Genomic DNA, 72089 nt, shown 5'->3' on the forward strand with positions numbered 1-72089 from the left:
TCACCAGCAGCTGTAGAAGCTCCACCACCACCAGCTATCAAGGCAATAGTACGGCTAAACACAGATACAAATTGGCTTATTTTGCCTCAAGCAAGTGTATTAGTGGAGAGGAAAAGCAGGGTGTTATGGAATACATGGCACATCACTTGCCTCAGTCACAGTGGGACAATGTTACCTCTGACAGCGACAACATCAGATTGCATAAGTATTCTGCAAAGAATGGGATTTCTGATCACAGATAATAATTTGAAATCAGCTTTCTGATTTCTTATTTTAGAGTTTGTTTGATTGTGTTTAATTTTGTCTACTTTGTGACATGTTAATAAAGAATACATTTTTACTTTTTGATATAATTTGTAGGTCTGTATACTTAAATTCTATGTGTATATTATCTGTCTGGGTAATACAATAAAGACTGGGATTATTTTGACATGTTTTTAATCACTAACTGCAAAATAAATCACAGAAATGTTAGTGCTGGTGTACTCAGGAGCTGAGCTACCCCCACACACAGTAGACACTCGCTATGTTAGATTTGTTACATGTGTTAGATGAGCTCCAATCATTGTTGTTATCCATTTCGATTCTTCTTCCATCAGCAAATTGGTTACCGTGGCGGATGGGGACTTGTTGAAGGTTCAAGTCACAACCATGTTGGTGCTTCTGTAAAACTTAGTCACAGGCTGAGCTGCTTCACAGGAGGATGTGATTTTGACTACGTACTGCAAAATTATAGTATTATACTATAAGTGACCAAACTCTCACAAGTTCAAGTCCCCTAAGGGGACTAAAAAAAAGAAAACAAAAGAAAAAAAAGAAGTCAAGAAAATACTTAAAAAACATAAAAACTCATAGAAATTCAAATCTCCCACCTTTTCATCCCACTTGGTCTTTGATTCCCATTTTTCAGCACCTTGTAGTAAAATGAATGGTGTCTTTCAAACCTACAACTTTGCCTGCAAAACAAGAAGGCCTTATTTGGCAACATTGACAACAAAATAAAAAAATGATGGCTCTTGTAAGAACCGGAGGGAAAAATACAAATGTAAGAACAAAAATTGGTTGTGGAGGCTGGAGGTTAAAGTAATAATTCAAAGAAATTGACCTATTGCTTCAATCACGTATTCATGTTAAAGACCAGTGGTACACCGCTAATAGCAGCAGACTACATGGCCGCTATGGGGCCCATTGTCATACTTTCAACTGCATCATGGATGCAGATACAGTAGAGAAAAAAGATGATGAAACAAGCAGCCATCAGCTCCCTGCTCTACCAATCGCCCTGTGCATCTGAGCTTTGAGATTCAGACCACACCACACACTACAGAGACCGGAGCGGCAGAGGATGGAGGAGAGGTGATTTATTTTTTTTTTTTTTTTTTAAATCAATGAGTGCATTGGGTTGATCATACATTGGGGCAATCAAACTGTGTAGGAGCATTGTGTAGAGGCCAGTATACTGTGTGCCTGTGGGGGTCATTATAATGTGTGGAAGTGGTGTGGGGACCTCATACTAGGTGGAGGCTGCGTGGAGCCCATTATCATTATTACATTCTACTGTAAAGTTACCATTGTACTGTGAAGAGGTCTTTATGAGGGCCATTAAACTTTGCAAAGGGCTGACGAGGGCAATTATACCATGTTGAAGGCTGTGTGGGGGGCATTATACCATGTGGAGGGCTGTGTGGGGGCCCTTATACTGTGCTGACAGATGTGTGGAGGATATTGCACTTTCTGGGTGCCAATGTACTGTGTGCTAGGCTGCAATACTATATGAAGGGCAATGGTGTGGCATTATAATGCAGTGAAGACTGTGTGGTGTGCTGTGTGGGGGGGCAATTAAACTATGTGGAGGGCCATATGTTTAGTGTTTAGTGGAATCTCAGAGCTATTATACTGTGTGGAGCGCTGTGGAGGTCCATCATACAAATGTGGAGGGCTGTGAGGGGCCATTATACTTTAAGGAAGGCTGGGGTGTATTATACTGTATAGATTGCTGTGGGGTGGCATTATACTGTGCAGAAGGCTGAATAGTTAGTGAACTGTCAATGTATTGATCTGTGATGCACTGCAGTAATAGCACAGTAGCACCTTAATAGAACCATTTTTCTTAATCTCTATTTTTGCAAGTAAAGAAGAATTCTGAAACTAGACTTGTGTATCATAGCCAAGAAAGCCATCTATTTTTTTTTAAAATAAAAATAACAAATCTCTGGAATATAGACTATTAAAATCAATCGTCTACATCATAATAAAGTGTTTGTGTAATTAAGATGTTTAATTTTTCACGTCACTTTTGTAGTAGTCCAATATTAACCCGTACATGTCATTCAAATGCAGAGGCCTGTAGCAAGTGCTAGCTTCAGGACGTGAAACTTAAAAGCATTTTTTAATTTATTTTTAAATCTTTTTTATAATTGACACACTTTAATTTTTTGAATACCTGTTTAATTAGTCCGATGTATCAACCATATATCTGTTGACCATACTGCATGCTGCATTTTCGTTGAATCTATTTTGGGTTACTTTGGATTGTTTTAAAGGGGGCAGAACAACTTAAAAAATAAATAAATAGAAATCAAAAAATGAAAAGAAAACAAAAAAAGGTTAAGGTTGTACAACTGTTTTAATAGTTGAATTTATCAACCAAATGTGCCATACATACATAATAGTTATGTATGGAGATGGATGGACCCCTGGATATTTGGGTCCGGTGGGCTCAAGCTGAACATTTAAAAAATAGTTTGGGTTCAGGTACCTGAACAGTAACTGGAACTGAACCCGGACCCCATTCACTTGAATGAGGAGCCCGAACATCCAGTGTTTGCCACTCTGTCATGACAGCACGGTAAGCACTGCTTCTGATTGGCAGTAAAATCATTACCACTGATCAGAGAGCCGTGGTTCCCACACTGTGAAATTACAGCATGAGCCCGCAGATGTGATCAGAGGTAAAAAATTTACCTCCGGTCAATGGTGTCAGCCGACACCTGCTGCCACTAATAACAGTGAGAGCAGGCGACGGCTGATGGGAGAATTCATCAGCCGGCGCCTGCGCTCTAAATAAATAATTAAGAAAAGTGGCATGGTGTTCCCCTGCATTTTTTATAACCACCAGGCAAAACTGACAGCTGGTGGCTGCAACCCTCAGCTGTCAGCTTTAGCAAGGTTGGTTATGAAGGATAGAGAGTCCCCACACTTTAAAATTTTTTTTTTTTGACAACCAGCCTAGCTAAAGCAGAAAGCTGGGGGCTGGTATTCTCAGACTGGTAAGGGGTTGTTGATATTGGCCCCTACAAGCCTAATAATTGCAGCCTACAGCCGCCTAGAAAAGGCACAGCTATCTTTAGCGGTGGCAAGTCGAGTTAATATCTCTGGGGTTGATGTCACTTTTGTAGTGTCTGAATAGAGAGGCATTAATAAGACACCTATCCATTACTAATCCTATAGTTATATTGTAAACAAACACACAGCAAGAATAAAGTCTTTTATTTGAAATAAAAACTAAACACACTTTTCCTTTCTTTATTTAAAAATAACAAACACAGTTATACTCACCTAATGCCAATTCCATTGAGTCCCTCGTCTCCTGTAATAAAACAAAAATAAAAACAACAATATCCCTTACCTGTCCGACGTTCTTTTAATGCCGTAATCCATATCTGGGGATTAATAGTTTTCAACCTGGACGGTCCCAAGATGCGACCGTCGAGGTTGAGAACCACTGATGAATGATCTGCTGCGAGCGCATCATCAGCAAGCAGTGGTGACCTCATTGAGGTTACAGCAGGTCACTAAGGCTGCGTTCCAAGCTGGGCCAAAGAATTGCAGTGATCTCCCTCCACTGAGGTCCCGCTAGGACAGTGAGAAAAAGTTTCATGGTGCAGAGGCGAGTTCACCACAGTACAAATTCACTGCAGTGCAATTATCACCTCTGCACCATGAGAGTGATGTTCAACATTTTTATAAATGATCTAGATAAGGGAACTGACGATAAACTAATCAAATTTGCAGACAATGTAAAGCTATGAGGGATAGCTAACACTAGAGAAGACAGAGAAAGGATTCAGAAGGATCTAGATAAACTTGAACAATGAGCAACTAATAGAATGGTATTTAACAGGGAGAAATGCAAGATTCTACATCTGGGCAAGAAAAATGAAAATTACATCTATAGAATGGGAGGAATAGAACTAAGCAACAGCACGTGTCAAAAAGACTTGGGTGTACTAATAGATAACAGACATCACATGAGTCAACAGTGTGATACAACATCAAAAAAGCAAACACAGTTCTAGGATGTATTAAGAGAAGCATATAGTTTAGATCACACAACGTAATTATCCGCCTCTACTCCTTTTTTGTCAGGCCTCATCTGGAATACTGTGTCCAGTTCTGGGCAACACATTTTAAAAAAGTCACTGAAAAATTGGAGCAAGTTCAGAGAAGAGCTACGAGGATGGTAAGCAGACTGCAAAGTATGTCCTACAAGGAACGGTTAAAGGACCTGGGAATGTTTAGCTTGCAAAAAAGAAGGCTAAGAGGAGACTTAATAGCTGTTAAAAAATATCTGTAGGGATGTTATAGTGCAGAGGGATCATCATTATTCTCATTTGCACATGGAAACACCATAATCAGTGAAATGAAACTGAAAGGGAGAAGATACAGATTAGATATTAGCAAAAACTTATTGACAGCGAGGGTGATCAATGAGTGGAACAGGCTGACTCGAGATTCTATTATTTATTGTCCACTGGTGTAAGAGTGTGTCAGGGACAATCATGCTCTTTTTCCTCTCTAATAAAACGGGCATACTTTTGTGTCTTAAAAATTTATTTTAAGTGCACAGAATATTACGAGCACTAATGTGAACTAATTTATGTTGGTAATGTGAATGATATAATAGGAACAATTTTATAGAATGTTTTAAATACTAGTGAATTGGAACTCACAATGTGTTAATGTATTAAATATAGGGAAAGTATAAGAGTAATAAATTAGAACATAGTTATGGGAATAGGATAAAACTGTACATATAGATATGGTTTGGGAAAGTGCAGTGGAGGGCACAATAGAACCAGGAAGCAGATAAGTACAGTAAAGGAACAGTTAAAGTGTTTGGGAAGAGCCCCAACATGAGAGGAGCAGGGTTAGTTAAAAAAGGGAACACTTCCTGTTTTAGAGAAGATGAGTAGATTATATAGAAAGAATAATAAGTGAAGTCCTAGGCCAGATGTCACGCATAGTGTAGGAAAGGCTAAGTGCAACACGAAGGGATAAGGGAAAGGGAACCAAACACAAGGGAGGGGAGGAGTGGAGACCCCTAGACAGATCTAACGTCACCATGTCTGACCTATCGTCCCTATATAGGTTTAGGTATCGCCGAGCAGGATACCTAATCCCTGCCTGACCCTGGTGATAAGCGCTGCACTGGGAAGGACAGGATGAGAGCTAGTCAATCCCTGCTATGGCTAAAGACAGCTAGGTTACACAAAACAAGGGAACACTTAGCCTGAGTCGACTCAAAGAGAAACACCAATGTACTCCAAAGAAGATGCTAGCCAACTGCCGCAGCTCCAAGCCTCAACAGGGAAGTGAAAATAGGAAATATCACCTGCAACTCCATACAGTAAGTTGGGAGTTATAAACACTCATATCCAGGTGTGGCCATTAGAGCCGGGGGGAGGTGGCCACTTGGTCATAGCGTCAGTCTAAGCAAACTGCTCTGAGCCTCTGCAGCCAGATGCAATGCAGCAGTCTACAACCTCTGACACATCCGTGAGACCAGAAGGCTAAAAAGAGTGTACATTCTTTTGGACAGCATGCAGAAGGCCGCCACTGACTTTAGCGGAACTTCTTGGGATGTTTGGGACCTACGGCCCAAATTAGGTATAGCGAAGCATGCCTTAATCACTTTCCAGAAGGGAAAGCCAGAAGGGAAACCATTGTATAAAGGCTGGTCATAATCAATGAGAGCTGCAGATCTGGACAGAGTTCTCTAGGGGCCAGGAGTGCCAAACAAGAAAAGGACAACTCAGACTGAAAAAATTGTGAATGTAACATTGTACTGTGCTGTGATTAAGATTGAGCTTGGACTGGTCAGTAAAGTTAATTTGTTTGAAAAGGATCAAATGTCTCCTGTTCACTATGCAGCTGTGTCCGGGATTATAGAGGCAGTGGAGGCTTCCCCATTGGAGCAGCCCCTCACCCATGACTACCACATTTGAGAGCAGCATGATCTGGGGGCCGAGACACCCAGCGATGTATCACAGTTTACTGGGTTCATCAATTGTGATAGAATCACAGTTTTCCCTTCTGCACATATAGCAGTGCTCTGAACGGTGAACCATTTATAACACTGGTATTTTTCTGTGTACGCTGTGCATAGGAAAAAAGCTGCTAATCAGTGCAGGGGGTGGGGTTACACACAGTATTTGACTGATAGGCTGGAGACACATAATCCTGTACTGATAATATACTGCTGATAAAACACTGATTTTTATTAAAACAACAGCACACAGCCTAGTTACTGACACATCGCTGGAATTAGGATCTTGGCCCCTACATCATGCTGCTTTCAAATTACATAGACAAAAGCACAGAAAGATTCCCTTTGATGTCGTATAATATCTAATCATGATGTTCTAGAAGCACTCTAACCCCTGTGTCAGTGCAATTTGCCAAAACTAAACCCTGAGAAAATCTCTCACTGTAAACTCTAACTTTGCATCAGTTTTTCCCAAAGTGTTCCTTTAAGCAGAACATTCCCTTTTCATATTTTATATGCTGTTACGTTAATGAGCACATTTTACGCCTTTTTCTAACAATCTATCAGAAGAAAATAATTCACTTCATAGAACATTTTTATACTATACAAGGAACATTTTTCCTAGAATATTACCCATTGTCTTTATAAATAAGGTCGGCTCCTCTTTTACAGCAGTGTCTCCTCCTCTAATATTCCGCGAAATGATGTAAAACTATGCTCCTCCATCCAAAAACAAACAAAAAAAAAATCTTCATTAGCCTTCATAGAAAAAGAGAAATCTAATAGTATAGTAATGAAAAGCAGACTTTTTACAGAATAAACTCTTTGTTAAAAAATCTACCAAATGTATTCTTCAGGGATTTCTCCTCATTGTATTGCTGGGCTCCAGTGCTGTATTGTCGATAAATAATGAGTTCTATACGCCAAAATACAGGGTGTTAACTGTGTATGTCAATGTAGCACCAAAGATGAGTGTAAAAAGCGTGGTGTAAGAGGAAGAATGCAACATGGCAATCAAAAACTGCTTCTGTTTTCAGCAACATCACAACACAACATCATTTCAGATCTTGTGAATTATTTGGCCAGCCTCACACTAGCGAGTTTTACGGACGTATGAGCGCATAAACTACGTCCGTAAAATACGCATTACACACGGCCCAATGAATCTCTATGGCCCAGCTCCTATCTGCCGTATAATACGCATCCGTAATATACGGTCTTGTACGGCCGTAGAAAATCACAGCATGCTGCGTTTTTCACAGTATTGCGCAAAAAAATCGCCAATGAAAGTCTATGGGGGCGAGAAAAATACGGATTCCACATGGACCAGCAGTGTGACTTGCGAGAAATATGCAGCGGTGTTAGTGAAAAGTCGGTAATTCAATTGCCGGCTTTTCATTTCTCCTTCACAAACCCGACAGGATATGAGACATGGTTTACATACAGTAAACCATCTCATATCCCTTTTTTTTTTGCATATTCCACACTACTAATGTTAGTAGTGTGTATGTGCAAAATTTGGGCGCTGTAGCTTGTAAAATAAAGGGTTAAATGGTGGAAAAAATTGGCGTGGGCTTCCGCGCAATTTTCTCTGCCAGAGTGGTAAAGCCAGTGACTGAGGGCAGATATAGCCTAGAGAGAGTCCATGGTTATTGGCCCCCCCTGGCTACAAACATCTGCCCCCAGCCACCCCAGAAAAGGCACATCTGGAAGATGCGCCTATTCTGGCACTTGGCCACTCTCTTCCCACTCCCGTGTAGCGGTGGGATATGGGGTAATGAAGGGTTAATGTCACCTTGCTATTGTAAGGTGACATTAAGCCAGATTAATAATGGAGAGGCGTCAATTATGATACCTATCCATTATTAATCCAATTGTATGAAAGGGTTAAAAAACACACACACATTATTAAAAAGTATTTTAATGAAATAAACACACAGGTTGTTTTAATATTTTATTGCTCTCTCAATCCACCTGAAGACCCTCGCTCTGAAAAATAATAAACCAACAATATACATACCTTCCGATGATCTGTCACATCCCACGAAGTAAATCCATCTGAAGGGGTTAAATCATTTTACAGCCACTCGCTCATGCCTGTAAACCCCCGGGTACTGAAAGGAAAGCTGGGTGATCTGTAGTTACCTTGAGTCGCGGTGAGGCTCCCTCTGCTGGATGTCCTCATGAACTGGAGCCTTGGAAAAGTTCCCACGCTCGAGTTCATATGATGACATCCAGCAGGGGGCGCATCACCGCAACTGAAGGTAACTACAGATCACCCAGCTTTCCTTTCAGTACCCGGGGGTTTACAGGCACGAGCGAGTGCATTAGCACAGCTCCTGGCTGTAAAATGATTTAACCCCTTCAGATGGATTTACTTCGTGGGACATAACAACGGAAGGTATGGAATATTGTTGTTTGTTTTTTTAACTTTGTTTCAGGACGATGGTCTTCAGATGGATTAAGTGTCTAATAAAATATTACAACAACATGTGTCTTTATTTCATTAAAATACTTTGTAATCATGTGTGTGTGTTTTTTTAACCCTTTCATACAATTGGATTAATAATGGATAGGTGTCTGTTGTGAATTCTGCTTTTGGGCTCCCTCCGGTGGTTGTAGGTGGTAATGCAGTTGTCCCTGAGTTGCAGTCCTGGTCAGGTGTATCTGCTGATTGCAGTTCTGACTGGGGTATTTAGGCGTGCAGGATTCATTAGTCCTTGCCAGTTGTCCATGGTTGTTGGGAGGTTTTGGTCCTGGTTTGGTTCCTTCTGCCTTCTGCCAAATCAGCAAAGATAAGTGTCTGGTTTTGTTTCTGTGGCACACATGCTGTGTGCTTAATAATTCTGTGCTATTCAGTGTTTTTTTTTGTCCAGCTTAGATTGTGTCAGTATTTTCTCAGTCTTGTTGGATTCTCTGGAGTGGCAGATATACATTCCATGTCTTTAGTTAGATTGTGGAACTTTTTGTATTATCTGCTGTGGATATTTTTGGAAGGGTTTTAATACTGACCGCTTAGTATTCTGTCCTATCTTTCCCTATTTAGTTAGAGTGGCCTCTTTTGCTGAATCCTGTTTTCTGCCTGCGTGTGTCTTTCCTCTCCTACTCACAGTCAATATTCGTGGGGGGCTGCCTATCCTTTGGGGTTCTGCTCTGAGGCAAGGTAGTATTCCTATTTCAATCTATAGGGGTATTTAGTCCTCCGGCTGTGTCGAGGTGTCTAGGGTTTGTTAGGCACACCCCACGGCTACTTCTAGTTGCGGTGTTAGTTCAGGTTTTATGGTCAGTACAGTTTCCACCTACTCCAGAGAAAGTTCATGCGGCTCCAAAGTCACCGGATCATAACAGTACAACTGGCCCACTATGAGTTAAATGCATCTCAGAAGAAGGGAAGAAAGGTGTTGAGTCATTTTTTTTTCTGCAGTTTGCTTTGCCTTTTCTTCCCTCTTTTTCTCTGGGTGGCTAAGGAGTCTTGTGTTAGCATGGATGTTCAGGAATTAGCTTCTCGTGTAGACCAGCTTGCTGCTAGGGTACAGGGAATTTCTGATTATATTGTTCAGACTCCTGTTTTAGAGCCGAAGATTCCTACTCCTAATTTGTTTTTTGGTGACAGGTCCAAATTGTTGAGTTTTAAAAACAACTGTAAACTGTTTTTTGCTTTGAGACCTCGATCCTCTGGGGATTCTATTCAGCAGGTTAAAATCGTCATTTCCCTGCTGCGTGGTGATCCACAGGATTGGGCATTTTCCCTGGAATCTGGGAATCCGGCTTTGCTTAATGTAGATTCCTTTTTTCAGGCTTTAGGACTAGGGTTGAGCGAAACGGGTCGGCAATTTTCAGAAGTCGCCGACTTTTGGCAAAGTCGGGTTTCATGAAACCCGACCCGACCCCTGTGTGGGGTTGGCCATGAGGTCGGCGATCTTCTGAATCTGGAATCGGAATTCCGATACCGATTCCCGATATGTTTAAAATATCGGGAATTGGTATCGGAATTCAGATTTAAGTGTAAAATAAAGAATTAAAATAAAAAATATCGCTATACTTACCCTCTGACGGGCCCTGGTACTAACCGGGAACCTTCCTTCCTTAGAATCAGCCTTCCAGGACCTTGCGGTGACGTCGCGGTGACGTCGCGGCTTGTGATTGGTCGCGCGGCCCCCATGTGACCGCTCGCGCGACCAATCACAAGCCGCGACGTCACCGTGACGTCACCGAAGGCCCTGGAAGGGCTAGGAAGGAAGGCTGTCGGAAAGAAGCAGGGCGTGTCCGAGGGTGAGTATATACCTAATAGGAATATACTCACCCTCGGCTTCGTTCCGGCAGCCTTCCTTCCTAAGAATCAGCCCTTCCAGGGCCTTCGGTGACGTCACGGTGACGTCGCGGCTTGTGATTGGTCGCGCGAGCGGTCACATGGGGGCCGCGCGACCAATCACAAGCCGCGACGTCACCGCGACGTCACCGCAAGGTCTTGGAAGGCTGATTCTAAGGAAGGAAGGTTCCCGGTTAGTACCAGGGCCCGTCAGAGTGTAAGTATAGCGATATTTTTTATTTTAATTCTTTATTTTACACTTAAATATGGATCCCAGGGCCTGAAGGAGAGTTTCCGCTCCTTCAGACCCTGGGAACCATTGGAAACCCAATGCACTGCATTGGGTTTCGAGTTTCGGCTGACCCCGACCCCGACTTTTTTATAGGATCGGCCGATTTCACTCGACCCGACTTTTGAAAAAGTCGGGTTTCGTGAAACCCGACCCGATCCTATAAAAGTAAAGGTCGCTCAACCCTATTTAGGACTATTATATGATGAACCTAATTCTGTGGATCAAGCGGAGAAGACCTTGTTGGCCCTATCTCAGGGTCAAGAGGCGGCAGAATTGTTTTGTCAGAAATTTAGAAAATGGTCTGTGTTGACTAAATGGAATGATGATGCTTTGGCTGCAATATTCAGAAAGGGTCTTTCTGAATCTGTTAAAGATGTTATGGTGGGGTTTCCCACGCCTGTCGGTCTGAGTGATTCTATGTCTTTGGTCATTCAGATTGATCGGCGCTTGCGGGAGCACAGAACTGTGCGCGCTGTGGCGTTGTCCTCAGAGCAGAGTCCTGAGCCAATGCAGTGTGATAGGATTCTGTCTAGGACAGAACGACAAGGACTCAGATGTCAGAATAGGTTGTGTTGTTATTGCGGCGACGCTTCTCATGTCATTTCAGTCTGCCCTAAACGGACAAAGAGGATCGCTAGTTCATTTACCATCAGTACTGTACAACCTAAATTTCTGTTATCGTTGTCCTTGATCTGCTCATTGTCATCATTTTCTGTCTTGGCGTTTGTGGATTCAGGCGCCGCTTTGAACTTAATGGACCTTGAGTTTGCCAGGCGTTGTGGTTTCCCCTTGCAGCCCTTGCAGAACCTTATTCCTGTAAGGGGCATTGATGCTACACCTTTGGCTAAAAATAAGCCCCAGTTTTGGACACAGGTGACCATGCGCATGGCGCCAGCCCATCAGGAAGATTGTCGATTTCTGGTATTGCATAATTTACATGATGCTATCGTGTTGGGTTTTCCGTGGTTGCAGGTACATAATCCTGTGTTGGATTGGAAGTCTATGTCTGTGACTAGTTGGGGTTGTCAGGGGGTTCATAATGATGTTCCTTTAATGTCCATCTCCTCTTCTTCCTCTTCCAAAATTCCAGAGTTTTTGTCTGATTTTCAGGATGTATTCGATGAGCCCAAGTCCAGTTCTCTTCCACCGCACAGGGACTGTGATTGTGCTATTGATTTGATTCCAGGCTGTAAGTTTCCTAAGGGCCGACTCTTCAATCTGTCTGTGCCTGAACATACCACTATGCGGAGTTATGTTAAGGAGTCTTTGGAGAAAGGGCATATTCGGCCATCTTCTTCACCGATGGGAGCGGAATTTTTTTTTGTTGCTAAGAAGGATGGCTCCTTGAGACCCTGTATTGATTATCGCCTCTTGAATAAGATCACGGTCAAGTTTCAATACCCTTTACCTTTGCTTTCAGATTTGTTTGCTAGGATTAAGGGGGCTAGTTGGTTTACGAAGATTGACCTTCGGGGGGCGTATAATCTTGTTCGTATTAAGCAGGGTGATGCATGGAAAACTGCGTTCAATACGCCCAAGGGCCATTTTGAATACCTTGTGATGCCGTTCGGGCTCACTAATGCTCTATCTGTTTTTCAATCTTTCATGCATGATATCTTCCGGACTTATATTGATAAATTCTTGATTGTATATTTGGACGATATTTTGATTTTTTCTGATGATTGGGAGTCTCATGTGGAACAGGTCAGGATGGTATTTCAGATCCTTCGTGACAATGCTTTGTTTGTGAAGGGGTCTAAGTGTCTCTTTGGGGTGCAGAAGGTTTCTTTTTTGGGTTTTATTTTCTCTCCTTCCTCTATTGAGATGGATACGGTTAAGGTTCAGGCCATTCATGATTGGATTCAACCCACATCCGTAAAGAGCCTTCAGAAATTTTTGGGTTTTGCAAATTTTTATCGCCGTTTCATTGCTAACTTTTCCAGCGTGGTTAAACCCTTGACCGATTTGACGAAAAAAGGCGCTGATGTGGCGAATTGGTCCTCTGTGGCTGTTTTTGCCTTTCAGGAGCTTAAACGTCGATTTACTTCTGCTCCGGTGTTGCGCCAACCGGATGTTTCCCTTCCGTTTCAGGTTGAGATTGACGCTTCTGAGATTGGCGCAGGGGCCGTTTTGTCCCAGAGGGATCATGTTGGTTCCTTGATGAAACCGTGTGCATTCTTTTCCCGTAAATTTTCGCCTGCTGAACGCAGTTATGATGTCGGCAATCGGGAGTTGTTGGCTATGAAGTGGGCATTTGAGGAGTGGCGACATTGGCTGGAGGGAGCTAAGCACCGTATTGTGGTCTTGACCGATCATAAGAATTTGATTTACCTCGAGTCTGCCAAGTGGCTGAATCCTAGACAGGCTCGATGGTCCTTGTTTTTTTCCCGTTTTGATTTTGTGGTCTCGTATCTTCCGGGTTCTAAGAATATTAAGGCTGATGCCCTTTCTAGGAGTTTTTTGCCTGATTCTCCTGAGGTCCTTGAACCGGTCGGCATTCTGAAAGAAGGGGTGGTTCTTTCTGCTATTTCACCTGATTTACGACGGGTTCTTCAGGAATTTCTGGCTGACAGACCTGATCGTTGTCCAGTGAGGAAACTGATTGTTCCTGACAGATGGACTAGTAGAGTGATTTCTGAGGTTCACTGTTCTGTGTTGGCTGGTCATCCTGGTATTTTTGGTACCAGAGACTTGGTTGGTAGGTCCTTTTGGTGGCCTTCTTTATCACGTGATGTGCGTTCTTTTGTGCAGTCCTGTGGGACTTGTGCGCGGGCCAAGCCTTGTTGTTCCCGTGCTAGTGGGTTGCTTTTGCCATTGCCGGTCCCTGAGAGGCCCTGGACGCATATTTCTATGGATTTTATTTCTGATCTTCCGGTTTCCCAGAGGATGTCGGTTATCTGGGTTGTTTGTGACCGGTTTTCTAAGATGGTTCATTTGGTGCCTTTGCCTAAATTGCCTTCCTCTTCAGATTGAGTTTCGTTGTTTTTTCAGCATGTGGTTCGTTTACATGGTATTCCGGAGAATATTGTGTCTGACAGAGGTTCCCAGTTTGTTTCTAGGTTTTGGCGGGCCTTTTGTGTTAGGCTGGGCATTGATTTATCTTTTTCCTCTGCATGTCATCCTCAGACAAATCGCCAAACCGAGCGAACTAATCAGACCTTGGAGACTTATTTGAGATGCTTTGTGTCTGCTGATCAGGATGATTGGGTGGCTTTTTTGCCATTGGCCGAGTTTGCCCTTAATAATCAGGCTAGTTCGGCTACTTTGGTTTCGCCTTTTTTTTGTAATTTTGGTTTTCATCCTCGTTTTTCTTCTGGGCAGGTTGAGCCTTCTGACTGTCCTGGTGTGGATTCGGTGGTTGACAGGTTACAGCAGATTTGGGCTCATGTGGTGGACAATTTGGTGTTGTCTCAGGAGGAGGCTCAACGTTTTGCTAACCATCGTCGGTGTGTTGGTTCCCGGCTTCAGGTTGGGGATCTGGTCTGGTTGTCTTCCCGTCATGTTCCTATGAAGGTTTCTTCTCCTAAGTTTAAGCCTCGGTTTATTGGTCCTTATAGGATTTCTGGGATTATTAATCCGGTGTCTTTTCGATTGGCACTTCCTGCCTCTTCTGCAATCCATAATGTCTTCCATAGATCTTTATTGCGGAAATATGTGGTACCCGTTGTTCCCTCTGTTGATCCTCCGGCCCCTGTGTTGGTTGATGGGGAGTTGGAGTATGCGGTTGAGAAGATTTTGGATTCTCGTTTTTCGAGGCGGAGGCTTCAGTATCTTGTCAAATGGAAGGGTTATGGCCAGGAGGATATTTCTTGGGTTTTTGCCTCTGATGTCCATGCTGCTGATTTGGTTCATGCTTTTCAACTGGCTCGTCCTGATCGGCCTGGGGGCTCTGGTGAGGGTTCGGTGACCCCTCCTCAAGGGGGGGTACTGTTGTGAATTCTGCTTTTGGGCTCCCTCCAGTGGTTGTAGGTGGTAATACAGTTGTCCCTGAGTTGCAGTCCTGGTCAGGTGTATCTGCTGATTGCAGTTCTGACTGGGGTATTTAGGCGTGCAGGATTCATTAGTCCTTGCCAGTTGTCCATGGTTGTTGGGAGGTTTTAGTCCTGGTTTGGTTCCTTCTGCCTTCTGCCAAATCAGCAAAGATAAGTGTCTGGTTTTGTTTCTGTGGCACACACGCTGTGTGCTTAATAATTCTGTGCTATTCAGTGTTTTTTTTTCTCCAGCTTAGATTGTGTCAGTATTTTCTCAGTCTTGTTGGATTCTCTGGAGTGGCAGATATACATTCCATGTCTTTAGTTAGATTGTGGAACTTTTTGTATTATCTGCTGTGGATATTTTTGGAAGGGTTTTAATACTGACCGCTTAATATTCTGTCCTATCTTTCCCTATTTATCTACAGTGGCCTCTTTTGCTGAATCCTGTTTTCTGCCTGCGTGTGTCTTTCCTCTCCTACTCACAGTCAATATTCGTGGGGGGCTGCCTATCCTTTGGGGTTCTGCTCTGAGGCAAGGTAGTACTCCTATTTCCATCTATAGGGGTATTTAGTCCTCCGGCTGTGTCGAGGTGTCTAGGGTTTGTTAGGCACACCCCATGGCTACTTCTAGTTGCGGTGTTAGTTCAGGTTTTGCGGTCAGTACAGTTTCCACCTACTCAAGAGAAAGTTCATGCGGCTCCAAAGGCACCGGATCATAACAGGTGTCATAATTGACGCCTCTCCATTATTAATCTGGCTTAATGTCACCTTACAATAGCAAGGTGACATTAACCCTTCATTACCCCATATCCCACCGCTACACGGGAGTGGGAAGAGAGTGGCCAAGTGCCAGAATAGGCGCATCTTCCAGATGTGCCTTTTCTGGGGTGGCTGGGGGCAGATGTTTGTAGCCAGGGGGGGCCAATAACCATGGACCCTCTCCTAGCTATTAATATCTGCCCTCAGTCACTGGCTTTACCACTCTGGCAGAGAAAATTGCGCGGGAGCCCACGCCAATTTTTTCCGCCATTTAACCCTTTATTTTACAAGCTACAGCGCCCAAATTTTGCACATACACACTACTAACATTAGTAGTGTGGAATATGCAAAAAAAAAAAGGGATATGAAATGGTTTACTGTATGTAAACCATGTCTCATATCCTGTCGGGTTTGGGAAGGAGAAAAGAAAAGCCGGCAATTGAATTGCCGGCTTTTCACATATATCGCGCTGAATTAAATATAAATACAGTATATATATATATATGTGTGTGTGTCTCAATTACATATATATATATATACACATACTGTATATATGTTTTAACGAACTTTTGAGCACATAAATCCATTAGATGTCGGTTTTGCAAGCCTGCTAGAAAATATCGCAGTACGGATGCCATACGGATTACATACGGAGGATGCCATGCGCATAATACGCTGACACACCCTGCCTACGGATGACATACGGATCACTATTTTGGGGACTTTTCTGCGTATTACGGCCGTAAAAAACGGACCGTATTTACATACGCTGAGTGTGAGGCCGGCCTTTAAAGGGAATCTGTCATATAGAAAATCATATCTGATCTGCAGGCAGATTGTTATAGAGTAGGAGAAGCCAAACAAATAGATATATATCTGTTGGAAAAAGTTTAAGCAAATCTTGTTCATTACCCATCGAAATCCCTGGTGTTAGTATGTATGAGTCCAATGGGCGGACCTATTAAGTGATTGACAGTCTTTCCTGTATGCCTGTGCATGCAGTGATAGCTGTCAATAACTGAGTAAGCCCATCCACTGGACTCAAACACCGGGGGTTTCAATGAATAAGGTACAGGTTATATTATATGATTTCTCACATACCTACAGTTGTGCTCAAAAGTTTTCATACCCCGGAAGAATTCTTGCTTTCTTGGCCTTTTTTCAGAGAAAATGAATGATAACACCAAAACTTTTTCTCCACTCATGGTTAGTGGTTGGGTGAAGCCATTTATTGTCAAACTACTGTTTTTTCTATTTTAAAATCATAATGACAACCCAAAACATCCAAATGACCCTGATCAAAAGTTCACATACCCCATTTCTTAATACCATGTATTGCCCCCTCTAACACCAATGACTGCTTGAAGTATTTTGTGGTAGTTGTGGATGAGGTTCTTTATTTTCTCAGATGGTAAAGCTGCCCACTCTTCTTGGCAAAAAGCCTCGAGTTCCTGTAAATTCCTGGGCTGTCTAGCATGAACTGCACCCTTGAGATCTCCCCAGAGTGGCTCAATGATATTGAGGTCGGGAGACTGAGATGGCCACTCCAGAACCTTCATTTTGTTCTGCTGTAGTCAATGACAGGTCAACTTGGCCTTGTGTTTTGGATCGTTGTCATGTTGGAATGTCCAAGTACGTCCCATGTGCAGCTTCCGGGCTGATGAGTGCAAATTTGCCTCCAGTATTTGCTAATAACGTGCTGCATTCATCTTTCCTTCAACTTTGACCAAGTTTCCTGCGCCTTTGTAGCTCACACATCCCCAAAACATCAGCGATCCACCTCCATGCTTTACAGGGAATGGTGTTCCTATCATAGGCCTTTTTGACCTTTCTCTAAATGTAACGTTTATGGTTGAGGCCAAAAATTTCAATTTTGGTCTCATCACTCCAAATTACCTTGTTCCAGAAGTTTTGAGGCTTGTCTCTGTGCTGTTTTGCGTATTGTAGGTGAGATACTTTGCCGATTCGGCATGAGAAAGAAATCACAGCATGCTGCGTGTGGCTCTGATATCCTTATCATGCACATACATAGTGCAGTGCGCAGGCGCCGGGAAAGGTCAGAGAGGCCAGGCATCTACGCACTGCAGTACTTTGCTCTGCCCTCAACAGGGCAGACAAAGTATGCTTGTGCCGGAGCCACGGCAGGAAGACAAGAAGAGGACGCCATCGTATGAAGATAGGAGGTGCCGGACCCGGACCGCGACGCCCAATGGACCGGACCGCCCCTGGGTGAGTATAATATAACCTGTTTTTCTTACCTTTCAGGATACATTGGGGCTTATCTACAGCATTACAGAATGCTGTAGATAAGCCCCTGATGCCGGTGGCCTTATCTCATATACGATTTTTGGGATGAAAGACTCTCATTAAGTGAGTGGGGTCCAGCTGCAATATTAGACTCAAACTATAAGAGTTAGGCTACCTCCCTTTTCCAAATCCAAAAATAAAGGAGCAAAACAGCTAAGCATATTCCATATCAGCACATAATAAAAAAAAAAATTAAGCCCATAAGCCACAGAAAGAACACAAAATGAAAAACTGCATTTTTCAGTAGACATATCTCCTCTCCCAAAAATTGCAATAACAAGCATTCAAAACATTGAACTTCTACTAATATTACAGCTCCATCAACAAAAAATGAAAAAAAGTTGCCTGTTTCGAAAAGTGGCGAGTCTGGCGACACAAACTACAGTTTTGTTACAACTTTTAGAATTTTTATAAGCCACTATAGTAATAAAGAAAAAAACATATGACATTTCTATCATTGTATTCACCCAGACCTCATATGTCATTGTAATTTTTTTTTCCGAGAATAAGCAACAGAAAAGCAAAATCCCCCCCCCCCCCCTAAAATGGTGGAATTGTGTGGGGTTTTTTTCACTATTTCACTGCACTTGGAATTTTTGTTCTCATTTTCAGAACATGATATGGATAAATGAGTGGTGTCATTAAAATCTACAATCCACTGGACAAAATCATTCTCATAAGACTATGCGGCCAGAAAAATTAAAAAAAATGATGAGAAGGGGAGGAAAAAAAACCAAAACGCAAAAATGAAATTGTATTTTTCCTTAAGAGTTAACATATTTGCTGCTCATGGACAGCTCTTATTATTGTGCAACTGTTGTCTACGTGATGATGAGCTGCCATGAAGTGGAATTAGAAACTGGAAAACTCTTCTCTTGGTAAGAAGGATTAATTGGGTTTAGTGGTTGCAGGAGATATGACGTGACCTCCAGAGAAGATCCTAGCCCAGAATAATCCTACCATTATTTTATAGGTCTATCAGTCATACTGAAGTCATGCCATATTATTGTAAGGTACAAAGGGGAGAAAGGCTGAGTTAATCTCTTTTAATGCTAGATAATCTAATGATTACTCTACAGTAATGCTGTTTATGGTGCTGCTCTCTTTATAAATCATTGCTACACTTCTCCATTAAAGTATGACTGTCATGAAGACATCAAGAGCGCAGACTGAGTAAACTTCTAACTGCAATATAAAGTCATCATCAGCATAAATGCCATTCATGGAGGAAGTATCAGGAATTTAACTTCTGGGCTTCACACCTGCATTTAATCAATTTACCACTGGAGTGCATCTGGAGTGGGCATGGATGCCCTTCAGTGCCTACTACTGCTCAATCAAAATGAAAAGCAGCCAATCAAGGTCTGGGGCTTTCTTTTGACGTTGCCCATATCAAACTTTAATGTCAATTTAAAGGATTATTCCCAACATCAACAGTTGTGGCCTATCCAAAGCGTTGGTGATAACTTGTGGATCAGGCTTGAAGGCTGTTGGGACAAAAAACAATCCTAAGAATCTCTTGGAATGGAGCTGTAATAGCACGTGAGTGCCACTGCTCCATTCATTGTCCATGAAATTGCTGGATAAATCCAAGTGCTGTAATATGCTATCATTGCACATGCAATGATGAACATGTCTATTCTGTTGTGTCATTTTCAAAACCTCATTCTTGGAATTAGTATAGGTCCCAGCAGTCTCATCCCCTCTAGTGATGAGCAAGTGTACTCGTTGCTCGGGTTTTCCCGAGCACGCTCGGGTGGTCTCCGAGTATTTGTAACTGCTCGGAGATTTAGTTTTCGTTGCCTCGGCTGCATGATTTACAGCTGATAGGCAGCTTGAATACATGTGGGGAGTCCCTAGCAACCAGGCAACCCCCACATGTACTCAGGCTGGCTAGCAGCCATAAATCATGCAGCTGCGTCAACAATAACTAAATCTCCGAGCAGTTACAAATACTCGGAGACCACCTGAGCATGCTCGGGAAAACCCGAGCAACGAGTACACTCGCTCATCACTAATCCCCTCCAATCCACAAATTATCACCTATTCTTTTCATGTTGCGAATGATCCCTTATTACTGGTCCACCTATGACAATTAAACACCAAGCTATCTTTGGACATGTAAGATCTGGATTCAATTGAATAATTCAACCCAAACTGTTTTGGTGAGTAAATGGGTTTCTATAAGTAATTTATGCCAACTGGATATGTCATTATTATTATTACACTAGGAGGCACACAACACACATATCCAATATTACTTTGGGGTAGTGTTCTCCTATTTTATGGATGAACATGCATGAACACCGTTTTGTCCATACGACTTCCGAGAATCGCAGAGCCCTGTATTTGGTTTTCTCCTGTGTTCCCATATACTGTGAATTGAATGGAGGTCGAGCAAGAGTACCAGTCTTGGAGTTTCCAAGCCCTGGCCTTGGGATTGCCAGGTGTCTCACTGGTTGGATACTCAGCAATCGGCAAGTTATCTCATATCCAATAGATAAGGGATAACTTGTGAGTAACTTGCAGTGTGGTGTTCACGTATATTTCGGATGCGCATACATGGAAATCATTTTGTCTATGAGAATAGCACAGCATTGTACTTGGCTTTCTCTTACAGTTCCATATACTGTGAATTCAGTGAAGGTCGAGTAAGAGTACCATTCTTGGAGTTCCCAAACCCAGGTCTCAGAAACCCTAGGCGTCACAATGGTTGGATACTTAGTAATCAGTAAGTTATATCCTATCCAATAGCTAGGGGATAGCTTGAGGTTTGGGGAATAACCATTTAATGGGGAATCTCCCCTCATTTTACTGCTTCTCTTATAAAACATTTTTATGCCAATAACTGATGCTGGGCTATCAACATTTCTTGATTATTGGATGCCAACTTAAAGAAATTCAACAGCATAGTAATGAAAAATGCAGAAATTCCAGTCATATAATGAACACATTACAACTTAAAGATTCTCTTAGCGACTGAGCTTTAATGTGAACGGGTTACGACATGTCAGCTACAATGACGGGCATTATCCTTAGACAATACACACCAATTTAGTTCAAAAGACATGTTTACAGTTCTCATCAGAGGAAAGAAGCAAAACAATGATACTTTGGTCTCACGGGAACCCGTATTTAGAAACACCTGTGACCAACAACACCTCCCCATGTGTCGTCCCCCTTTAGATTTGGAATTTCAGTGTGTTGTCTTGTAATAAGCATGCTAAGGTTATGAATAGTGATGAGAGAATTTACTCGTTACTTGAGATTTCTCGAGCATGCTCGGGTGTCCTCCGAGTATTTTTTAGTGCTCGGAGATTTAGTTTTTCTTGCCGCAGCTGAATGATTTACATCTGTTAGCCAACATAAGTACATGTGGGGATTCCCTAGCAACCAGTCAACCCCTACATGTACTTATGCTGGCTAACAGATGTAAATCAACCAGCTGCGGCAAGAAAAACTAAATCTCCGAGCACTTAAAAATACTCGGAGGACTCCCGAGCGTGCTCAAGAAATCTCCTAGTAGCGAGTATATTCGCTCATCACTAGTTATGAACTAACAAAATACCACTGTAATGTGTTCGTTTACAAGTAGTGATGAGCGAACGTGCTCGGAAAATGTCTTATTTGAGCCTGCTCGGGTGTTATCCGAGCATCTGGGAGTGCTTGTATATTATGTTTGAGTCCCTGCGGCTGCATGATTTGCAGTTGAAAACACAAAAAAGCACAGTAAAACCAAAAACACTCTGTTGCAAAAAAATCACAGTTGACAGCAAGTGCTAGTAAAAAGATGGAAAAAACAGGGTATTTGGTTGATACGTTTTTTGCAAAAAATGTATATTAAGCCGCTTTACCAATCGCCAAGGTATACCCATATCAGAGCAGTCCTAACTAATGTATGTAATCCCTATCTGATGTATTTAAAACCTGGTCATATGTACAATACCTGTATGAGCAGGACTCAGAAAAGGAATGTCCATGTGGACACGCTGGACAGAACGGCTCCTGTGCGCACAGCTCAAAAAAAGAGGGGTGGAGGCCTCCCCAGTCTTGTGGAAAAAAGAAAACAATTATGTAAAACCAGAACACATGAGCTGTGCGCACAGTGAACAAGCCAGTAGAGACATGTTCACACCACCAAGAGACTTGAAAGCCCAAAAAAGCACAGTAAAATCAAAAACACTCTGTTGCAAAAAAATCACAGTGGACAGCAAGTGCTAGTAAAAAGATGGAAAAAACAGGGTATTTGGTTAATATGTTTTTTGCAAAAAATGTATATTAAGCCGCTCTACCAATCGCCAAGGTATACCCATATCAGAGCAGTCCTAACTAATGTATGTAATCCCTATCTGATGTATTTAAAACTGGTCATTTTGCAATGATTACATATATTAGTTAGGACTGCTCTGATATGGGTATACCTTGGCGATTGGTAGAGCGGCTTAATATACATTTTTTGCAAAAAACGTATCAACCAAATACCCTGTTTTTTCCATCTTTTTACTAGCACTTGCTGTCCACTGTGATTTTTTTGCAACAGAGTGTTTTTGGTTTTACTGTGCTTTTTTGTGTTTTCAAGTCTCTTGGTGGTGTGAACATGTCTCTACTGGCTTGTTCACTGTGCGCGCAGCTCATGTGTTCTGGTTTTACATGATTTGCAGTTGTTAGACAGCCTCAACACGTGTGGATTGTCAGTTAGGGAATACCCATATGTGTTCAGGCTGTCTAACAACCGCAAATCATGGAGCCACAGGGACTCAAACATAGTATACAAGCACTCCCAAATGCTTGGATAACACCCGAGCATACTCGGAGAAGACATTATCCAAGCACATTCGCACATCACTATTTACAAGTCACACTACCTGCTACTAAGGCTATCTGTGTTTTAGCACTTATACCTTTGATAGTCTAGGGGGTCATTCACATGTCTTTGAGTTTTCGTGGACTGAGTGGTCTGCAGAATACTGAGGAGATATGTCCGATTTGGATCAGAGGGTTGGAACAAAATTGGCAATGCAAGCGTGTGGGTCCGTGAAAAAATTGGACAGGACTCGATTGACATCCGAGTGCGGTCCAGTTTTCACAGACTCGGAAAGGAGAGGGTGAAGAAATTTGTTTTCCTTCACATATGATAAAAAGTAAATGAAACTCGGACCAAATTCTGATCACAATATTCATTCTGGTTTTTTTTCATATCTAAGAAAAACCGACGTTTGAATGAGGCCTAATTCTAACTAGTTAAATGGGTTCACGGGGATCACCAATAATATTATGTTTTACTTTTATTGATTGAATATGTATGGCCTTCCCAAATGATATCAATGTTATTGTCCAAGAAAACCCCTTTATCCTAATACCTCCACAACCTATTTTAGTTTTTGCACTTTCATTTTTTCCTCCTATTTTTCTAACAGCCAGAACTTTTTTATTTTTCCATCAACATTTCTGTATGATGGCTCATTTTGTAAATCAGAGTTTTAGTTTTAAGTGACACCATTCAGGTTACCACATAATGTACGGGAAAACAGGAAAAAAAAAGTTTAAAGCGTTGCGAAATGAGGAAGAAAAAAATTCCACCATTGTTTTTGGGGTTTTGATTTTACGACGTTCATTGTGTGCTAAAAAATTACCGGTCAGATGATTTTGCAGGTCAGTTTGATTATGGCGATACTAAACTTTGTATAGTTTTTTAAAATTATTTTGGTGGTATATAAAAATTGTTTTATGCATGCCGAGCTGTAGTTTTGGAATTGAGAAATACATACAGAGCATTAATCACTTGTTGCAAGTGCATTTTTAGCGAAGATGCGGCATTCAAAATATGGCAGTTTTACAGTTTTGATTTGCATATTTTTTTTTTTTTCATATCTATTTTGAAATGGTGATTTGAATTTTGATATTATTTCTAATTTTTGATAACAAGTTTCTTATATGTTATTTATTTATTTTTTTACTTTTACTTTTTATTTTAGCCCCCTTCACCTTTCCCAGCCATATACCAGGAAGCGGTTGAAGAAACTTTGAAACATAACTACTTTATTACAAATTTGTCAGAACAGTGGATTGGAAAATACATGGGCCATGTTAAGCATGGTAGCGAATCATAGCTCAGGTTTCATTTTCTTAACTGTTCTGGTAATATAAGATCTGTTCTGTGATTGGTTGCTATGGACAAGGCCAGTTTTTCTATCAAACAGATTCGATATTGAGGCATATTGTGTCTCGTCTCGTGAACTAGAAGATGTGCAGATGTTGCCTATAGATTTCTGTTATTATTTATTTATCATTATTGGTTCTGTTTTTTTGGCATCCTTTGGCACCTTCTCTTATCAGATATGACCCCAGACTCAGGTTCCTTTTCCAACCAACAATAAACTTTCATCTCATATAAAAAATGTGAACACATGAAAAATAATTAAGAACTAACATTACTATAACTCACTGCTAGGCAATGGTGGCAAAATATCGGGACACTGCCTACCAAACATATTTCTTATGGAGGTCTAAAGAACTATTTAATGTCTAGTTACCCTGCCAACCTGAAGTCTTCCTTAAATAATAATTCCTTCCCAATATCTGCTGTACAGGGACAGCGCTTATCAGGTGTGGGTTTACATAGATGGCTCAAGAGCCCGTGGCTCGGCATCACTGGATATTGTTAATTTCACTAAATGCTGTAATACAGAAGTAGCGATCATAAGAATGATCGCTGAATCAAATCTCCTTTTGGGGACCCCCTTTCCGAATATAAGAATAAAGATATTAAAACTTTAAAAAATATAACTATTAAAAAAATAACTAATCAAACCTAAAAACTTACATTATTTAATCAGTATGTCAAACACCATGAGGCTTCAAAAAGTTGATATACGAAATTTGATTTTTTTTTTTTTTTTTGGGGGGGGGTCACTAAAAAAATGGAATAAAAAAAAGATAAAAACATTGTATGTACCCCAAAATTATACCAAACAAAACTTTAGCTTGCCATGCAAAAAAACAAGACCTCATAGCTTCATTGATGGAAATAGAACAAAGATCTGATTTTTTTTAACCAATAAAATATACCGTATTTTCCGCTTTGTAAGACGCACTTTATTTCCCCCAAATTTGGGGGGGAAATGGGGGTGCGTCTTACAAAGCGGATATACCGCTTACTGTTACAGGCTGGGATGAGGGGGTGTCCGCCGCCGCGGTTGTCCGCCACCGCTGCCGCCCGCCATAGCTGCCGTGGTTGTCCGCCACTGCTGCCGCCCGCCACCGCTGCCGCGGTTGTCCGCTGCTGCCCCGGGTGATGCTGGAGGCTCCGATGCTGCGGGGGGCTCTGGCGACATTTTGTGAAAGACCAGAGCCCCCCGGCAGTTCGTCCATGCTTTCCTGTATGACTGACTCCGGGAAAATGGCAGCCGGAATCTCGGGAGATGAGATTTCAGGGCTGAGATCTCATCTCTCGAGATCCCGGCGGCCATTTTCCCGAAGTCCACCGCACAGGAAAGCATGGATGAACTGCCTGGGGGTTCTGGCCTTTCACAAAATGTCGCCAGAGCCCCCCGCAGCACAGGAGACAGCCCTGCAGCACAGGAGACAGCCCTGCAGCACTGGAGACAGCCCTGCAGCACCAGCGCCCCCCTGCAGCACCAGAGCCCCCCTGCAGCACCCCTCATCCCAGCCTGCAGCACAGGAGCCCCCCTGCAGACCCCCTCATCCCAGCCTGCAGCAATGCTCCGCTCATGCCTCCAGCAACGACCCTGGGACCCTGATCCACCGCAGCCACAACCCCTGGTAAGCAATAAGACGCATGGATTATAAGAAGCCCCACCAATTTATTAAAAAAAGTTTTTTCCTATTTTTCTCCTCAAAATTTGGGGTGCGTCTTATAATCCGGAGAGTCTTACAAAGCGAAAAATACGGTACACAGTACATAAAAGAAAAAAAGGACAAAAGTTTGGGATCACTGTAATTGTATTTACCTGGAAAATTATGTTGCCAGATCATTTTATCCCTCATTGCATACCATAAACACAAAACACAAAAAAACAATGGGGGATTGCATTTTTTTCAGCATGTCATTCCACGTGGATTCCCCATTTTTCAATACATTGTACAGTGAAGTGAATGGTGTCAGTAAATGTCACATGTCATGGAAACAAACAAAAAAAGCTCTTATATGGCTATACCAAAAGAAGATTAAAAAAGTTATGGCTCTTCAAAGATGGGGTATGAAAAACAAGTGAAAAAAGCATAACAACAAAAACTTGCCTGGTTGTAAAGTGGTTAAAGGATTGAAAAAAGTTAAAAAACAAAACAAAACAAAAAAAAACTTCTTTTATTTAGAAACAACATCACTATTCTCTAACTTCACTAGAATTAGGCTGCAATACCACACACAGCCTATAGAAAAGAGTGGTGCTGTTTCTAGAAGAAAGCAGTCAGGTCTTCATTCAAGAAGATATTCATTATCTATGATAGTGCAACTAAAATGAATTTGGTTGCCAAATACATTACTTCTATACATGTGGTCAGGCTGTCTGCATACGTTCCACAGAGAAAAGAAAAAAATCAGGCTAAGCTACGAAAATAAAGTTAAAGCACTTAGATTTAAAGGAGCCTAATATTTATTATTTCTTTTACCATATCCTCTTAAGGAGTGATTGACACTTGGAATAACAAATATTTAATGCTTCGGGCCAACTAAATCCACATTGTCCCACTTTAAAATAGAAGCCGAGTTATATGTATAATTACTTCCTTATGTAAACATCGAGGAGCTGCTAATGAGTGATTGCTGGATTTCCAATTCAAATTAGCCATGTGCTAAGTTTGTGATCTGAACGTGGAGCTTTAATCCGTTTATACATGTCAGGCTGATGGAATGTGAGATTACACTCTCACTATGACATAAACCTTAAAGAACCCAATTGCGAATGTGAAAAATGTATTTATTTATCATACTTATTACTGAACTACCGTAAACATTTCTGACAACTTGATAGCTGACGCTTCCTCCGAAAAGAGAGCAACAAATTAAAAACAGAATCTGCACTTTTAGAAGCCTATAAATTTCAGCAAAATTGTGTAATTTACAGAGGAATATTTGTGTCAGGGTGAACAATAGGGAAGAGGGCATAGCAAAGGTGAAAGATAGGGGGCACTTTATCAGCATCATTCTGTGTTGGGGCACTGTGGGGGACATCACACTGTGCGTGTGGAAGATACTATGGGGATATTCACTGAGGTGGTAAACTGTTTGCTTGAAGGGGCATTTTATTTGCATCATACTCTATAGCAATGCTCCCAACTCCGCCACTCAACAGCCACCCACAGGTCATGATTTCAGGATTCCCTTAGTATTGCCCAGGTGATAATTGCATCATCTGGATAGGCAAGAATTCCATCACCTGTGCAATACTAATGAAATCCTGAATACATGATTTGTTGAAGCCTCTTAAGGACCAGAGTTAGGGAACCCTGCTCTATACGGACCATAAAAGAGATGTCGTATTGGGTGAAAACATTAAGGGTTCAAAAATGTTGTGATTTTGCTTTTTGCTCCCTCTAGTGGTCATTAGTGATTTGACTCTGGAGCTTCTGTCTTTTCCTATATCCTCACCTGGGCCGTTAGTTCAGGGGCGTTGCTATATAAGCTCCCTGGACCTTCAGTTCAATGCCTGGCATCGTTGAAATCAGAGCTAATCTGTTGTGCTCTTGTCCTATGATCCTGGTTCCTGTATTTCAAGCTAAGTCTGCTTCCTTGCTTTTTGCTTTTGTTTTGTTTGGTATTTTTGTCCAGCTTGTTCCAATCTGTATCCTGACCTTTGCTGGAAGCTCTAGGGGGCTGGTGTTCTCCCCCCGGACCGTTAGACGGTTCGGGGGTTCTTGAATCTCCAGCGTGGATTTTTATAGGGTTTTTGTTGACCAGATAAGTTATCTTGCTATATTCTGCTATTAGTAAGCTGGCCTCTCTTTGCTGAACCTGGTTCATTTCTGTGTTTGTCATTTCCTCTTACCTCACCGTTATTATTTGTGGGGGGCTTGTATCTTGCTTTGGGGTCCCTTTCTCTGGAGGCAAGAGAGGTCTTTGTTCTCTTCTCCTAGGGGTAGTTAGATTCTCTGGCTGGCGCGAGTCATCTAGCGATCACCGTAGGCATGATCCCCGGCTACTTCTAGTGTTGGCGTTAGGAGTAGCTATTTGGTCAACCCAGTTACCACAGCCCTATGAGCTGGATTTTTGAATCTCGCAGACTTACACGTTCCTCTGAGACCCTGTCCACTGGGGTCATAACAGTATGCCAGGCCAGTATTAAATGTTTAATGCATTGCAGAAGTGGGATTATAAGAAAGAAAATTTTGAGTTTTTTTTTCCCTCTCTCATTTTTTTTTTTTTCTTTTCCCCTTTACCTCAGAGTGGCTTAAGCTTGCTGCAGACATGAATGTCCAGACCTTGATTACAAGTGTGGACCAGCTTGCCGCTCGTGTGCAGGGTATACAAGATTATGTTACCAGAAATCCTAGGTCTGAACCCAAGATTCCGATTCCTGAACTGTTTTCAGGAGACCGATTTAAGTTTAGGAATTTCAGGAATAATTGTAAATTGTTTTTGTCCCTGAAACCTTGTTCGTCTGGAGACTCTGCTCAACAAGTAAAAATTGTTATTTCATTCTTACGGGGTGACCCTCAAGATTGGGCTTTTTCGTTGGCGCCAGGAGATCCGGCATTGGCTGATATTGATGCGTTTTTTCTGGCGCTCGGTTTACTTTATGAGGAACCCAATCTTGAGATTCAGGCAGAGAAAGCCTTGCTGGCTATGTCTCAGGGCCAGGACGAGGCTGAGGTGTATTGCCAAAAATTTCGGAAATGGTCCGTGCTGACACATTGGAACGAGTGTGCACTGGCCGCTAATTTTAGAAATGGCCTTTCTGAGGCCATTAAGAATGTTATGGTGGGTTTTCCCATTCCCACAGGTCTGAATGATACCATGTCCCTGGCTATTCAAATTGACCGGCGGTTGCGGGAGCGCAAAACCGCAAATTCCCTCATGTTGTTGTCTGAACAGACACCTGATGTGATGCAATGTGATAGAAAAACCGCAAATTCCCTCATGGTGTTGTCTGAACGGACACCTGATTTGATGCAATGTGATAGAATCCTGACTAGAAATGAGAGGAAAATTCATAGACGCTGGAATGGCTTGTGCTACTACTGTGGTGATTCTACACATGTTATCTCAGCATGCTCTAAACGTATATCTAAGGTTGTTAGTCCTGTCACCGTTGGTAATTTGCATCCTAAGTTTATTCTGTCTGTAACTTTGATTTGCTCACTGTCATCTTATCCTGTCATGGCGTTTGTAGATTCAGGTGCTGCCCTGAGTCTTATAGATCTCTCATTTGCTAAGCGCTGTGGTTTTATTCTTGAACCATTAGAAAATCCTATCCCTCTTAGGGGTATTGATGCTACGCCATTAGCAGAAAATAAACCGCAGTATTGGACACAGGTTACCATGTGCATGACTCCTGAACACCGCGAGGTGATACGTTTTCTCGTTCTACATAAAATGCATGATTTGGTTGTTTTGGGGATGCCATGGTTACAGACCCATAATCCAGTCCTTGACTGGAAGGCTATGTCAGTGTCTAGTTGGGGCTGTCGTGGTATTCATGAGGATTCCCTGCCTGTGTCTATTGCTTCTTCTACGCCTTTGGAAGTTCCGGAGTATTTGTCTGATTATCAGGATGTCTTTAGCAAGTCCAGGTCCAGTGCATTGCCTCCTCATAGGGAATGTGACTGTGCAATAGATTTGATTCCAGGCAATAAATTTCCTAAGGGAAGACTGTTTAATCTGTCGATACCTGAACATACCGCTATGCGTTCATATATCAAGGAGTCTCTGGAGAAAGGACACATCCGTCCGTCTTCTTCCCCTCTTGGTGTGGGATTCTTTTTTGTGGCTAAAAAGGACGGATCTTTGAGGCCTTGTATTGACTATCGGCTTTTAAATAAGATCACTGTCAAATTTCAGTATCCTTTGCCGCTGTTGTCTGACTTGTTTGCCCGGATTAAAGGTGCCAAGTGGTTTACCAAGATAGACCTTCGTGGTGCGTACAACCTTGTGCGCATTAAGCAAGGGGATGAATGGAAAACCGCATTCAATACGCCCGAAGGTCATTTTGAGTACTTGGTGATGCCTTTTGGGCTCTCTAATGCCCCTTCAGTTTTTCAGTCCTTTATGCATGACATTTTCCGGAACTATCTGGATAAATTTTTGATCGTTTATCTGGATGATATTCTGGTTTTTTCTGATAATTGGGACTCGCATGTGGAGCAGGTCAGGATGGTCTTTAAAATTTTGCGTGAAAATTCTTTGTTTGTCAAGGGCTCAAAGTGTCTTTTTGGTGTACAGAAGGTTCCCTTTTTGGGGTTCATTTTTTCCCCTTCTGCTGTGGAGATGGACCCAGTCAAGGTCCGAGCTATTCTTGATTGGACTCAGCCCTCGTCAGTTAAGAGTCTTCAGAAGTTCTTGGGTTTCGCTAACTTCTACCGTCGTTTTATCGCTAACTTTTCTAGCATTGTGAAACCTTTGACGGATATGACCAAGAAGGGCTCCGATGTGGTTAATTGGGCTCCTGCTGCCATGGAGGCTTTCCAGGAGTTGAAACGTCAGTTTACTTCGGCGCCTGTTTTGTGCCAGCCTGATGTCTCGCTTCCCTTTCAGGTTGAGGTGGATGCTTCAGAGATTGGAGCAGGGGCCGTTTTGTCGCAGAGAGGCCCTGGTTGCTCTGTTATGAGACCTTGCGCCTTTTTCTCTAGGAAGTTTTCGCCTGCGGAGCGAAATTATGATGTGGGCAATCAGGAGTTGTTGGCCATGAAATGGGCATTTGAGGAGTGGCGTCATTGGCTCGAGGGTGCTAAGCATCGTGTGGTGGTCTTGACTGATCACAAAAATCTGATGTATCTCGAGTCTGCTAAACGCCTGAATCCTAGACAGGCCCGCTGGTCATTGTTTTTCTCCCGTTTTGACTTTGTTGTCTCGTATTTACCAGGTTCAAAAAATGTGAAGGCCGATGCTCTTTCCAGGAGCTTTGTGCCTGATGCTCCTGGAGTCGCTGAACCTGTTGGTATTCTTAAGGATGGTATTATCTTGTCAGCTATTTCTCCAGATCTGCGACGTGTGTTGCAGAGATTTCAGGCTGATAGGCCTGATTCTTGTCCACCTGACAGACTGTTTGTGCCTGATAAGTGGACCAGCAGAGTCATTTCTGAGGTTCATTCCTCGGTGTTGGCAGGTCACCCAGGAATTTTTGGCACCAGAGATCTGGTGGCCAGATCCTTTTGGTGGCCTTCCTTGTCTAGGGATGTGCGGTCATTTGTACAGTCCTGTGGGACTTGTGCTCGAGCTAAGCCTTGCTGTTCTCGTGCCAGCGGGTTGCTCTTGCCCTTGCCTGTCCCTAAGAGACCTTGGACACATATCTCCATGGATTTCATTTCTGATCTTCCGGTGTCTCAAGGCATGTCTGTTATCTGGGTGATATGTGATCGCTTCTCCAAGATGGTCCATTTGGTTCCTTTGCCTAAGCTGCCTTCCTCTTCCGATCTGGTTCCTGTGTTTTTCCAGAACGTGGTTCGTTTGCACGGCATCCCTGAGAATATTGTGTCAGACAGAGGATCCCAGTTCGTTTCCAGATTCTGGCGATCCTTTTGTAGTAGGATGGGCATTGACTTGTCGTTTTCGTCTGCTTTCCATCCTCAGACTAATGGACAGACGGAGCGAACTAATCAGACTTTGGAGGCTTATTTGAGGTGTTTTGTCTCTGCTGATCAGGACGATTGGGTGACCTTCTTGCCGTTGGCTGAGTTTGCCCTTAATAATCGGGCTAGTTCCGCCACCTTGGTTTCGCCGTTTTTCTGCAACTCTGGTTTCCACCCTCATTTTTCTTCGGGTCATGTGGAACCTTCTGACTGCCCTGGGGTGGATTCTGTGGTGGATAGGTTGCAGCGGATCTGGAATCTTGTGGTGGACAACTTGAAGTTGTCACAGGAGAGGGCTCAGCGCTTTGCCAACCGCCGCCGCGGTGTGGGTCCCCGACTACGTGTTGGGGATTTGGTGTGGCTTTCTTCCCGCTTTGTTCCTATGAAGGTTTCCTCTCCCAAATTTAAACCTCGTTTTATTGGTCCTTACAAGATATTGGAAATCCTTAATCCTGTATCCTTTCGCCTGGATCTTCCTGTGTCGTTTGCTATCCACAACGTGTTTCATAGGTCCTTGTTGCGGCGGTACGTTGTGCCTGTGGTTCCTTCTGCTGAGCCTCCTGCTCCGGTGTTGGTTGAGGGCGAGTTGGAGTACGTGGTGGAGAAGATCTTGGATTCTCGTCTCTCCAGGCGGAGGCTTCAGTACCTGGTCAAGTGGAAGGGCTATGGTCAGGAAGATAATTCCTGGGTGGTCGCCTCTGATGTTCATGCGGCCGATTTAGTTCGTGCCTTTCACGCCGCTCGTCCTGATCGCCCTGGTGGTCGTGGTGAGGGTTCGGTGACACCTCACTAAGGGGGGGGGTACTGTTGTGATTTTGCTTTTTGCTCCCTCTAGTGGTCATTAGTGATTTGACTCTGGAGCTTCTGTCTTTTCCTATATCCTCACCTGGGCCGTTAGTTCAGGGGCGTTGCTATATAAGCTCCCTGGACCTTCAGTTCAATGCCTGGCATCGTTGAAATCAGAGCTAATCTGTTGTGCTCTTGTCCTATGATCCTGGTTCCTGTATTTCAAGCTAAGTCTGCTTCCTTGCTTTTTGCTTTTGTTTTGTTTGGTATTTTTGTCCAGCTTGTTCCAATCTGTATCCTGACCTTTGCTGGAAGCTCTAGGGGGCTGGTGTTCTCCCCCCGGACCGTTAGACGGTTCGGGGGTTCTTGAATCTCCAGCGTGGATTTTTATAGGGTTTTTGTTGACCAGATAAGTTATCTTGCTATATTCTGCTATTAGTAAGCTGGCCTCTCTTTGCTGAACCTGGTTCATTTCTGTGTTTGTCATTTCCTCTTACCTCACCGTTATTATTTGTGGGGGGCTTGTATCTTGCTTTGGGGTCCCTTTCTCTGGAGGCAAGAGAGGTCTTTGTTCTCTTCTCCTAGGGGTAGTTAGATTCTCCGGCTGGCGCGAGTCATCTAGCGATCACCGTAGGCATGATCCCCGGCTACTTCTAGTGTTGGCGTTAGGAGTAGGTATTTGGTCAACCCAGTTACCACAGCCCTATGAGCTGGATTTTTGAATCTCGCAGACTTACACGTTCCTCTGAGACCCTGTCCACTGGGGTCATAACACAAAAAGAGGGCAAAATGATCGTTTAAGTGCCCAATACAGCTCCCTCTTTCTGTCTTTAAAGTTGGGAAACATTCCCTCCTGTTGTAGGCGTCTATGTGCCATGACTCTGCCTATATTTTATTTTTATTTTTTTGTGGGGGGAGAGAGTGGCCCAATTAAGACTTTTGCTGTGGGCCTCCATGATTTCTTTGTATGACCCTGACTGAGTCAGTCTTTTTTTAACAGCGTGGCTTATATAAAAAACTACTAATCAGAGGCATAGCTAGGGGTTCAGCTTAAGGGGTGGGAAACAGATGTGTTTTCCATCTGACACTGACCACCATGACAACTTCTTCCAGCCAGGACTCTGCCAAGATTACAACAGAGACACATTTGACTTCTCACATTTCCAGCATATTCCCTATCTATTCCCAACCCGCACAAACTACTTATCCTTCTGAAAACCCTAAGGCCTCCTTCACACATCCTGGTGATTCCTGTAAAGGAAAAAACAGTACTGGTGAGATCCATGGTCTGTGTCTGTGTGCAATCCATATGTATATTACAGACCAGATGACCTGGCCTTCACAGTCACCAGACCTGAACCCAATCGAGATGGTTTGGGGTGAGCTGGACCACAGAGGGAAGGAAAAAGGGCCAACAAGTGCTATGCATCTCTGGGAACTCCTTCAAGATAGTTGGAAGACCATTCCCGGTGACTACCTCTTGACGCTCATCAAGAGAATGCCAAGAGTGTGCAAAGCAGTCATCAAAGCAAAAGGTGGCTACTTTGAAGAACCAAGAATCTAAGACATAATTTCAGTTGTTTCACACTTTTTTGTTAAGTATATAATTCCACATGTGTTAATTCATAGTTTTGATGCCTTCAGTGTGAATGTACAATTTTCATAGTCATGAAAATACAGAAAAATCTTTACATAAGAATGTGTGTCCAAACTTTTGGTCTGTACTGTACATATGTGACATCCATGTAACATCAGTGTGTCTGCTGTCCATGTGTCCATTTTCACATCCGTGTGCCATTCATGTGCCATCCATGTGACACGTACTGGCGCCTGAGAATAAATGTTGCAGTTAGCGCTGTTCCCAGCGCACTGGCTTGTTGCCGAAGGCAGCTCTCATCGTTGTCTCCAGGTCGCTCTGAGATCAGCGCAACCAGGAGACGATTATGGGAGTTGTATTCAAAATTTGCTGTGTACCTCCTTTGTAAAATAAAGAAATTTTTTTTAAAAAGGTGTGGGCTCTTGCACAATTTTCATAACCTGCAGAGGGGGCTGATGTTAATAATCTGGGAAAAGGGATAATATCCCACAAGGCTCCCAGGCTATTAAAAAGAGCTCACAGCTGTTTGCTTAATCTTTCCTGGTGAATTTATGGGGACCTCAGAAAATAAATGAAGTTGGGTCACCCTATAAATTCAAAGCAGCAAAGGCTAAACAGCTGTGGGTTGATATTAATAGCCCAGGAAGGGTTCAGAGATATTGCCCCTTCAAGCTACCAACATCACCCTTCAGCCATCCCAGAAATGGTGCATCCATAAGATGCGCCACATCTGGTGCTTAGTTTCTCTCTTTGCACTGGCCCTTTGGCAGTGGCAAGTAGGGTAATTGGTATGGGATTGATGTCACGTTTGTATTGTTAGGAGACATCAAGCACAGCGGATAGTAATGAAGAGGCTTCAACAAGACACCCCCATTACTAACCTAATAGTAAGTATTCAAATAAGTGCAGGCAGGTACGTCTGATATAGAGGTGAGCAAGGCAGCTGCAGGCTGGCACGGATGGTTTAAAGGTAGGCATGGCAAATGCAGGTGGGCGCAGCAGATATAAAGGCAGGCAAGTGCTTACAGGCAAGGCTGAAATAAAGGAATACAAGGAAAGTAGAGACAGACAGGTATTGGACAGGTAAATCTCGCATCAGGTGGAGGTGACGTAAATAATAAGCATCTCCCAGCCATTGGACTTGAGAACTAGCAAGCATGCAGACAACTGATATTTAAAAGACTCAGTACCATCTAAAATATTATCTCATAACAAAAAGTGTTGGGTGTAAAAACTACATGATGTAAGGTTATTTTTTGGAAAGTAGATAACGACATGTAATGTCAGGGTGGCTCAGTGGATAGCACTGCAGCCTTGTAGCGCTGGAGTCCTGGGTTCTAATCCCACCTTGGACAACATCTGCAAGGAGTTTGTATGTTCTCCCCATGTTTGTGTGGGTTTCCTCCGGGTACTCTGGTTTCTTCCCACATTCCAAAGACACAATGATAGGGAATTTAGATTGCGGGCCCCATCGGGGATAGTAATGATGATGTGTGCAAACTGTAAAGTGCTGCGAAATGTGCAGGGCCAGTTTTAGGCAAAGTGGGGCCCTAGGCAAAAGTTTAAAATGGGGCCCCAAATGCTAACAAATTGCACCATCACACAGAAATATTTCGGTTGTAGCTACATGCGCCGATTTCAGGCCACTAAACGAGTGTGATTAACAATATTGAAGTAATTCGCCGCTTGTTTCCCGGCCTCTTTACATTGGCTGAGGAATAATGATGGGCTCAGAAAAATCACTAGATCAATCTGTCTACATTCAGCATCATCTTAGCAGCAGCATATCTACAGTTTTCACTGGGCGATGTGCTGATGAGAACAATGATTTTTGTTCAGGCATAACCAATCCAATCACTTGATGAATATCTTGCATTTTACACTCCCCCTAGTTCTCCATATAGTATAATACACTCCCATAGTCCTCCATATAGTATAATGTACTCCCCCTAGTCCTCCATATAGTATAAGGTACTCCCCCTAGTCCTCCATATAGTATAATACACTCCCCATTGTCCTCTATATAGTATAATAGACTCCCCATAGTCCTCCATATAGTATAATAGACTCCCCATAGTCCTCCATAGTATAATAGACTCCCCATAGTCCTCCATGTAGTATAATATATTCCCTCTAATCCTCCATATAGTATAGCGCACTCCCCATAGTCCTCCATAGAGTATAATACACTCCCCATAGTCCTCCATAGAGTATAATACACTCCCATAGTCCTCCAGAGTATAATGCAGTCCCCATATAGAATATAATTCTGACATATAGTATAACGCAACCCCCCATAGAATATAATGCAGCCCCTCCCATAGAATATAATGCAGTCCCCAACAGAATATAATGCAGTCCTACAGCATTATGGCCACCATGTACTCACTCGCTCACTGATATATATCGTATTCATGGCTGTGGAGAGCTGTGAATATTCATTCCCTTTAGTAGAGGGCACATGTGATCGCCTAGCAGCAGGAAGCCTGCAGCTGCGGCTACTGTGACCGCTATTAAAGTGAAATGAATATTTACTGCTCTCCACTCCTATAGCCCCTCCCATCTCTCGACACCGGCTTCAGTGCATAGTGGTGGGAGCGACTATGGGTGTGGGGAGTAGTGACTATGAATTTCTCTTTAGCAGCGGGCACAGGCTTTAGCCGCAGCAGCCGACTCCTGCCTCCTGTCACCCACTGCTCCTTCTTCACTGGCACTGGGCGAGCCCCTATGACTCACGGGCCCCATAGCAGCTGCATGGTGTGCTGCTATTAGCGACATGCCACTGGCTGGGGGCAGGGGCGGACACTAATATCTTGGGGCCCCTGTTCAAGAAATGTGTCTGGGCCCCCCTTCCTGCCCGATACACTGCTTATGATGATGGCAATCTAGTAATGGCACCCTGGAGCCTCGGGCTCTGAGAAACAAGTCAGATTGCCCTCATTATTACTGCCCTGCAAGCAGGGGCGTACATAGCAATCACAGGGCCCCCATAGCAAAAGTGTTATTTGGGCCCCACACCTCTAAAAAATATATATATTTATATTTTTTCACTGAGATGGATATATATATATGTATATATATATATTGTGTGTTTGTAATAAATATATGTGTTACACATAGATACACATACATATACCTTATATGCAAACACACATACTGCAGTGTACATACATACAGATACACATACATATACCGTACATACATACACACCCTGTACACACATACACACCCATAAATATACCGTACATACATACACACAGATACACATACATATACTGTACACTATGTTCCAAATTATTATGCAAATTACATTTCTCTGATTTTCCTAAATGGTTGGTGCAAATGACAGTCTAATAAAAGTAATCAACCGTTAGAGTATACATCGAATTTTATTGAATAAACCTCCCAATGATAACAGTATAATCTCCAAAATGAATAAAAACTTAAAACGCACTGTTCCAAATTATTAGGCACAGTAGAATTTCTAAACATTTGATATGTTTTAAAGAACTGAAAATGCTCATTTGTGGAATTTCCAGCATTAGGCGTCACATTCACTGAACAAAAAGCTATTTAACTCCAAAACATCCAAACAGGCCACCTTCACAATTCCTGCATCCATTGAGTTTCTGCTTGTATTTCTTTGCATGAAGTCAGAATAGCCTCCCAGAGCTGCTGTTTGGATGTGAACTGCCTCCCACCCTCATAGGTCTTTTGCTTGATGATACTCCAAAGGTTCTCTATAGGGTTGAGGTCAGGGGAAGATGGTGGCCACACCATGTGTTTATCTCCTTTTATGCCCATAGCAGCCAATGACTCAGAACTATTCTTGCAGCATGAGATGGTGCATTGTCAGCATGAAGATGATTTTGCTCCTGAAGGCACATTTCTGCTTTTTATACCATGGAGGAAAGTTGTCAGTCAGAAACTCTATATACTTTGCAGAGGTAATTTTCACACCTTCAGGAACCTTAAAGGGCCCTACCAGCTGTTTCTCCATGATTCCGGCCCAAAACATGACTTCTCCACCTCCTTGCTATTGTTGCACCTTGTTGAGACATGGTGGCCATCCAACAACCATCCACTACTCCATCCATCTGGACCATCCAGGGTTGTTCAACACTTTTCAGTAAACAAGAATGTTTGGAAATTAGTCTTCATGTATGTGTGGGCCCAATGCAACCATTTCTGCTTGTGAACACTGTTTAAGGGTGGCCGAATAGTAGGTTTATGCACCACAGCAAGCCTTTGAAGGAGCCTACACCTTGAGGTTCGAGGGACTCCAGAGGCACCAGCAGCTTCAAATATCTGTTTGCTGCTTTGCAATGCGTTTTAGCAGCTGCTCTCTTAATCCGATGAACTTGCCTGGCAGAAATCTTCCTCATTATGCCTTTATCAGCACAAACACATCTGTGGTCAGATACTGCCACAAATCTCTTAACAGTACGATGATCACGCTTAAGTTTTTGGGAAATTTCAAATGTTTTCATCCCTTCACCAAGACATTGCACTATTTGATGCTTTTCAGCAGCAGAGAGATCCTTTTTCTTTCCCATGTTACTTGAAAACTGTGGACTGCTTAATAATGTGGAACATCATTTTTAAGTAGTTTTCCTTTAATTAGAATCACCTGGAAAACTATCACATGTGCTTAAGATTGATTTCAGTGATCCATTGAACCCTGAGACACAATACCATCCACGAGTTTATTTGAAAAACAAAACAATTAAATCTTTATCACACTTAAATCCAATTTGCATAATAATTTGGAACACAGTGTATATGCAAACACTCACATATACCATACATACACACAGATACACATATATATACTGTCATACATACATGTACTATACATACACACACGCATATACCGTACATACACACATACCGTACACACATACCGTAAATACATATACTGTACATACATATACTGTACATACACACAGATACACATACATATACCGTACATGCATACAGGTACACATACTCGTACCGTACATACATATACAGTTATATACACAAAGTATACACATACCGTACACACAGACATACAAATATACTGTACATACATGCACATAAACATACATACCGTATATACATACATATATATCGCACATACAGATACACATATATTATACACACAGACATACACATATACTGTACATGCATACACAGATACACACAGAAGCATACACATAGATACACACATACTGGACATACACAGATGCACATACATACATATACAAGCATATACATACACACATACTAATCTTGTATAGGTGATCAGAGGAGCCTTGGAGGAGGTCAGTTCAGCTGGAGAGGGCTGCAGAACTCACTGTGGGGGATGGGGCACAGAGCAGATAGCACTGATAGCAGCCCCCCTGGTGCTGCTGTGCTGTCCCGTGCAGTGAGCTCCTCCCCCATCTCTTCACAGTGAGGACGGAGATGCTTGATACCGGGCCTGCCTGCAGGGGCCACCCTCCACCTCTCGGCCCCAGAGCAGTGGCATTGGCGGTATGTCCGCCCCTGGCTGGGGGCCCCTAGGGCAGAGGGGGCCCTAGGCAGCTGCCTAGTCTGCCTGCCCCTAACGCTGGCCCTGGGAATATGTTAGCGCTATATAAAAATAAAGACTATTATTATTATTAATAATGTATTTTAACAATATGCTAAATAAAAAGACAACATAACATTTATTAAAATAGATTTCTTTAAACAAAATAAATGAAAAATGCAATATTTATCATATAATTCTAAAGGATTACCCTTAGCATGGCTGCTATATCTAATATTTATGGAGCTAATTTGTGTAATTTTACCAAAACGTTCTTGGAATGAAAATAATGATCTCTGAGGAACTAACTCATAATACAAGTGTGCACTGTGCAGCATGTGTTTATAATAAAAATGAAAATAATTGACATGGAAGAGCATGCAAATTGCGTTGTCTTAAGACAGAACTGTATGGGGTGCAATCATGCACGGACTGTTGGTATTTAAGCATGTATTGCGAGGCGTATCCAAGGATGCACATCTTTTTGTGATTTTACATAACTCTATCTGAGCATTGCCATGCCAACAGGACCCTGGTAGAATAAAACAGAGTCGAAAACTCCACTTGATTTTAGTCATCAAATGTATGTAAACAAGAGACATGAACTGGATAACCCAGAGTATCACCATATCACCAACGTACAAAGGATGTGCTTAAACTCGCAACTGTTAACTGAAAATTGCACCAATTGTCGACACTTGCTACAAACTGCTTGCAATTTCTTCAGCACCACCTCCTTCACATTGATAGAGTTTCTTTGTTACATTTTCAGCAGAGCAGCACACATTCACTGTGCTAGTCACAACCCTTATCATGGTAATTTCTCTTTGCAGCAATATCCTTCAATAACTTGTCTGGTACATTGAAGATGCTTATGGATAACCTGCACAGTCACCTCATTACAGTGCATCTCACACAAACACCTGTCTCCTAGCAGTCTCTGGTGCTGTTCTCCTCTTCAGGCTTGAATTTCAGATAACAGACTATATTTATGTGACTACCACCTCTCTTGGGCTGCTAATCCATTGTCTGGTGAATGAATTCTTTACAGTCTGAATTAAGCCCGATTGCTACCTTTGGCTGTTATAATAGTAGCATTTTCATGCAATCGGGCGGGTCTCCAGCACTTAGCACACACTGCTCCACATAGAGATCAATGCCCAAACCCCATAACTTCACTCTCCAAAATCTCTGAAGGGGAGCTTGCTCATCTTCTCTCCAAATCACACCTCACCACTTGTGCACTTGACCCCATCCCATCCCACCTCCTCCCCAACCTCACCACCACACTAATCCCATCCCTAACCCATCTCTTCAACCTTTCACTAACTTCTGGTACCTTCCCCTCTGCCTTCAAACATGCCACAATCACACCTATCCTCAAAAAGCCATCCCTTGACCCAAGCGCCATGTCCAGCTATCGCCCCATATCTTTGCTCCCATTTGCATCCAAACTCCTTGAGCAGCACGTCCATGCTGAACTTTCCTCTCACTTTGCATCTAACTCTCTCTTCGACAACCTACAATCTGGCTTCCGTCCCCACCATTCCACTGAGACTGCCCTGACCAAAATTACTAACGACTTACTTACAGCCAAAGCTAACAGACAGTTCTCTATTCTCCTCCTCCTAGACCTGTCCTCTGCCTTTGACACAGTTGACCACTGCCTCCTACTACAGATCCTCTCTTCCTTTGGGGTCAAAGACCTCGCCCTATCTTGGATCTCCTCATACCTTGCCAACCGCACATTTAGCGTTTCCTACTCCCATACTACCTCTTCATCTCGCCCCCTCTCTGTTGGTGTCCCTCAAGGCTCTGTCCTAGGACCCTTACTCTTCTCAATCTATACACTCGGCCTGGGACAACTCATAAAGTCCTATGGCTTCCAGTACCATTTATATGCCGATGACACTCAGATCTACCTCTCTGGTCCAGATGTCACCTCCCTGCTCTCCAGAATCCCAAAGTGTCTATCAGCCATATCCTCCTTCTTCTCCTCTCGCTTCCTCAAGCTCAATGTGGACAAATCTGAACTAATTATCTTTCCTCACTCTCGCATATCTTGCCTACCTGATCTATCTATCAAAATAAATGAAATCACACTTTCCCCTGTCCCCAAAATCCGCTGCCTCGGAGTAACCCTTGACTCTGCCCTGTCCTTCAAACCGCACATCCAAGCTCTCGCCACCTCCTGTCGCCTCCAGCTCAAAAATATTTCCAGAATCCGTCCTTTCCTCAACCCACACTCTACCAAAATGCTCGTGCATGCCCTAATCATCTCCCGCCTCGACTACTGCAACATACTCCTCTGTGGCCTACCTTCTAACACTCTCGCACCCCTCCAGTCCATCCTTAACTCTGCTGCCCGTCTAATTAATCTCTCTCCTCGCTACACTCCTGCTTCCCCTCTTTGCAAATCCCTTCACTGGCTCCCAATTTCTCAGCGTATCCAGTTTAAATTACTAACACTGACCTACAAAGCCATCCATAATCTTTCTCCTCCGTATATTTCCACACTAATCTCTCAATATCTTCCCTCACGTAATCTCCGGTCCTCCCAAGACCTCCTCCTTTCCTCCACGCTTATTCGCTCCTCACCCAATCGCATCCAAGACTTCTCCCGAATATCACCCATCCTCTGGAATTCAGTGCCCCAACACATCCGGTTATCCACTACTTTTGGATCCTTCAAAAGAAACCTGAAAACCCATCTCTTCAAAGAAGCTTACAGCCTGTAAAGACTACACGGCCACCTCAACACCACTGGAGCTACTGCAACCCTTGACCTACTGTCTCCTTCCCCACAATCCTGTAGATTGTAAGCCCGCAAGGGCAGGGTCCTCTTCCTGCTGTACCAGTCTGTCATTGTTAGTTTTGTTTACTGTAAGTGATATTTGTATTTTGATGTAACCCCTTCTCATGTACAGCACCATGGAATTAATGGTGCTATATAAATAAACAATAATAATAATAATAATAATAATAATGGAGCTCTTTTCATGATCTTTGTGGTCCTTAATAAGCCTGCAGTTAGACCTCTTTAAATGCGAGTGCAACTGTCCCCCCACTTGCAATCACAGACTACACAAAGCTCCTGCTCTGTTCTCAAAATGGCTGTTGATGTCCATTAGCCTCCTTCAATTTGAAAACACGCACAACCTAAATAATAATTGAGTGGATTGGATATAATGGCTTTATATCAGCTCAGGTGAGATATTCCTATATCTACCACCATACAGATGTGCAGTTTTTAAGTACTTTTGTAGAGGTCTAACACAGTAGAATCTCAATCAGGAGGAAGCAAATGTTGATGTCAATATTTTCTTACCTGCATTGCAAAAAAATATTTTGAGAAAGAGGAAAGCCAGAATCTTGTTTAAAAGCCATCATTTACAAGATCTACAACCTATCTGAAATCTTCCAGATGTGGTACCGATGGTGTGCTGGAGAATATTATTGAGGTAGTGTAAGCTAAAAATTGACTCTTGACTAATAACAGTCAAAATCTGAAGAACCAGGAATGGACCAAATAAGAAAACTCTTTCCAAATGTTCTATGGATAATTGCTATTTATTTTCTGATGGAGCGGTGTCAGAGATGAAGTACAAGGGCTCATGCACCAGTTTCGGTATGATACCATTAATGTAGAAGGATATTAGTAGAGATGAGAGAGCACTGAAATGCTTGGATGCTCGTTACTTGAAATGGGCAATTCCTAATGCTCGAGTGCTCGTTTCGAGTATATTGGAAGTCAATGGGAAATCCAAGCATTTTTGTGGCAGACCCTGCAAGGAGGTCTGATGTCAGAGAAAATATTGTAATCTATGGAGAAAGCACTAAATGGAAGGGCAGCATGGGCAAGATCACTGGAAGCATTTCTGACTCTCAGATCGCTGCTGAGAGCAATGGTGTCACACTTTTACTCCACTTCAAGGACTGACAAAAAACATTCAAAATAGGAAGAAATTGGAGTTTACATGAAAAAGAATGTTAAGAAACATTCTTTCCTGTATAATGACTTTTATATAAGCCAAAATTTAAAAGGGATTTAAAAAAATAATAATGTAAGTAAACCAAATTTGAGATTTTTATAAAAAAAATTGGAAATGTCAGTGTAATTTATGAAGGAAGCAAGAACTGCCAAAATGTGATGTAATAGGGACTGAAATACACCCTGTATTAGGGCTCATTCTCGCATGCAAGAAACTCGGATGAGTCTCGCACGTCAATACCCGGCACTGCACCCGGCACTCGGATCTGAGCGTGCGGCCATGTAGCAATACATGCAGCCGCATGCTCCTCTCCTGAGTGCCGGGTGCAGTGCCGGGTATTGACTTGCGAGACTCATCCGAGTTTCTTGCATGTGAGTATGAGCCCTTAGACATAAAGGAGGGCCTCATACACATTCTGCTCAAATTGTCATGTAGTGGTATTCCTAGACTCATAAAGGCTATGCACTAAGTGCAAAGTCTGCCAAAAGTTGCAAGCTGGGTCATCCATACACCCCCGAATGCACCAACTGTACTACCTCATTCAAATATTGTGAACAAAGTATATTTGTTGTACTCCTCCACTCAAAGAAGTTCTGCACAGTGCAAAGCCTGCCAAAAATTAGAAGCAGGGTCATCCATACAACCTTGAAGGCACCAACTATAGTACCTCATTCAAATATTGTGAGCAAAGTATAGTTGTGGCATTCCTGCACTCCTAAAAGTTATGCAGAGTGCAAAGCTTTCAAAACTTACATCAGGGTAATCTATACACTATTGAAGGCAACAACGGGATGGCCTCATTAAAATATTAAGAAAGTGTACACCTGTAGCAGTCCAATTTAGATTTTTATTTCAAACCAATGAAATTTCACACTAAGCAGGTTCTACTGTATATACAGTATTATTATTATTTATTATTATAGCGCCATTTTTTCCATAGCGCTTTACATGTGAGGAGGGGTATACATAATAAAAACAAGTACAATAATCTTGAACAATACAAGTCACAACTGGTACAGAAGGAGAGAGGACCCTGCAAACGATGGCTCACAATCTACAAGGGATGGGTGAGGATACAGTAGGTGAGGGTAGAGCTGGTCGTGCAGCGGTTTGGTCGATCGGTGGTTACTGCAGGTTGTATGCTTGTCGTAAGAGGTGGGTCTTCAGGTTCTTTTTGAAGGTTTCGATGGTAGGCAAGAGTCTAATATGTTGTGGTAGAGAGTTCCAGAGTAGGGGTGATGTTCGGGAGAAATCTTGTATGCGATTGTGGGAAGAGGAGTTAAGAGGGGAGTAGAGAAGGAGATCTTGTGAGGATCGGAGTTTACGTGCAGGAAAGTACTAGGAGACGAGGTCACAGATGTATGGAGGAGACAGGTTGTGGATGGCTTTGTATGTCATGGTTAGGCTTTTGTACTGGAGTCTTTGGGTAATGGGGAGCAAGAGAAGGGATTGACAGAGGGGAGAGGCTGGGGAATAGCGGGATTAGTGGATTACTAAGGAATAGTGTTGAGCATTCCGATACCGCAAGTATCGGGTATCGGCCGATACTTGCGGGTATCGGAATTCCGATACCGAGATCCGATACTTTTGTGGTATCGGGTATCGGTATCGAAACAACATTAATGTGTAAAAGAAAGAATTAAAATAAAAAATATTGCTATACTCACCTCTCCGACGCAGCCTGCACCTTACCGAGGGAACCGGCAGCATTCTTTGCTTAAAATGCGCGCGTCTCCTGCCTCCCGTGACGTCACGGCTTGTGATTGGTCGCGTCGCCCATGTGACCGCGACGCGACCAATCACAACGCCGGAACGTAATTTTAAAATCCTGAAGGACCTGAAATTACGTCACGGCTTGCTGTGATTGGTTGCGTCGCGGCCACATGGGCGACGCGACCAATCACAAGCCGTGACGTCACGGGAGGCTGGACACGCGCGCATTTTAAAATGCGCGTGTCTCCTGCCTCCCGTGACGTCACGGCTTGTGATTGGTCGCGTCGCCCATGTGACCGCGACACGACCAATCACAACGCCGGAACGTAATTTTAAAATACTGAAGGACCTAAAATTACGTCACGGCTTGCTGTGATTGGTCGCGTCGCGGCCACATGGGCGGCACGCGACCAATCACAAGCCGGGACTTCACGTAAGGAAGTTAAAGCGCGAATTTTAAGCAAACAACGCTGCCGGTTCCCTCGGTAAGGTGCAGGCTGCGTCGGAGAGGTGAGTATAGCAATATTTTTTATTTTAATTCTTTATTTTACACATTAATATGGTTCCCAGGGCCTGAAGGAGAGTTTCCTCTCCTTCAGACCCTGGGAACCATCAGGAATACCGTCCGATACATGAGTCCCATTGACTTGTATTGGTATCGGGTATCGGTATCGGATTAGATCCGATACTTTGCCGGTATCGGCCGATACTTTCCGATACCGATACTTTCAAGTATCGGACGGTATCGCTCAACACTACTAAGGAAATACTAAGCAATACTAAGGAAATACTGAAAACATGACCTGTTGGTGGCTCTTGAGGACCGGAGTTGGGGACCACTGGTATACAGTATTCTTTTATATTACACCAAAAAGAGCCCACGACTCAACATATCTATTGAGAGAACACCAAATTGATTTTAAAGGAAACCTAACAGCAGGATGTAGCCCCATAATGAGTTAGAAGTAAAAATGAGCTGATCAGACAAAATTGGAATCTGCCTGTTCGCCCCGATTTTTACTGGGAAATTCGATTTATGGAAATGCTATTCTATGCAAATTTAATGTCCCTTCTTATGATTTGGATTCTCTCCAGAACCCAGGGCAGGATAAAGGTTAGATGTAAAAAATAAAGAAAAAATCGTAATATTCCCCACACTTCTCACCTCTACTCTACTCCGTTACCCTTTCACAGTGCATCTTCAGATCGCCGCTGTTGGTCAGAAATCCCCAGGCCTCTGATGCTGGGCTGTATGTCCAATTTTGAAGGGGCCTGGTAGGGTTCATGCAGTGATGTTATGATGATGTGACTTTTCGCATGCTTGTGTAAAACCATCCAGGACCCTGATCAAAGCCGGAAGTTATAGCCCAGCGTGAGAGGCCCAGGGATTTCAGTGTGAGTGGAGGCAATTTTCAGATGTGGAGAGGACCTGATGGGTGACACAGAAGGACCAGAGAGGTGGCTATAAAGATTATTTTGATGGCCATTTATACAGAAAAATAGTGGCCAGATTTTGCTGAATCCACACGGAAGTGAGCTACTAAAATTCCAAATTTTGGCAAATGTGGAGATTTCTAAAGTTTGGTAAGAATTCAATCCCACTCTAATGTATTCACTCGTCTGTAGTTAGGAGTGCTGTATCAGCATTCAAATAACATTTGTAATAATATCTTTATTATAAATAAGTGTTTAGTTTATGTAGTTACTGCAAAACTGAAGTTTAATCTCACTATTACTCATCCCTGCACTTTGCTAATATCACACCCATGGTATTTGTAGGGAGATCAGGGAAGAGGAGAACATGTCATCATCATTTTACTCCTCCCTGCATGAGCTGGTTTCGCAATTACGGTACACCCCAGTGGTCATAAGCCCAGAAAAGTCCTGTGATACAGGCATGCTGATTAAACTTATTTTTTTCCAGTAACTACTTAATCACTTATTTTCAATAAATATGTAATTATAAATGATGATAAGAAGCTGACACTGCACTCCTACCATGTTATGGGGGTAAACCTTGTTGCCAGGATCCCCTTAAATGAGTTTTCCATTTGAGTTTTTTATGCCAAAGACTTCCTTCAGGTAAAATTAGGCAAGCAAGCTGGAATAAAACTTACTTAAAATGGAAAAACCCTTTAACAGAAATTGTACATTATTCTGTGGAAATTAGAATAGTCACCTGAGATCTACACGCAGTTCAAAGAAGCACATTTCCCCATATATACAGTTTATAATCCATTTTCATTATATCATCACCTCTGTAATCCATTTAGTAATAATAACTCTATAAAGTAAATGTAATTACAGTCAAAAAGAATCAACCTCTTTTACGATAGAAACAATTACTTCACTCGTGTAATATACTGTATTGTTTATCCTCTCTTTGACCCCAAGTATTATAACACAGATTTTGCCTTTTAAAGACTATTTTCTGCAGAATGTCTTAACATAAAAATGGAACATAAAGTTAAATTTTATTGCGGTGCCTCTTGTGGGTTGGCAATGGGAGGATAAACAATTCTTTGTTTCTTTGTGGCGAGTCAACAATATCTTTATTCTTGTGGGTCAGATCCATAGAGGAATTCTTTCTGGAAAAGACCTGATTGGTGCAAAATGTCCTTACTTTGAAGTCCAAGTGTAGGGAGAAAATGTACACGAAAGTCTGGCAGCTATTAATATGGCTTCCATGAACAAACTTTGCTCAAGAAACTCTACTTAACTGTTCCCAGAGGAACCCTGATCTTCACCCTTAAACGTTTGTGCAGGGAATAGAACTTACAACAGGCTCTACAGGGTGAAATACATGGAGTAGCTGCTGGCCAGTGGAGCGAGTTGGGAAACGAGAGTCGACAAGCCAGGACAAAGTCAGAAGTCAGGAAAGAGGTCAGGAAATAGCCACGGTCAGACCTAGGAGGATAGAGTCAGAATCATCAGGCAAATGGAGCGTTAATATAGTCCAGGGTCAAAAATGAGTATCAAGAAGCCAGGTATAGCTTTGAAGAAGCTATTGCGAAACGGCGCTCATCAGGCGTGGGGGAGCGTCAACAGCGCTCTTACCACAGCGCATAGACTTTGGACATTTAACAGCAGCATCTGCAGGTAATTGCCTTTTGTGCCTCGCATCTTCACTTGGCGGTATATAGGTAGTACAGTGGTCTTACCACTTCTCAGTTACATCAGCAATTAATCTTGCTTTACTGGGTATATCTCTATGTGCCTTGTTGTATGTGGTGAACATAGCACTCTTTTATATATACCACTGTTGTGATTTTGCTTTTTGCTCCCTCTAGTGGTCATTAGTGATTTGACTCTGGAGCTTCTGTCTTTTCCTATATCCTCACCTGGGCCGTTAGTTCAGGGGCGTTGCTATATAAGCTCCCTGGACCTTCAGTTCAATGCCTGGCATCGTTGAAATCAGAGCTAATCTGTTGTGCTCTTGTCCTATGATCCTGGTTCCTGTATTTCAAGCTAAGTCTGCTTCTTTGCTTTTTGCTTTTGTTTTGTTTGGTATTTTTGTCCAGCTTGTTCCAATCTGTATCCTGACCTTTGCTGGAAGCTCTAGGGGGCTGGTGTTCTCCCCCCAGACCGTTAGACGGTTCGGGGGTTCTTGAATCTCCAGCGTGGATTTTTATAGGGTTTTTGTTGACCAGATAAGTTATCTTGCTATATTCTGCTATTAGTAAGCTGGCCTCTCTTTGCTGAACCTGGTTCATTTCTGTGTTTGTCATTTCCTCTTACCTCACCGTTATTATTTGTGGGGGGCTTGTATCTTGCTTTGGGGTCCCTTTCTCTGGAGGCAAGAGAGGTCTTTGTTTTCTTCTCCTAGGGGTAGTTAGATTCTCCGGCTGGCGCGAGTCATCTAGCGATCACCGTAGGCATGATCCCCGGCTACTTCTAGTGTTGGCGTTAGGAGTAGCTATTTGGTCAACCCAGTTACCACAGCCCTATGAGCTGGATTTTTGAATCTCGCAGACTTACACTTTCCTCTGAGACCCTGTCCACTGGGGTCATAACAGTATGCCAGGCCAGTATTAAATGTTTAATGCATTGCAGAAGTGGGATTATAAGAAAGAAAATTTTGAGTTTTTTTTTCCCTCTCTCATTTTATTTTTATTTTTTTTTTTTCTTTCTTTTCCCCTTTACCTCAGAGTGGCTTAAGCTTGCTGCAGACATGAATGTCCAGACCTTGATTACAAGTGTGGACCGGCTTGCCGCTCGTGTGCAGGGTATACAAGATTATGTTACCAGAAATCCTAGGTCTGAACCCAAGATTCCGATTCCTGAACTGTTTTCAGGAGACCGATTTAAGTTTAGGAATTTCAGGAATAATTGTAAATTGTTTTTGTCCCTGAAACCTTGTTCGTCTGGAGACTCTGCTCAACAAGTAAAAATTGTTATTTCATTCTTACGGGGTGACCCTCAAGATTGGGCTTTTTCGTTGGCGCCAGGAGATCCGGCATTGGCTGATATTGATGCGTTTTTTCTGGCGCTCGGTTTACTTTATGAGGAACCCAATCTTGAGATTCAGGCAGAGAAAGCCTTGCTGGCTATGTCTCAGGGCCAGGACGAGGCTGAGGTGTATTGCCAAAAATTTCGGAAATGGTCCGTGCTGACACATTGGAACGAGTGTGCACTGGCCTCTAATTTTAGAAATGGCCTTTCTGAGGCCATTAAGAATGTTATGGTGGGTTTTCCCATTCCCACAGGTCTGAATGATACCATGTCCCTGGCTATTCAAATTGACCGGCGGTTGCGGGAGCGCAAAACCGCAAATTCCCTCATGGTGTTGTCTGAACAGGCACCTGATTTGATGCAATGTGATAGAATCTTGACTAGAAATGAGAGGAAAATTCATAGACGCCGGAATGGCTTGTGCTACTACTGTGGTGATTCTACACATGTTATCTCAGCATGCTCTAAACGTATATCTAAGGTTGTTAGTCCTGTCACCGTTGGTAATTTGCATCCTAAGTTTATTCTGTCTGTAACTTTGATTTGCTCACTGTCATCTTATCCTGTCATGGCGTTTGTAGATTCAGGTGCTGCCCTGAGTCTTATGGATCTCTCATTTGCTAAGCGCTGTGGTTTTATTCTTGAACCATTAGAAAATCCTATCCCTCTTAGGGGTATTGATGCTACGCCATTAGCAGAAAATAAACCGCAGTATTGGACACAGGTTACCATGTGCATGACTCCTGAACACCGCGAGGTGATACGTTTTCTCGTTCTACATAAAATGCATGATTTGGTTGTTTTGGGGCTGCCATGGTTACAGACCCATAATCCAGTCCTTGACTGGAAGGCTATGTCAGTGTCTACTTGGGGCTGTCGTGGTATTCATGAGGATTCCCTGCCTGTGTCTATTGCTTCTTCTACGCCTTCGGAAGTTCCGGAGTATTTGTCTGATTATCAGGATGTCTTTAGCGAGTCCAGGTCCAGTGCATTGCCTCCTCATAGGGAATGTGACTGTGCAATAGATTTGATTCCAGGCAGTAAATTTCCTAAGGGAAGACTTTTTAATCTGTCGATACCTGAACATACCGCTATGCGTTCATATATCAAGGAGTCTCTGGAGAAAGGACACATCCGTCCGTCTTCTTCCCCTCTTGGTGCGGGATTCTTTTTTGTGGCTAAAAAGGACGGATCTTTGAGGCCTTGTATTGACTATCGGCTTTTAAATAAGATCACTGTCAAATTTCAGTATCCTTTGCCGCTGTTGTCTGACTTGTTTGCCCGGATTAAAGGTGCCAAGTGGTTTACCAAGATAGACCTTCGTGGTGCGTACAACCTTGTGCGCATTAAGCAAGGGGATGAATGGAAAACCGCATTCAATACGCCCGAAGGTCATTTTGAGTATTTGGTGATGCCTTTTGGGCTCTCTAATGCCCCTTCAGTTTTTCAGTCCTTTATGCATGACATTTTCCGGAACTATCTGGATAAATTTTTGATCGTTTATCTGGATGATATTCTGTTTTTTTCTGATAATTGGGACTCGCATGTGGAGCAGGTCAGGATGGTCTTTAAAATTTTGCGTGAAAATTCTTTGTTTGTCAAGGGCTCAAAGTGTCTTTTTGGTGTACAGAAGGTTCCCTTTTTGGGGTTCATTTTTTCCCCTTCTGCTGTGGAGATGGACCCAGTCAAGGTCCGAGCTATTCTTGATTGGACTCAGCCCTCGTCAGTTAAGAGTCTTCAGAAGTTCTTGGGTTTCGCTAACTTCTACCGTCGTTTTATCGCTAACTTTTCTAGCATTGTGAAACCTTTGACGGATATGACCAAGAAGGGCTCCGATGTGGTTAATTGGGCTCCTGCTGCCGTGGAGGCTTTCCAGGAGTTGAAACGTCGGTTTACTTCGGCGCCTGTTCTGTGCCAGCCTGATGTCTCGCTTCCCTTTCAGGTTGAGGTGGATGCTTCAGAGATTGGAGCAGGGGCCGTTTTGTCGCAGAGAGGCCCTGGTTGCTCTGTTATGAGACCTTGCGCCTTTTTCTCTAGGAAGTTTTCGCCTGCGGAGCGAAATTATGATGTGGGCAATCGGGAGTTGTTGGCCATGAAATGGGCATTTGAGGAGTGGCGTCATTGGCTCGAGGGTGCTAAGCATCGTGTGGTGGTCTTGACTGATCACAAAAATCTGATGTATCTCGAGTCTGCTAAACGCCTGAATCCTAGACAGGCCCGCTGGTCATTGTTTTTCTCCCGTTTTGACTTTGTTGTCTCGTATTTACCAGGTTCAAAAAATGTGAAGGCCGATGCTCTTTCCAGGAGCTTTGTGCCTGATGCTCCTGGAGTCGCTGAACCTGTTGGTATTCTTAAGGATGGTATTATCTTGTCAGCTATTTCTCCTGATCTGCGACGTGTGTTGCAGAGATTTCAGGCTGATAGGCCTGATTCTTGTCCACCTGACAGACTGTTTGTGCCTGATAAGTGGACCAGCAGAGTCATTTCCGAGGTTCATTCCTCGGTGTTGGCAGGTCACCCAGGAATTTTTGGCACCAGAGATCTGGTGGCCAGATCCTTTTGGTGGCCTTCCTTGTCTAGGGATGTGCGGTCATTTGTACAGTCCTGTGGGACTTGTGCTCGAGCTAAGCCTTGCTGTTCTCGTGCCAGCGGGTTGCTCTTGCCCTTGCCTGTCCCTAAGAGACCTTGGACACATATCTCCATGGATTTCATTTCTGATCTTCCGGTGTCTCAAGGCATGTCTGTTATCTGGGTGATATGTGATCGCTTCTCCAAGATGGTCCATTTGGTTCCTTTGCCTAAGCTGCCTTCCTCTTCCGATCTGGTTCCTGTGTTTTTCCAGAACGTGGTTCGTTTGCACGGCATCCCTGAGAATATTGTGTCAGACAGAGGATCCCAGTTCGTTTCCAGATTCTGGCGATCCTTTTGTAGTAGGATGGGCATTGACTTGTCGTTTTCGTCTGCTTTCCATCCTCAGACTAATGGACAGACGGAGCGAACTAATCAGACTTTGGAGGCTTATTTGAGGTGTTTTGTCTCTGCTGATCAGGACGATTGGGTGACCTTCTTGCCGTTGGCTCAGTTTGCCCTTAATAATCGGGCTAGTTCCGCCACCTTGGTTTCGCCGTTTTTCTGCAACTCTGGTTTCCACCCTCGTTTTTCTTCGGGTCATGTGGAACCTTCTGACTGCCCTGGGGTGGATTCTGTGGTGGATAGGTTGCAGCGGATCTGGAATCTTGTGGTGGACAACTTGAAGTTGTCACAGGAGAGGGCTCAGCGCTTTGCCAACCGCCGCCGCGGTGTGGGTCCCCGACTACGTGTTGGGGATTTGGTGTGGCTTTCTTCCCGCTTTGTTCCTATGAAGGTTTCCTCTCCCAAATTTAAACCTCGTTTTATTGGTCCTTACAAGATATTGGAAATCCTTAATCCTGTATCCTTTCGCCTGGATCTTCCTGTGTCGTTTGCTATCCACAACGTGTTTCATAAGTCCTTGTTGCGGCGGTACGTTGTGCCTGTGGTTCCTTCTGCTGAGCCTCCTGCTCCGGTGTTGGTTGAGGGCGAGTTGGAGTACGTGGTGGAGAAGATCTTGGATTCTCGTCTCTCCAGGCGGAGGCTTCAGTACCTGGTCAAGTGGAAGGGCTATGGTCAGGAAGATAATTCCTGGGTGGTCGCCTCTGATGTTCATGCGGCCGATTTAGTTCGTGCCTTTCACGCCGCTCGTCCTGATCGCCCTGGTGGTCGTGGTGAGGGTTCGGTGACCCCTCACTAAGGGGGGGGTACTGTTGTGATTTTGCTTTTTGCTCCCTCTAGTGGTCATTAGTGATTTGACTCTGGAGCTTCTGTCTTTTCCTATATCCTCACCTGGGCCGTTAGTTCAGGGGCGTTGCTATATAAGCTCCCTGGACCTTCAGTTCAATGCCTGGCATCGTTGAAATCAGAGCTAATCTGTTGTGCTCTTGTCCTATGATCCTGGTTCCTGTATTTCAAGCTAAGTCTGCTTCTTTGCTTTTTGCTTTTGTTTTGTTTGGTATTTTTGTCCAGCTTGTTCCAATCTGTATCCTGACCTTTGCTGGAAGCTCTAGGGGGCTGGTGTTCTCCCCCCGGACCGTTAGACGGTTCGGGGGTTCTTGAATCTCCAGCGTGGATTTTTATAGGGTTTTTGTTGACCAGATAAGTTATCTTGCTATATTCTGCTATTAGTAAGCTGGCCTCTCTTTGCTGAACCTGGTTCATTTCTGTGTTTGTCATTTCCTCTTACCTCACCGTTATTATTTGTGGGGGGCTTGTATCTTGCTTTGGGGTCCCTTTCTCTGGAGGCAAGAGAGGTCTTTGTTCTCTTCTCCTAGGGGTAGTTAGATTCTCCGGCTGGCGCGAGTCATCTAGCGATCACCGTAGGCATGATCCCCGGCTACTTCTAGTGTTGGCGTTAGGAGTAGCTATTTGGTCAACCCAGTTACCACAGCCCTATGAGCTGGATTTTTGAATCTCGCAGACTTACACGTTCCTCTGAGACCCTGTCCACTGGGGTCATAACATACCACCATACACATGGTCCTCTGCACTGATATACATTGTCACCGGGCATTTTTATTTATTTTTCCTCCTGTCCTGTAATTGCTAATCCTAATTGTACTAAGATCTGAATAACTATAGTTTACAGCGTTTCTTTGGACTTGTGCTGGTTAAGTCTCCCCCTGTATTTGGAGGTTTTCCGTTCCCCCGTTTTTGTCTATATGTACCAATTTAAATTTTAAACTTTAAATATTATAAATAAATATACAGGTTTTAATTACATCTTCTCTTCACTTCATTTCTTTTATGGCCATACCCACCATACTAGAATATGTTTTTTGATATACTGCTGAAGTGACTTTAGCCGCTGCTAAACATAGGACTATGGGAATAATGAAAAAAAAACAGTTAATGGTCAGCAAATGCCTATGATTGGCAACTCCTAGCAAATTGCTGGGATCCTAAATAGGGTATGGCCCCAACACACCTCCCCCATATGGTCATAAAGAAAATCTAACAAAATACTTGAGAGCTTTGCCAGCTCTTGGTTTATGTTAGAGACACTAGATTGGATAATTAAGCCATTATTAACTACTTTCAGTACGCAAATAGACGATGAACATCCAGGGGTCGAGATAACACTTTCCAGTGACATTTCAGAATGTCACCACACACTATCGAAGCTTCATTAGGTCGTGCAGCTTGGGGAAGGCAGGGAGACAGCTGTCACACACAGCTGGGCTTCCCATATAGAAGGCAGATATAGTTTATTACTGTCTCCGCCTTCCCAATCGCTGCATACAGAGCGCAGAACAAGCGCATGGAACACAACATGAATGCAATATCCTATCTATGGGTACCATGCTACCTTACTTGCCAAATATTTGAAATGGACACATGAAACTATGGAGTGAAAAGGAAAGGACAACATGTCTTCTCTCCTGAATTTATTCCTTGACACTCAGGATAAGTCTGGTATGGAAGCATCCAAGTCCCAGAGACAGGAAGACTTCCAGGAAAGAATGCTTACTATGAGGTCCTAGTAGGTCTCCCTGATCAAGAAATTTGCCAATAACCTAATATAAAAGGTTCTAAATTCAAGAAACATCACAGAAAAAAAGAATTGCATTCTTTACCAACAGCAAATCACGATACCTATGCACTAGCGCAGAGGTGGGGAAACTCAGGCCCCAGGGCCATTTGAGGCCCTCAATGACCTTTTATCAGGCTCCCGAGCAGATTCTTAGGGACCGCATTCTTGGGCTGGGAGGTGTATTTTGATAACAACCAGCTGATTAATTTCTTCTTGCTTTGTTAGCACACACGCAATGTTCACTGTTGTGAATTCCGCTCTTGGGCTCCCTCCGGTGGTTGTAAGTGGCACTTTTGTGAGTTCTGCTCTTGGGCTCCCTCCGGTGGATTTAAGTGGAACTGCTGCTCCTTGGATTTAGCAGTCAGCAGCTGCTTTCACTGATCGTTTATTCTGGCTCGGCTATTTATCCTGGCTCTATCCTTCAGCCAGGGCCAGTTGTCAATGGTTCCTGGTTGGATTCACATCTCTGCTTGGATTTCCCTGATATTCTGACCAGTTCAGCAAAGATAAGTCCTTGCTTTGTTCTTTTGCAGTCCACTTGTTGTGGACTTAATCTTTCTGCACTTTCTATGTTTTTTCTAGTCCAGCTTGTCACTATGGATTTATTCAGTTAAGCTGGAAGCTCTGGGAAGCAGATTTACCCTCCACACCTTTAGTCAGGTGTGGAGATTTTTGTAAACTCTGTGGTGGATTTTTCTAGTTTTTAATACTGACCGCACAGTATTCTGTCCTGTTCTATCTATCTAGCTAGACTGGCCTCCTTTGCTACACCCTGTTTTCATTCTGTGTATGTCATTTCCCTCTCCACTCACAGTCAATATTTGTGGGGGGCTGTCCTATCCTTTGGGGATTTTCTCTGAGGCAAGATAGCTTTCCTGTTTTCTATCTTTAGGGGCAGTTAGTCCTCCGGCTGTGACGAGATGTCTAGGGAGTGACAGGAACATCCCACGGCTACTTCTATTGTTGTGTTAAGCTCAGGAACTGCGGTCAGTACAGGTACCACCTCCTCCAGAGCACGTCCCATGCTGCTCCTAAACCACCAGTTCATAACAGTACAACTGGCCAAAAATGAATTAAATGCATCTCAAAAGAAGGAAAAAAGGAAAATTTTGAGCCATTTTTTTTTCTGCAGTCTGTTTTGTCTTTTTTTTCCTCTTAATCTTTGGGTGGTTCAGGATTTTGGCGCTGGCATGGATGTTCAGGGTTTGTTTTCTCGTGTGGATCAACTTGCTGCAAGAGTACAGAGTATCCAAAATTATGTTGTCCAGACTCCGGCTTTAGAGCCTAAAATTCCTACTCCTGATTTGTTTTTTGGGGACAGATCCAAGTTTCTGAACCTTAAAAATAACTGCAAATTGTTTTTTGCTTTGAAACCCCGTTCCTCTGGTGATCCCATTCAGCAGGTTAAAATCGTCATCTCTCTGCTGCGTGGTGACCCTCAGGACTGGGCATTCTCCCTTCAATCAGGGGATCCGGCATTGCTTAATGTAGACGCATTTTTTCAAGCGCTCAGATTATTGTATGACGAACCTAATTCTGTGGATCATGCAGAAAAAACATTGTTGGCCCTATGTCAGAGTCAGGAAGCGGCAGAATTATACTGCCAGAAATTTAGAAAATGGTCTGTGCTCACTAAATGGAATGAGGATGCTCTGGCCGCAATTTTCAGAAAGGGTCTTTCTGAAGCCCTGAAAGATGTTATGGTGGGGTTCCCCACGCCTGCTGGTTTGAGGGAATCTATGTCTCTAGCCATTCAGATTGATCGTCGCCTGCGCGAGCGCAAAGTTGTGCACCATATGGCAGTGTCCTCTTAGCGGAGTCCTGAGCCTATGCAATGTGATAGGATTTTGACTAGAGCAGAATGGCAGGGATTCAGACGTCAGAATGGGCTGTGTTTTTACTGTGGTGATTCTGCTCATGTTATTTCTGATTGCCCTAAGCGTACTAAGAGGGTCCCTAGGTCTGTTACCATCAGTACCATACAGCCTAAATTTCTCTTATCTGTGACCCTGATTTGCTCATTATCGTCCTTTTCTGTCATGGCATTTGTGGATTCAGGCGCTGCCCTGAACTTAATGGACTTGGAATTCGCCAGGCGCTGTGGTTTTTCCTTGCAGCCTTTGCAGAGCCCTATTCCATTGAGGGGGATTGATGCTACACCGTTGGCCAAGAATAAACCTCAGTATTGGAATCAGCTGACCATGTGCATGGCTCCAGCACATCAGGAAGATTGCCGTTTTCTGGTGTTGCATAACTTGCATGATGTTGTTGTACTGGGTTTTCCATGGTTACAGGAACATAATCCGGTGCTGGATTGGAAATCTATGTCTGTGACTATTTGGGGTTGTCATTGTGACGTTCCTTTGATGTCAATTTCCTCTTCCCCCTCTTCTGAAGTCCCTGAGTTTTTGTTGGATTTCCAGGATGTATTTGATGAGCCCAAGTCCAGTTTCCTTCCTCCACATAGGGACTGTGATTGTGCTATTAACTTGATTCCTGGCTGTAAGTTCCCTAAGGGCCGACTTTTCAATCTGTCTGTTCCAGAGCATGCCGCCATGCGGAGTTATGTCAAGGAATCTTTGGAGAAGGGGCATATTCGGCCGTCTTCATCACCATTTGGAGCGGGATTCTTTTTTGTTGCCAAGAAGGATGGCTCCTTGAGACCCTGTATTGATTATGGCCTTCTTAATAAGATCACGGTCAAATTCCAATACCCTTTACCTTTGCTTTCTGATTTGTTTGCTCGGATTAAGGGGGCTGGTTGGTTTACTAAGATTGACCTTCGAGGGGCATACAGTCATGGCCAAAAGTATTCACACCCCTGCAATTCTGTCAGATAATACTCAGTTTCTTCCTGAAAATGAGTGCAAACACAAATTCTTTGGTATTATTATCATCATTTAATTTGTCTTAAATGAAAAAAAAAACACAAACGAGAATGAAGCAAAAAGCAAAACATTAATCATTTCACACAAAACTCCAAAAATGGGCCAGACAAAAGTATTGGCACCCTCAGCCTAATACTTGGTTGCACAACCTTTAGCCAAAATAACTGCGACCAACCGCTTCCGGTAACCATCAATGAGTTTCTTACAATGCTCTGCTGGAATTTTAGACCATTCTTCTTTGGCAAACTGTTCCAGGTCCCTGATATTTGAAGGGTGCCTTCTCCAAACTGCCATTTTTAGATCTCTCCACAGGTGTTCTATGGGATTCAGGTCTGGACTCATTGCTGGTCACCTTAGAAGTCTCCAGTGCTTTCTCTCAAACCATTTTCTAGTGCTTTTTGAAGTGTGTTTTGGGTCATTGTCCAGCTGGAAGACCCATGACCTCTGAGGGAGACCCAGCTTTCTCACACTGGGCCCTACATTATGCTGCAAAATTTGTTGGTAGTCTTCAGACTTCATAATGCCATGCACACGGTCAAGCAGTCCAGTGCAAGAGGCAGCAAAGCAACCCCAAAACATCAGGGAACCTCCGCCATGTTTGACTGTAGGGACCGTGTTCTTTTCTTTGAATGCCTCTTTTTTTCTCCTGTAAACTCTATGTTGATGCCTTTGCCCAAAAAGCTCTACTTTTGTCTCATCTGACCAGAGAACATTCTTCCAAAACGTTTTAGGCTTTTTCAGGTAAGTTTTGGCAAACTCCAGCCTGGCTTTTTTATGTCTCGGGGTAAGAAGTGGGGTCTTCCTGGGTCTCCTACCATACAGTCCCTTTTCATTCAGACGCCGACAGATAGTACGGGTTGACACTGTTGTACCCTCGGACTGCAGGGCAGCTTGAACTTGTTTGGATATTAGTTGAGGTTCTTTATCCAACATCCGCACAATCTTGCGTTGAAATCTCGTCAATTTTTCTTCTCCGTCCACATCTAGGGAGGTTAGCCACAGTGCCATGGGCTTTAAACTTCTTGATGACACTGCGCACGGTAGACACAGAACATTCAGGTCTTTGGAGATGTACTTGTAGCCTTGAGATTGCTCATGCTTCCTCACAATTTGGTTTCTCAAGTCCTCAGACAGTTCTTTGGTCTTCTTTCTTTTCTCCATGCTCAATGTGGTACACACAAGGACACAGGACAGAGGTTGAGTCAACTTTAATCCATGTCAACTGGCTGCAAGTGTGATTTAGTTATTGCCAACACCTGTTAGGTGCCACAGGTAAGTTACAGGTGCTGTTAATTACACAAATTAGAGAAGCATCACATGATTTTTCGAACAGTGCCAATACTTTTGTCCACCCCTTTTTTATGTTTGGTGTGGAATTATATCCAATTTGGCTTTAGGACAATTCTTTTTGTGTTTTTTCATTTAAGACAAATTAAATGAAGATAATAATACCAAAGAATTTGTGTTTGCAATCATTTTCAGGAAGAAACTGAGTATTATCTGACAGAATTGCAGGGGTGTCAATACTTTTGGCCATGACTGTATAATCTTGTTCGTATTAAACAGGGTGACGAATGGAAAACTGCATTTAATACGCCCGAAGGCCATTTTGAATACCTTGTGATGCCTTTCGGGCTTTCTAATGCTCCTTCTGTATTTCAGTCCTTCATGCATGATATATTCCGCAATTATCTTGATAAATTCATGATTGTGTATTTGGATGATATTTTGATTTTTTCCGATGATTGGGAGTCTCATGTGAAGCAGGTCAGGATGGTATTCCAGATCCTTCGTGATAATGCTTTATTTGTGAAGGGGTCTAAGTGCCTATTTGGAGTTCAGAAGGTCTCTTTTTTGGGTTTTATTTTTTCTCCCTCGTCTATAGAAATGAATCCTGCTAAGGTCCAAGCCATTCATGACTGGATTCAACCCACATCGGTGAAGAGCCTTCAGAAATTTTTGGGCTTTGCTAATTTTTATCGCCGTTTCAGTGCCAACTTTTCCAGTGTGGTTAAGCCCCTGACCGATTTGACGAAGAAAGGCGCTGATGTGACGAATTGGTCCTCTGCGGCTGTTGAGGCCTTTCAGGAGCTAAAACGCCGATTTACTTCTGCCCCTGTATTGTGTCAGCCGGATGTTTCTCTTCCTTTTCAGGTTGAGGTTGACGCTTCTGAGATTGGGGCAGGGGCCGTTTTGTCTCAGAGGAATTCTGATGGTTCTTTGATGAAACCGTGTGCTTTTTTTTCCAGAAAGTTTTCGCCTGCGGAGCGCAATTATGACGTTGGTAATCGGGAGTTGTTGGCTATGAAGTGGGCATTTGAGGAGTGGCGACATTGGCTTGAGGGAGCCAAGCACCGCGTTGTGGTCTTGACCGATCATAAGAATCTGATTTACCTCGAGTCGGCCAAGCGGCTGAACCCTAGACAGGCTCGATGGTCCCTGTTTTTCTCCCGTTTTGATTTTGTGGTCTTGTATCTTCCGGGATCTAAGAATGTTAAGGCTGATGCCCTCTCTAGGAGTTTTTTGCCTGATTCTCCTGGAGTCCTTGAGCCGGTTGGCATTCTTAAAGAAGGGGTAATTCTTTCTGCCATCTCCCCTGATTTGCGGCGGGTGCTTCAGGAATTTCAGGCTGATAAACCTGACCGCTGTCCTGTGGGGAAGCTGTTTGTTCCTGATAGAAGGACTAGTAAGGTAATTTCTGAGGTTCATTGTTCAGTGTTGGTTGGTCATCCTGGGATTTTTGGTACCAGAGATTTGGTTGCTAGGTCCTTTTGGTGGCCTTCCTTGTCGCGGGATGTGCGTTCTTTTGTGCAGTCCTGTGGGACTTGTGCCCGGGCCAAGCCTTGCTGTTCCCGCGCTAGTGGGTTGCTTTTGCCTTTGCCGGTCCCTGAGAGGCCCTGGACGCATATTTCTATGGATTTTATTTCGGATCTCCCTGTTTCCCAGAAGATGTCTGTTATCTGAGTGGTTTGTGACCGGTTCTCTAAAATGGTCCATTTGTTACCTTTGTCTAAATTGCCTTCCTCCTCTGATTTGGTTCCATTGTTTTTTCAGCATGTGGTTCGTTTGCATGGCATTCCGGAGAATATTGTGTCTGACAGAGGTTCCCAGTTTGTTTCTAGGTTTTGGCGGGCCTTTTGTGCTAGGATGGGCATTGATTTGTCTTTTTCTTCGGCGTTCCATCCTCAGACTAATGGCCAAACTGAGCGAACTAATCAGACCTTGGAAACCTATTTGAGATGCTTTGTGTCTGCTGATCAGGATGATTGGGTGGCTTTCTTGCCGTTGGCCGAGTTTGCCCTTAATAATCGGGCTAGTTCGGCTATTTTGGTTTCGCCTTTCTTTTGTAATTTTGGTTTTCATCCTCGTTTTTCTTCGGGGCAGGTTGAGCCTCCTGATTGTCCTGGTGTGGATTCTGTGGTGGACAGGTTACAGCAGATTTGGACTCATGTGGTAGACAATTTGACGTTGTCTCAGGAAAAGGCTCAACGTTTTGCTAACCGCCGTCGGTGTGTTGGTCCCCGGCTTCGGGTGGGGGATTTAGTCTGGTTATCTTCTCGTCATGTTCCTATGAAGGTTTCTTCCCCTAAGTTCAAACCTCGGTTTATTGGTCCTTATAAGATTTCTGAGATTATCAATCCGGTATCTTTTCGTTTGGCCCTTCCAGCCTCTTTTGCCATCCATAATGTTTTCCATAGATGTTTGTTGCGGAGATAAGTGGTGCCCGTTGTTCCCTCTGTTGATCCTCCTGCCCCGGTGTTGGTTGATGGGGAGTTGGAATATGTGGTGGAGAAAATTTTGGATTCTCATTTTTCGAGGCGGAAGCTTCAGTATCTCGTCAAGTGGAAGGGTTATGGCCAGGAGGATAATTCTTGGGTTGTTGCCTCTGATGTCCATGCTGCAGATTTGGTTCATGCCTTTCACTTGGCTCGTCCTGATCGGCCTGGGGGCTCTGGTGAGGGTTCGGTGACCCCTCCTCAAGGGGGGGTACTGTTGTGAATTCCGCTCTTGGGCTCCCTCCCGTGGTTGTAAGTGGTACTTTTGTGAGTTCTGCTCTTGGGCTCCCTCCGGTGGATTTAAGTGGAACTGCTGCTCCTTGGATTTAGCAGTCAGCAGCTGCTTCCACTGATCGTTTATTCTGGCTCGGCTATTTATGCTGGCTCTATCCTTCAGCCAGGGCCAGTTGTCAATGGTTCCTGGTTGGATTCACATCTCTGCTTGGATTTCCCTGATATTCTGACCAGTTCAGCAAAGATAAGTCCTTGCTTTGTTCTTTTGCAGTCCACTTGTTGTGGACTTAATCTTTCTGCACTTTCTATGTTTTTTCTACTCCAGCTTGTCACTATAGATTTATTCAGTTAAGCTGGAAGCTCTGGGAAGCAGATTTACCCTCCACACCTTTAGTCAGGTGTGGAGATTTTTGTAAACTCTGTGGTGGATTTTTCTAGTTTTTAATACTGACCGCACAGTATTCTGTCCTGTTCTATCTATCTAGCTAGACTGGCCTCCTTTGCTACACCCTGTTTTCATTCTGCGTATGTCATTTCCCTCTCCACTCACAGTCAATATTTGTGGGGGGCTGTCCTATCCTTTGGGGATTTTCTCTGAGGCAAGATAGCTTTCCTGTTTTCTATCTTTAGGGGCAGTTAGTCCTCCGGCTGTGACGAGATGTCTAGGGAGTGACAGGAACATCCCATGGCTACTTCTAGTGTTGTGTTAAGCTCAGGAACTGCGGTCAGTACAGGTACCACCTCCTCCAGAGCATGTCCCATGTTGCTCCTAAACCACCAGTTCATAACAGTTCACTACAGAACACTGAAGGGCATGCAATGAAAGATTACGTCCTGACACCAGTGCCACAGTCATGATGTACTTTGTGGGCAGAGTTTGTACGGCCCCAGAAGAATGGTATAAGTATCCAAATGGCCCTTGGCAGAAAAAAGATTCCCCTCCCCTGCACTAGCAGGATGTAGCGGACCCCAATGATAAAGCAGCACAGGTGTGTAAAACTAATGAAACAACCACTTAAAAACCTACCATTCATGGAAGTGATGGTTGCCTAGTATTATACATACATATGTGGCTTGCATTTTGTGCTAGTCACACAGAAGGGTGTGGTATACAGTGTCTGCTGCATCCAGTTAGTGCACTGGTAATGTGATTTGCTGTAATGCCAATCTTTTTTTCTGTGAAATGTGCCCAACTCCAGGTGGTCTCCCCTTTTTCTGACTGTTGGCAAGAATGACTATTACAACTCATGACAATCTGCATATGGATTCTTCGAAAGGCAGACATACAACTGTATAGAAATAAAAATCCTGGCACGATATCTATTCCCTGACAAACCCTAGTTTACGATCCAGCTCAGGATTTGGCTACGTAACAGCACATGGTAAAAAATATAATTTCCATAATCCTCCCTGAATCCCATGTTAGTAAATGTACTCCTTGGTCTTTATCTGGCTTTTATCTTTGTAAATTGTAAACACTGTGTGCTAAGTAAGGATATTTTTTTACTAGGAAAGACAAGTCTTTAAGATTAATATGTTCCTTGCATGTTCCTCAGAAGATGTTGTTTATGCATAGAGAGAGTGCTATGTATATAGGTAGAACGATTAGAAAAGTGCAGGAAAGATTAAAGAAACCGGTGAGATCATTGTTTAATAGAATGATCCATTGACTCCTTCACGGAAACATTCTTTTTCACAAAACATACTTGGAATTTAAATTAACTTGCAATGTTTAGTGCAGACAAGATATGGGGATTAAACAGAGGTAGTCACAATGTGCGGTCCTAATTGGCTTTCAAGATGTAATTTATAGTATGGCTGTTAATGCATGGCTTATAGTAAAACCTGTACACCTACATACATTTAGCAGAAGTGGAGCTGAAAATAGCAGCCACGAGAACTTGTTTTGAATGGAGATGCATTTTAGAATATCTATACATTATATGTATGATCTGGGAAAAGTTCACACCACATTTGTCATATATGTCAGGAGATATTCCCAATGTCTTAGCCTATAACAGACCCAACCATTTCTTTCGACATATATGTTTGGCTTTTATTTTTTCACATAGGATAAAGTACATGACCTCACTTTTCTGATTAGGGATTCCTCAACAGCACTTATAAGGTTGGCAAACATCCCGATATTCACCGAACGGTTCGTCGAATGTACTCAAACCTTATTGAATTAAATGCGAAGCAAAACCAAACATATACACAACACCTTAAGGGGGGACAAAAAGCTTCCCAAACAGCTCAAATTAGAGGAAGACACCAGGAAAAGTGGTGCTCTGAGAGGTCTGCCAATTTCAGGCAACACACATGAAGAAGACCCAACTTGGAGTCTAAACATTTACAAAAATTAGGAGCAGACACAAAGAAAAGTGGCGTCAATTGACCCACAGGAGGAATTTGTTAATGAGACAGCAACAGTCAGCCATGGACCATGCATGAGGTATCAGGGTCTGGGCCAGCATTTACAACTTTGAATTGAAGTTTCAATTAAGACGAGTTGGGTGAAAGACCGGTGTAAGCCTGCTGGGATGGAATCCCTGATACCTCATGCAACAGCTCAATTATTTTTTATTTCCTAGCCACACTCAGGTGGCACAAACATCAGTTTCATAGACTACTATTGGTAGAAAAATGTAAATATAGTAACACAGGTATTTTACTTATCAATTGAATCACAGTAGAACATTTTATAATTGCACCGAAGCAGGCAGCCATGGGCCTTGCATGAGGTATCAGGGTCTGGGCCAGCGGTGTAAGCCTTCCTTGCTGAGAGTCCTAAAACCTCATGCAACAGCTGAACCTGGTTTTTCACCTGTACTGAGAGAGGGTGGAGCAGGATGAATGCGACAAACAGCTGGACTGTAAGGGAGGCACAGGCAGAGATGTTATGGTGGATTGAGAAAGATGTGGTGAGCTCAGTGAAAGAAAAACAGCAGATACCTCAACTTCCGTAACAGCTGACTGTTCTCCACCCATCCCGACTGTAGGGTGTAAACAAGTATAGGATCTGTGGGTGGAGACCTGTGTGAGAAGACTTGGCATAGTGATGGAGGAAGAAGAAGTAGCAGCTGTGGTTGATGGGATGGCCGGTGGTTGGCAAGGCCCTCTAGTCCACATTTTAGTGCATTGCTATTCCGAGACTAAGGCATGTTGATTGCGCATGTGCCATGAAGTGGTCAAATTATTGAAATTTTTTTCTCTACTGAGTCTTTTTTCCAAAGTTCACAGATAACTTAAGTTGGATCATGCTTTGCAGTCTCAAAAAAGGCTCAGGCTAGGCAACTCTTGCTGTCCCTGTGATCTGCAGACTCATGACCAGTGCTGGCCACAGCCAGAGTTGTGGCTGAGGATGCAGTGCTTGTCGCGGTTGCATCACTGCTTGCCTGTGCAGTAAGCAATGTAACCTCCTCATCTTCCTCCTCCTACACCTCTTCGGCTGTGCTACTCAGTTGCGTGCCTCTGGGTTCACACCAAGCGGGAACTACAACCTCATCGTCATCCACTCTGTTCCCCTACTCCTCTCCATGAGAGTCACCCTCCTCCTCCTGCCCTGACAGCACAGTAAAGTCTATGTGCGGAAAATGGGGCCTCCTGGCTGAACCCCAATATTAGCCCTAATGGTTTTACTTAGCAAATGGGGCTTCCTGGCAGCATTCCAATTTTAGCCCTAACGATTTTGATTAGCAAATGGGTCCTCTTGGTTGCACCCCAATATTAGCCCTAATAATTTTGATTAGCAAATGCAAATGTGGCCTCTTGGCTGTACCACACTATTAGCCCTAACAATTTTGATTAGAAAATGGGGCCTCCTGGCTGCATCACAATATTAGCCCTAACAATTTAGATTAGCAAATGGGGCCTCCTGAGTATTGACTGCAGCACAGTATCAACCCAAACGATTTTGAGCAGGAAATGTGGACTCCTGCCTGCACAACACTATTAGCACAAACTAGTTAGATGCTGGAAGGTCGATTTCACAGAGGACAGGATCCTATCTAACTATGTGACAACTTGCAGCAACAGCAGCAGGAACAGCCTCTCTGCACTGTTACACTGAGAATATGGAGCCAGCAAAACAACACATCTGCTTTTTATATGGAGAGGGACATGTGACTTTGGCAGCCAATGACAAAAGCCCTCGTGCCATGATGTTATGGATGGTTTCTACTCCCTGATTGGCTGCTAGAATGTACACACATTACATTATTTTAAAAAAAATGCTTGGGAAGCCTAACACGAATTCAAATGTGTTACAATCGTGATGAATTTGTGATTGGCGAATGTTTTCAGAACAAGTTCCCTTATCTCTACTTAGGACTGTCTCGATTAGAGTCACTGTGAAGTGGTTGGACGACTTTTTACATTTTTAACCAAAATTATGTTAAGTAAGTATCCTATACTATATTGTTTTCATGCACTATTGCTGTTTATTTATTTACTGCAGGGTATTTACTTATTATGTCTCTATCTTGGGTTTTGTCTGTTTAGTGGCCAGTGTGCACATGTACTTACATGCTGCATGCATACTAACTTATATCCCAGTTCATTTCTTTAATTTTTTCCTCAGGTTCTGCAGGGAGTGGTCTCAGGCTCCGGTACCAAAGGTGCAGCTTCAGCCTCCAGTACCGCAGTGAGCGGTGTTTGAGTTCAGGTACTGTAGGTGCGGTTTCTGGCTCAGGTACCAGAATGAGTGGTGTCAGGCCCAGGTACTGCAGGGAGCAGTGTCAGGCTCAGGTATCATAGAGAGCAGAGTAAGGCTCAGGTGCCACAGGGAGCAGTGTCAGGCTCAGGTACCACAGGGAGCGGTGCCAGGGTTCAGGAGTTGTCGGTGCAGCTTCAAAGCTTAAGCAACACAGGTAACAGAATAGGTTATAGGCAACACAGGAGACATGCACAGAAATAGGTTTAGGGATTTGACATCTAACTTAATTGACAGACTAAACTAGCACTAAGGAGGGCATTGTACAGGCACCTGCCTAAAGTGGAGCATACCTTAAATACTAGATGCCTTCCAGCTATTGCCGTTTTAAGAATCAAGGAGTGCGTGTACTAGGTGCACCGCCAGGAGACCAGGAAACCATGTAGGACAGGGAGGCACTGCTGAGCAGCCAGGATGATGAGAATGTTGGCATTCCTGCTGGGAGGAGTGAGAGGGATCATGCAGGGACATCGGCATAGCATTACACATGCTGTATCTAAGAATTCTTATTGAATCACAACTGCAGCACTCAGTAAACTAAGTGATACATTGCTGAATTCAGAGTCTCTTCTCCTACATTATGCTGCTCTAGATTGAGGTAGCAAAAACCTGCTGACAGATTCTCTTTAACTGAATGTGTTTTAAACAGAGGCGGTAGGTTACACTGGCAATAACTCAACCAGTCTCTGAATACTTTCAGTTACAGGCTGTGAACTCCGGGGCTCTGTTGTTTTCCTCTTGTCCTCCTCTGCAGCTTGCACATGTGCTTTTTATGGGGAAGGCCTTGGTGCCGAAATCCTGCTGTCCTAAACATAGTGTCTTTCTGTCCCTTGTCACTTAGTAGCTGTCTCTTAAGAGCAGTCATAGTCTGTCTCCAGCTATCTCATGCTGCTGTGGTGACCTGTTGTCCCCACCAGTTTCTTTGCATCTTCTCTTTCCCTCTGTCTGTTCCCCATGGCATACGCTTTGACCTGTGCATCTTACAAAATCTACCCTCAGAAATTACTGAAGGAACGTTCCTAGGTTCTTTACGGGTTACTACTAGGAAGTTTTGGCTCCACTGGTCACTACAGGTAAACCTTTCTTGCTATTCTGCAGTAATATCTAGCTATTCCAGCAACTTTACCATATGATGCATAGGGACAGAGAGCCTGATTCCAGGGAGGTGTCCCTTGCTCAGCAGTTCACTATAGTTTCAATTTAACACAGATTGTATCAGCAGATTATCCCTACAGGACTAGATGCTACAGGACTAGATGTCACATACCAGGAAGTCCATCTAATCTTTGATACCTCACAATTAGAGATGAGTGAATATTTCACTGTTCGGTTCTGATTACTATAACCGATTTGGCATTATTTGACAAATTATTCATGGAATATTTATATGTAATATATAATATATATAGCCGAACGCCATTGGAGTCAATGGGAGGCAAAAACAAACACATACAAAACACCTTCAAATGGGCCCAAAAGCTGCCCAATCACATCAAATTAGGGGCAGACACCAGGAAAACGGCCTCAATTGACCCACAGTACAGATTTTAGAATGGCACAGCAGTAATCAGCCATGCAAGAGGTATCCGTGTCTTGGCCAACATTTACAGCTTTGAATTGAACTTCAAATTAAGATGAGGTGGATGAGGCATTAGTTTAGGCCTGCTGTGCTGGGAGCCCTGATACCACATACAACAGCTCAACCTGTTTTTATGCTCCGCCATGTTCAGTGGCACAAATATCAATTTTGTAGACTACTATTGTCAGAAAAATGTAAGAATAGTAACACGGGTAGTTGAGGCCTACTGCTACAGTCAACACACATGACGGAGACCCAACCAGGAGTCTACACATTTCCAAAAATTATCGTCATACAACACCAAAGTGGCATCAATTTCAATAGAGTAGAACTAGTATAGTGGGGACCTACACCTATTCCACTACAGTCAACCCAGCAGATGGAGACTGTAACAGGCAAGGTGGTGGAACCACTATACCAATGTTAGGACTAGCAGAACACACCAAATATTAATTATTAATTAGAGGCGATATAAGATGCGTTCGCAATCCGGGGTCCACCGTGCAGAAAAGACACCTGCTGCTCGGTAATGATGGACTATATGGCAGTATTAAGAGAAGACACACACGGGTTAGCTTCACCCGGTATGAAGGAAGCGAACCCTGTTGCGTTACAGGGCCACGATACCGCACATAGAGTGCAAGCAAAGAGTCACAGAACTCTGCCCCAAGACTCAGTCCCTCTAGACCTCTTGCTCTCGACACCGTTACAGTGGTGTCAGGGAAAAAACTAAACTAAATGGATTTAGCGCACTGAGTGCGCGCAGCGCCGCTCTGGCGGACACCACTAACCGCCCTAACTAGGGACTGGAAAGCGCACTGGTTGCGCACGGTGCCGCACTGGCTAATGCTACTAATGGATGCTGTGAGATTGTGCCTTGTGCTGGATGGCACTAACTGGTGCTAGGCAGTTCCAACATTCGCGAGCATTCAACAACTCTAGGGATGGGAATGATTCAGAGCTTTCACCAGAACAGGCATACATCCACCCACACACACAATAACTGGTTTACACTAGCACATGGCCGAGTGGCCATGCGAACCTTTTATAGTAGTAGCGCTCCGGGACCTTCCAGATGGTCCAATAGGAGTCGCAATGGGACCTGAGCATGTGACCCCCAACCTCCAATGAGAGGTCATCCCGTGGGCATGCTCAGTATGGAGAAAGCAGGACTTAGTCCCAAAAACGCCTGCTCGCTGCTGATCAGTGCGGGCTACAAAGGCAAAGCCTGGATAGGCGGCAGTAACTAAGCGCACAGTATCAGCTTGAGCCAGATGCTGGGATCGATGTCTCCACTGAACAGGCTCCACTGCGGCAGGAGGAGAATGGGAGACCGTAGTGGACATGGTTCGAGATTCCCCCTGTGCAGCGGCGGGAACTCGACACCTAACAACCTTAGACCTTGGAAAGCCTGGAGGGGCATAACTAGGTGGCCTATCAAGTCTAACCTCGGATAAGAGGTGACATGGTGACCCTAGGAGTGACAAGGAGGTAGTACCAGGTACTACTCCAGGCCTGACCTACAGAAGGTGGCAGCTGACTCCCTAGAGCGGGTAGGCTGGTACAGCCTGAAAGGGACTCTGTCACCTGAATTTGGCGGGCCCTGTGTCCGGTCAAATGGACAGTGTTTTCTCTTGTTTCATTCACCCCTTCCTTTCCTGCTGGCCGCAATAGTTTCTTGAATTGCAGTTGGTTTCCTCCGTAGTACACGCGTGCGCAATGCAATCTTGCCTTGCGCATGCGCAGTATGCTTTGCCCAACTGCGGGCAAAGCCGAAAAGCATTAGTGCGCATGCGCTGCCACACTAAGCCCCGGAACACAGCTAAATACTTCCGGAACATAGTGCGGCAGCGCATGCGCATTAATGCTTTTCGGCTCTGCCCGCAGTTGGGAAAGCATACTGCACATGCGCAAGGCAAGATTGCTTTGCGCACGCGTGCACTAAGGAGGAAACCAACTGCAATTCAAGAAACTATTGCGACCAGCGGGAAAGGAAGGGGTGAATGAAACAAGACAAAACACCGCCCATCGGACCAGACACAGGGCCCGCCAAATTCAGGTGACAGAGTCCCTTGAAGGAGAAATGAAGAATGCAAGAATGCAGGCAGGCACTGTAGGGACACTGGTACTGTGGGTGCAGATGGGACCTGCTGAGGAACAGAAAAGCACTGGCAGGTGCGGACTGGACCAGCACTTAGACAGATGAGCCCTGGCAGGTGTGGGCTGGACCTGGTGTTAGACAGATGGGCTCTGGCAGGTGTGGGCTGGACTGGCAGAGGAACAGAAGAGCACTGGCAGGTGTGGACTGGACCAGGTGTTCAACATATGGGCAAAGGCAAGTGCGGGCTGGACCAGGTGTTGAACAGATCTGATGGCAGGTGCAGGCTGTACCGGGTGTTAGACAGAGGAGAACTGGCAGGTGCAGGCTGTACCGGTTGATGGATAGAAAATAACAGACAGGTACAAGCAGATGGGTACAGGTAGACAAGCAGACAGACCGACCTGAGGAACCTAACAAATAGCAAGCATGTGAGGCAAACTAACAACATTTCTCAGGCACCTCCATATTGGAGGAGGAGGTGCCTTAAATAGAATGTGTCACCCAGCTATTGGCTGGGAAAACCTTAGGGCGATGCACAGTCCCTTTAACATCATCTTCTGCTTATTCCTCCTCCTTTACTTTGGCAAGTGTTATCACACAGTTCTCCGGCCACAGAACCTCCACTTGTTTCCCTGCTACAGTCGGGGTGAGTGAGAGCACATCAGCTGATATAGCAGTGGACATGCCTGCTGTTTTTGACTGATCTTAGGTGCCAAGAACATCCCATCTTTCTCAATCCACAGTAACATCTCCGTCTGCACCTCTCTCACAGTCCTGCAGCTTGTCATGTTTACCCTACTTCACCTTCTGTCAGCACAGCAGTCAGCCCTCATTTGTGCTGTTGTGCTCACGTAAAAGATTGTTTCCTCCTACACATGGCAAATCTAACAGGTTGAACTTCACCAGATTCAATCTAATAATAATAATAGCCTTTATATAGCGCAAACATATTCCGCAAAGCTTTACAAGTTAGCAGTTCATATAAAACAGTCATAACTTACAAAATTAATGATAATCAAACATTTAAAGCAAAAATAATGATGACCCTGCTTTTCCGAGCTTATAATTTACAATGAGGTGGTGGTGACACAAAGTACAGGTGCTTATTTATAATGATGGTCCAGCCATATTGAGGAAATGATGGGGTAGATAAAGATTGCATGGGGCTGTTGGGTACGGTTGAGTTTGGTGGCGAATTATGTTCAGAGAAGTTGAGAATAGACTATATATAAAAAGGACTTTTATTAGGGAACGTGATGGGCCGCCCTAAACAGATGTGTTTTTAGGGAGCACCTAAAAATATGTAAGTTGTGATTATACTCCTAATTTCCTTGGGCACAAAATGTAAAAGGTGAGTTATCTAGGTAGGAGATTGAACTGAGCTGGACAAAGACCAGATCAGGGGTGTTACCGTTTTTGTGTGCCTCAAAGGTTAAAAGTTGTG

Source organism: Ranitomeya variabilis, chromosome 1, assembly GCF_051348905.1.
Source record: "Ranitomeya variabilis isolate aRanVar5 chromosome 1, aRanVar5.hap1, whole genome shotgun sequence".
Taxonomy (NCBI): domain Eukaryota; kingdom Metazoa; phylum Chordata; class Amphibia; order Anura; family Dendrobatidae; genus Ranitomeya; species Ranitomeya variabilis.